This window comes from Rhincodon typus, chromosome 9, assembly GCF_021869965.1.
Source record: "Rhincodon typus isolate 14 chromosome 9, sRhiTyp1.1, whole genome shotgun sequence".
Classification (NCBI taxonomy): Eukaryota; Metazoa; Chordata; class Chondrichthyes; order Orectolobiformes; family Rhincodontidae; genus Rhincodon; species Rhincodon typus.
In genome coordinates, this window is record NC_063340.1 from 67,925,791 (window position 1) to 67,997,879 (window position 72,089).

At 39.9% G+C, this 72,089-nt stretch overlaps 2 protein-coding genes across 2 annotated transcripts; both read right to left on the reverse strand.

Moving 5' to 3' along the window:
* Nucleotides 1-3,133: 3,133 nt before the first annotated feature.
* stpg4 (sperm-tail PG-rich repeat containing 4) lies at nucleotides 3,134-52,231 on the reverse strand. Its single transcript, XM_048601337.1, has 8 exons — nucleotides 52,103-52,231; nucleotides 51,913-51,978; nucleotides 47,202-47,447; nucleotides 38,531-38,592; nucleotides 35,208-35,292; nucleotides 8,655-8,762; nucleotides 4,800-4,866; nucleotides 3,134-3,212 (listed from the first exon to the last, which is right to left on the reverse strand). The coding sequence occupies exons 1-8, from the start codon at nucleotides 52,229-52,231 to the stop codon at nucleotides 3,175-3,177; spliced, it is 801 nt and encodes a 266-aa protein (XP_048457294.1). The 3' UTR covers nucleotides 3,134-3,174.
* Nucleotides 52,232-57,659: 5,428 nt separating this feature from the next.
* Nucleotides 57,660-64,153, reverse strand: calm2b (calmodulin 2b, (phosphorylase kinase, delta)). The gene is made up of 6 exons (XM_020511349.2): nucleotides 64,017-64,153; nucleotides 62,038-62,068; nucleotides 60,721-60,864; nucleotides 60,533-60,639; nucleotides 59,593-59,728; nucleotides 57,660-58,323 (listed from the first exon to the last, which is right to left on the reverse strand). The coding sequence occupies exons 1-6, from the start codon at nucleotides 64,017-64,019 to the stop codon at nucleotides 58,295-58,297; spliced, it is 450 nt and encodes a 149-aa protein (XP_020366938.1). The 5' UTR covers nucleotides 64,020-64,153; the 3' UTR covers nucleotides 57,660-58,294.
* Between the last annotated feature and the right edge of the window lie 7,936 nt (nucleotides 64,154-72,089).

Here is a 72,089-nt window from a genome sequence, read left to right on the forward strand (position 1 = left end):
TTGGGTTGGGATCCTTCTTCAGAAATCTTCTGAAGAAATTTTCTGAAGAAGAGTCCCAACCCTAAAAGTCAACTTTCCTGCTCCTCTGATGCTGCCTGGCCTGCAGTGTTCCTCCAGCTCCACACTGTGTTATCTCTGGCTCCAGCATCGACAGTTCTTACTATCTCTGGGTTTAAGAATGAGTAATTTTTAGAAGAGGAGTGGCAGTTAGAACTTCCTTAGGAAGTGTTGGATGTGGTTACAAAGGAATTAATTTGTTGAGAAATCATGGCAATCAATCAATCTCCACAATCGATATAGTTACAAGATAACAGGGCTGGATTTCCCATTTAATTGGCATTGAGCCATGGAGAAATGTTGAAAGATGAGGAACATTAAGGAAGAGGGTCTGGGTTTCAGGTGGGCAGAATATGGATGTATAATGTACTTGCTGACATATGCTTAAGGCATGGAGCATTTTTGCTCTTACACCTGATCTGCACCCTACCGGCCCAAAACAGTAGAGAGTGGTAGCTGCCAGATTGCTGGGAGAAGAAATTCAAGCAGCTCTCATCTGCTGGCTGGAACCCAAGTCAGTTTGGCGAGGAGAAGATATATTTTGGGCTGGTTTTCAGGATAGCCTCACTCCTGTTCCACTCCCCCTGGGGCCCACAAAGGAAAATTTTCCACCCACCTTGGAAGGCCTTTCACTGGGCGGGAAGGTCACAGTGGCTTGATGAATGGGATTCCTAATGGTGTTTTAATGAACAAGGACTCCAATCTGTATTAGTTAACGTGATTCCCATTTTCTCCTGTGTGTTCCTCAACCACCTGAACTGCAGTGAGCATTTGGAACGATGACCACCGGGTTTCCAGTAAGAATGAGACAGTAAAGCTAAAGGCTACTTTTTAAAGGGCTCACCCTTTTGCATAAGGTTCTAACAGTCTGAAAGAGTTAATACTGAGGAGTGCCTTAAACACATCAGCCAATGTCACTTGGGCTTGGTGAGAGAAAAACTTGGGTTTTCAAAGGAGTAAGACACCCATGCAGGCCTTTCTCATAACCTCTGGAACAATGTCTACCATATTAACGTAACTGCTAGCTAGTTGCCATCATGCAATAAACTACATCTTAATACAAGAGCATCTTCTCATTAGATTACCTAATGGTTTTCTGCTACCACACCAGATCAGGTATACCCCTGTGAATCCCTACCCTAAAAGCGGATGGTGGCAGAAATCCAGCTTCTAATAAGCAATAATACACAGGGTGCATGCAACCTCTGCAGCAGAGGTATGACTTCCTCATAGAACAACCCACAGCAGTGGGTTAAAATTGAGCATCTGGATTTTCTTTCCATTTCAATTGGTGGCCTGTTGTTTCCTGACGAGCACACCTTGCAAGTTCAGCATCTTGTTAGGAGCACTTAAACAATTTAAACTCAGTGGTTGGGGTAGCTTGATAGCTCAGTGGTTAACACTGCTGACTCACAGCACTATGGACCCAAACCTTGGCTAACTGTCTGCTTGCATGTTCTCCCCACGTTTGTGTGGATTTCTGCCGGGTGTTCTGGTTTCCTCCCCTAGTCCAAAGATGTGCAGGTTAGGTGGATTGGCCATGCTAAATTGCCCATAGCATCCACTGATATGTAGGCTAGGTGGATTAGCAGGGTAAATGCAAGGTTAACAGGGGGAGGTCTGGTGGGATGCTCTTCAGAGTGTCAGTGTAGACAGCCTGTTTGTGCACTGGAGGGATTTTATAATTCTAGATAATGAGCCTCATTGGAAATTTAGTTTGTAATTCCCACAATATACCATGCATTAATTGCTAATGGTAAAGATTCACCCTATTGTTTTTCTAACTACCATAGAATCTGACATCCTGACGGAGAAAAAGTTTGATGCTTCCCACTCAACAGTACCTCCCTGGTGGCCTGACATAATTCTGAGATGTCAACAAAAAAATCTACCCTGTACATTTCTGAAAGTGAATCATGAACTTTTAACTTGATTGTGCAACATGTCAGCATGCAACATCACATCTCAAGGCCTTGATTTCCTCAGATAAAGTGCATCAATATGGACAATCATGTGGAACAACAAAACTGGAATTCTTTCAAGTAAAGGTTAACAAAAAACAGGTGTATTCACGTTGAGAGCCATTTGTTACCCTGCCCTTTTCAAAAGGGCTCTCACTATTAGATCTAAACTAGCTGCAACCAGATCTTCCCATATGTTTTCAAGAAAGCCCCAAGAGGAGCAGGTTCAAAGAGTCTGGGAGGAGATTTAACTGTACGGTAAAATATAGATCCACATATATTTTGGATCTGACTTACAAGTGAAAAATTATCTCCAAGGCTTAATGGATAAACATGCCCTGAAGGAAAATCTCACATCGGATTCATACTTTTCACCGAATTAGCAGATCTTAGGCAGGCCAGTAATTGAGTGAGAACAATCTACTTCAGCAGCATAAGGCTAGGTTTGGGATGCGGAACTGCCAAATCTCCCATTGCTGACTTTTATCAAATGCCTCCTACTGGAACGTGCATCTGTGAGGACAGCACTGGCCTTTATTCTCCTGACAACTGCCAACTGGGCTCAAGCATGAAGTAAAGTTCCTTGGATGAGGCAATGAAAATTATACCAAAGCAAAACAATCTGTACCTTCAGGAGATAAGGTAAGAAAATTAACAATTAAAGAATAGCCAATCAGAGAAGGTGCTAAAGAGGTTGTGCAATTATAGCCAATAATGAGGCTATGTCGGGAAAGAAGGAGAAAGGAAAAGAATTGAAACATTACTGCTAGAATTCCTGATTGAAGCTTCTGTTTATTCACCATTTTTCAAATCTTGTAAGTGCTGAACTTTAGACATCCAGCACTTCTTCCTTTTTCCTCGGATGGCGATGGCTAGCACGAGGGGACATAGCTTCAAATTGAGGGGTGATAGATATAGGACAGATGTCAGAGGTAGGTTCTTTACTCGGAGAGTAGTAAGGGCGTGGAATGCCCTGCCTGCAACAGTAGTAGACTCGCCAACTTTAAGGGAATTTAATTGGTCATTGGATAAACATATGGATAATAATGGAATAGTGTAGGTTAGATGGGCTTCAGATTGGTTTCACAGGTCGGCGCAACATCGAGGGCCGAAGGGCCTGTACTGCGCTGTAATGTTCTATGTTCTATGTTCTTCATCACCTCAAATCCCTCACCAAGACAGTGCGACACACCACTTCAATGGAGACAGAAAAAACACTGCATTGAAATCACATTTCATTTACTTGATAGAATATACATTTATAGTGGGGAATCTTCATTTATAATTTAGTGGAATTGCAGTGTGATTTGTGGCACAACTGGGCAATCAATCCATCAAGCATATTACCATGAGTCTCCTGAGTTCCACTTGCATTATTTCCTATTCAAATAGGATGAGGGGGTTTCTCTCCACAAACCCCCTCCCCCAACACACCATGCCCTGACAATTACTCCTCAATACACAAAATCAGTTAAAACTGATGCATGAGATAGCACTACACGTGATTAGCAATTTAATTGCCAATTGTGTCATCCCTCCTTTGTGCAAAAGCAGAGTTAAACATTTTCCAAATCACAATACCCAGCACCCTCAAAAAGCTGATGCAGATATCAGACAAATAATGAAGGCTGTACTCCATTGTGACAGGAGATAAAAACGATCTTCTGACCTGCATTCACTCCAGCACAAACCCTGCATTACAAACAGGGCTTTTGATTGACAGGTGGTTAGCATTCAGGAGGAGGCGAACATGCAGACCTTAAACTAAAAGCTGTCTTTTATTTTTTTTCTGTGACAATTCAATTCAGTGGAACACCCAAATACACAGTGAAACATAGATATTAACAGCCATAACCTATTTCTGGTGCTAATTCATACACACTGGTACTTCGCAAAAAAATTGCATAACCTTCTTTGTACAGTAGTTACATGTACTAATATGCTGGGGACATATTTCAGATTTGCATATTTGTGTAATCTTTCATTTATTCACACTGCACCGAGTTCAAACAGACCCTAATCTCAGTGGAAATTCATAGAATCAACCATTTTGCTTTCAAACTTGGTATTGGCTTATTGATAGAGTGATCCAATTAGCCCCATTTCCCTGCCTTCGTCACAAATTGCATTCTTATAAGTATACATTTAACCCCCTTTGCAAAGTTACCAATGAATACATTCAATGAACGCACTGTTATTCAGATGGTGCATTCTAGATCATAGCAACACACTGTGTAAAAATAAATCTCATATAACCTTGGTTCTTAAATCTATCTGAACATTGACCATCTTGCATGTGGAAACAGCTTCTTTTCATATACTGTATCAAAACACACCATAATTTTGAACACTTGTATAAATCACACCTCTGAAATATATGTCTTCTTTGACAATGTAATACTGAGGGAGTGCTGCGTTGGTGTGTCAGGCTGGATTTCATGAACATTTCCCTGAATGGGGTCTTGAACCCAGGTGAGGATGTTAGTGCTTAGCCACAATTGACAACTTTATAAAGATTTAGCATGTTTTCCGCGCTGTTATATTCTAATTTTTCCCCTTAATCTTTATTGTGCTACTGTACAAAGGAATTTGATTAATCCACCTTTTCTTTTACTTTTTCCAGCTTAATTGACAGCCATTTTGTTTACATGATGTCCACTGAGTTATTAACATATCCAAGAAACAATGGCAATGAAAATTACGTGTATGTTAAGTTGCGAAAAATCTGAATGGAATTGAGACATTAAGTATTTTACACGTTTAATTACTAATAATACAGACCCGAAGTAGCATTGGCCCAGCTTGGTTGCCGTCTGATAGGATCATATGTTCCTGGTCCTGGTGTTTTCTGTTAATATATAAAGAGCAAATTACCACTGAAACAACAACCCTTTTAAAGCTATCATTTCCTGGCCTATTTGAAAAATAAATTTAAACATCCTTTTATAGATCTAATCTTTGACATTTGTTCGTCAAATTTCCACCCCACCTCACCTCCCTCTTCCCTGAAAGCCAAAGGTCCTCTAGTACTATCTAAAAGTAAGGGATTGATTGCAAATCAATCATGAAATATCATAACTTAGTCTTATTCTTTTCTCTTCTAATCCCCAAATATGCACTTTCTAATTAGCATCCATGGATAGTGATTAGGAGCAGAACTTGTATTGGATTTTGCTTTCCTTATCACTGAGGCCACTCAGAGAAGCTTAAGGAGCTCTTGATTTATAGTGTTCAGCAGTACATCCTATATTAGACCAATTTCATTCTGTGCAGTTTTTCAAAATAATAGTCATTGATTATGTAACAATGCAAAACATTCATAAAAGTTTATCGTGTATATGGTAGACATTTAATCTGATAATGATAAGCAAGCAAATCAATACTTTTCAGCACGTTAATTCACCAATTAGACACTTGTATGGAATCAGGCAATCAACTGGTCATGGATTCCAGCCTTACTAGAGGCACCTGTACAAATGATCCAAGCTTAGACATAATCTTGCCACTCCAAGATCCAGACAGAAAGCGACTGCCTGGTTTCCAAGATTTGGGTATCTTATGGGATTGTCTGGTACAATGGGCCACCACACTGCCCCTTTAGCCCTGGGAACACTAAGAGAATGAATGCCTCCTCTTCCTGTTGACTGAAAGGATTCTACATATGATGGGTTGAGCTTCTAATGGGGCACATGAGCTGATAGCAGATATGTTTATGGACAATGTATTGGGAACCTTATTCTAATCTACGTTTCCACCCCATCTGGGAGTAGTGAACGAAGAGACTGGTACCTAAAATGAGAGAATGTTCAGTTTCCCATCAATGACAATGTTCATCTCAAAGTGCTTAAAATCCCCTGAAGAATTACCATTCAGAATAGAACAGTTTAAATACCCTTTAAAAAGATTAGTCTTCAGATATAACATCTTTGATTGAAAAGCACTGTTTAGGGTGGGACCAAAATCTTTCTTACACTTGCCAAAGGATTTCTTTAATACTCCAAGACTGGCAATGATGAATGTTTCGTCTGCTCCTAACTAAGCAGTTCCTAAACACCCACTTTTTTTCTAATTGGCTGTACAAAGCTACTAGTTTCATCACCAGTTGTATAAGTTGCTTAATTAATTCATATGCTAATTGAGATCTAACAACAGTAAATACTAACTATTCAAAAGGAAACACAGCCTTCGCTGTAAAAATTCTTTTCTGATGTAAATATTGTATCTTGCTGAAGTAGCTATTGGAGAATGGTATAGAATTAGAACTATTGCTAACTTCTCCTACACCTGACTTGGGAGCATCACGTGCATTTGTTAAATCTTACCCATCTCCAGATCAGAGGGTGGATTCTGCCGGGCTGTTCCCTGAGCAGACTTTCAAAGTCATTTGGCAGAATGCCTCATCACCAGAACTTTCCTACAAGCATTAAGACGTAGCTTGGCTGGTGGTGAGAAGGGCACTACCTGTGAGATTCTTCATGTACACCTGGGCTCTCTCCAGCTGTGGGGGAGGGGGGGTGGTGTTGCAGAGTGGGTCTCCTGCTGGAATGTGCTTTTGCAAAGAAGGTCTGAAGAGAGATGCAGTGGTTTTTGTTTAGGTTCGTCCCGAACAGTTCCGCGACACAGTACTCTATGCTCTGTGGGCTTTTCCTTGGGACGCACACCAAGACAAACATCAATTGTGCCTGGAGGACCATCAACTCCAGTGAAAGACGCTCTTTGGTTTTCCTGAAACTTGCCTGCTTCCAGTGTAAAGAGCTGACCTTGACTGTCACAGACTGGCACATTCCAAGGTCCAGGGCCATGTACAGAGGGACGTACTAAAGCTTCGGGGAGCTGCTGCCAAAGCGCCGTGGGGAAAGACCGCTGTCTAGGATATTTCTGCCAAAGTACAATGAGGGTCCATTCAGTTATCAGACCCTCTCATTGTCTCAAAATGTATGCAAATAGTGTCCTGCATGAGTAGGAAATGCCTTTATTTAAATGCAGGGAAGCCCTGAGGAATCTGTTAGTTTTTTTCTGTTTCTGCAAAAACTGTACAGAACTGTTTTAGTACCTTGAGCATGTACATTAAGATTTTTTATGAATAAAGTATATTTTTGCAATAAAAAATCTCCAACTGAGATCTGCTATATCAGTTCAGATGAAGCACTGAAACTTGGAACTCTGAAATGTGTGAGTCAGTTTCAAATTGGCAGCTTACTGACTGCGTGTGTTTTCCGTAGAATTTCATAATTTTTATGCAAGGTATGAGTTTCATCTGGAGAATGGCTTGTTAACTATTTTAGTGGTTAATCTTAACAGGGTGGCATAGTGGCTCAGTGGTTAGCACTGCTGCCTCACAGCACCAGGGACCCGGGTTCAATTCCAGCCTCGGGCGACTGTCTGTGTGGAGTTTGCGCGTTCTTCCAGTATCTGCATGGGTTTCCACTGGGTGCTCTGGTTTCCTCCCACAGTCCAAAGACCTGCAGGTTAGGTGGATTGGCCATGCTAAATTGCCCATAGTGTTCAGGGATGTGTAGATTAGGTGGGTCATCAGGGGATGGTTCTGGGTGGGATGCTCTGAGGGTCAGTGTGGACTTGTTGGGCTAAAGAGCCTGTTTCCACACTGTAGGGATTCTATAATTCGCATCTTTGGAGGCTCTATCCCTCATTCTCTTGCCCACTGAATCTGCTTCTTGTCTCCACATTTATTTAGTCTTTCTTTGTTACCAGGTCACCTGTACCTTGTACAGCCTTTGGAAGGGTTGAAAAATACATTGAAAATCTCAGCAATCTTAAAGTCTAGTACAATTTTGACTTGATAGTCCATTAATAGGTTACATCCTTCTAATTCAAAAACAAAGTTGCTGGAAAAGCTCAGCAGGCCTGGCAGCATGTGAAGAAAAAAATCAGAGTTAACGTTTCGGGTCTGGTACCCTTCCTCAGAACGTATGGTGGCTGGGAAAATGCCAGTTTATATGCAGAAAATAGGGAGGATGGGTGGGGTAGGGAGTAAACGATAGGATAGAGCCCGAAGAGAGAGAAGAACAGTTGGACATATAAACAGTTTATAAGATGCATGTAAACTGATGTTTTGCCAGCCACCATCAGTTCTGAGGAAGGGTCACCGGACCCGAAACATTAACTCTGATCTTTTTCTTCACACATGCGGCCAGACCTGCTGAGCTTTTCCAGCAATTTCTGTTTTTGTTCCTGAATTATAGCATCTGCAGTTCTTTTGGTTTTTACATCCTTCTAATTGTTTCCAACAAGTCTTCAAATTAACTAACACATAATTTCCCAACCTTTAGCAAACATCCAGCTCACATCAATACTTGGGATGTTTAAAGAATATCATTTCATGTCAGTCCAGTTCCACATAAGCAGACTTATTGCTCCTCAACAATCTTGCCTAATTTCCCTTCATATTGCAAAATATGCCCTAAAGTGTTGACAAGTTTGTGAATGCTGTCACCACTCCTGGGAATTCACACAGGTATATATAGCATTTGGAAAAGCATCTGCATAGCCCACTAATTAAATTACAACTGCTTTTGAAGTTGCATTGCTAGATTTTTGTGTTCATATTTTCAGATATCTACCAAGGGCAATGTTCTATTTGTAGACATTTTGAGCCTTATAGATTTTCATACTCACACTGGGAGTAGGTAAGAACCGAGGTACTTTTGACTGGAAGGACGAAGTCATGGTCTGAGACAAGGTTTGAGACTTCACATTATAGTGCCCTGGTGCTGGTCCTTCTTTCTGTAGGAGGTAAGAAAGAATCAGCAGCTACATCAACAAATACCGATAGAGAGAAACAATATTCTCCTCACGTCTCCTGAAGGAGCTAATCCTACATCAGTTTCAGTTCGATAGTTTCAGCAACATCACACTGTCATGGTCAAGGGATCACTCCTCCTCTACAGTCCTAGAGTCATTGGGTCATACAACACAGAAACAGACCCTTCAGTCCAACTCGTCCATGTCAACCTAGTTTCCCAAAGTAAACTAGTCCAATTTGCCTGTGTTTGGCCCATATCCCTCTAAACCTTTCCTATCAGGTACCTGTCCAAATGTCTTTTAAATACTGCAGCTGTACCTGCCCTTACCCTCTTAATAAAATTCCCTAAAAGTAAAACTCGCACCGCAGGATAATAAATTGTCAACTCAAAGACCAAACAGTAGCTGGCATTGGAATTTTGTGTTTTGGTTACTATCCAAACTAACAATGTTAAAACGCATTATTCTCATCTTGCCATCCAATAGCCTCGAGCTGTCAGAGCTTTTGGCTTCACCATCCAAGCCAGAGCTTATTCAAAACTGAAATAGCTCCCTTGCATCCAGGTTCTCATGTCCTTCTGCAATGATCTAAGCCCTAGAATGTCTTGTTGCTGCTTTACACTGTATTAACCAGATATCCAAGCCAGTATATTATCAGCAGGTCTTTACACGGGAATGAGTCCACTTTTAGTGCTGTAATAAATTCAGAATTGGGATTGGAGGTGGCATTTTCGTGGAATCATTAAAATGATCATATGAAGGAATATTATTGTTCATTGTTAATTATCCAAAGCCTTTCTTTTTAATCTTAGAATTGTGTATCTAAAAGACTGAGCTGAGGAAATATTAAAGTCAAAATTGAAAACAATAAAATAGAATCCCAGATTGTGAGGGGTAGATCATGCTTCACAAACCTTATTGAATTCTTTGAAGAGGTGACCAAACACATGGATGAAGGTAGAGCAGTGGATGTGGTATACATGGATTCAAGTAAGGTGTTTGATAAGGTTCCCCATGGTAGGCTCATGTAGAAGGTAAGGAGGCATGGGATAGGGGGAAATGTGGCAGATTGGATTCAGAATTGGCTGACCCTTAGAAGACAAAGGGTGGTAGTGGAAGGAAAATATTCAACATGGTGCTCAGTTACGAGTGCTGTACCACAAGGATCAGTTCTGGGGCCTCTTCTATTTGTGATTTTTGTAAATGATTTGGATGAAGGAATGGAAGGGTGGATTAGTAAGTTCGCGGACGATACGAAGGTGGGTCGCATTGTGGACAGTGCGGAGGGCTGTTCTAGGTTACAAAGGGACATTGATAGGATGCAAAGCTGGGCTGAGAAGTGGCAGATGGAGTTTAACCCTGAAAAGTGTCAGGTGATTCATTTTGGAAGGACAAACTTGAAAGCAGAATACAGGGTTAACAGAAAGATTCTTGGCAGTGTGGAGGAACAGAGGGATCTTGGGGTTCATGTCCACAGTTCCCTGAAAGCTGCCACCCAGGTGGATAGAGTTGTTAAGAAGGCGTATGGTCTGTTAGCTTTCATTAATTGAGGGATTGAGTTCAAGAGCCGTGAAGTTATGCTCCAGCTATACAAAAGCCTGGTTCGGCCACATCTGGAGTATTGTGTCCAGTTCTGGTTGCCTCATTACAGGAAAGATGTGGAAGCATTGGAAAAGGGGCAGAGGAGATTTACCAGGATGTTGCCTGGAATGGAGGGAAGGTCTTACGAGGAAAGGTTGAGAGAACTAGGGCTTTTCTCTTTAGAATGACGAAGGATAGGAGGTGACTTGATAGAGGTGTACAAAATGATCAGAGGTATAGATAGAGTGGACAGCCAGAGACATTTTTCTAGGCTGGAGGTAGCTATTACGAGAGGGCATAGTTTTAAAGTGAGTGGAGGTAGATATAGGGGAGATGTCAGAGGTAGCTTCTTTACTCAGAGAGTGGTAAGGGCGTGGAATGCATTGCCGGAGAGGGTAGTGGAGTCGGCCTCATTACGGGGATTTAAGCAGCTATTAGATAGGCATATGGATGATAGTATAAGGTAGGGGTGGAGGTTAGATAGACCTTAGGTTTAGGGTAAAAGTTCAGCACAATATCGTGGGCCGAAGGGCCTGTACTGTTCTATGTTCTATTATCAAGATTTCATAGAAAGAAGCATTGAAATTCTGATGAATTCATTCATGAAAACAAAAAGTTTGCTTTTGCAATGCCAATTGGGTAGACACTGGGTAATTTAGATAGCTAGCATGAAGTTCAGAATGCCACCTGCAGTAGTTCAATTCCCATTCCAGCTGAAGTAGATTTGGGACCTGCCTCCTTGCTCTGCCCCAAGGGTGGAAGGCAATGGTGAAATACCACTGACAAATTGCCAAGGAAAGCCACTCAGGATGAAGCATCAGTGGACAATGAACCAAGGACCTGCCTTCAGGCAGAACTCATATATCATAACAAGTCAGACTAACAGAGCAAAGTAAATGAAGCTATTGAGGGACGTGGAGTCTTGACGACACAATCTGTAGATATTTCATATAATACAAAGAAGATCTAAGACAGTGGATGCTGTGTCCTAGGAGTGGAGTGATATTAATATTGAGATATCTTGTATAATTAACTTAATGATTGATTTATTGAAACATGCAACAAAAACAACTTTTATGTTTCATTTGTTATAACAGTGTGCACCAGTATATATTGGGCAAAATTGACTACTATATATACTATAATCTTGAATAAAAATAAGTTTAGACTCGAACCGTGTATACAAACATAAATTTATACGTTTTTGGTGCAATTTTCAGGTACTATCTTCCATTCCATTTTCTTGGATCATGCCCTTATTTAATGTGTTAAGAGCATAGTGTGGATTTGAAGATCAGAAGGTTAGGGTCAGGAAATTGATAAAGTAACATGGTGAAGATTTGATGCCACTTTCTGTCAGGTACGGCTGCATTAATGGGGCAACCTTCCACAAACATGACCCAGGGCTTCTAGTCATCTGAAATTTTAATTATTTAACTTGCCTTTACACTGGGCTTTCTGTCTTCAGCCATCTTCAGTGTTCCAATGAGGTTTGAAGGCTATATTCAAATCTTACTTTACAGCCTTCTGGATACAAACTGAATTCAATAATTTCAGACAATATACTTTGCAGTTTTTGGTTTTAACTCATTTTTTTGTTTGTTTTTGAACTGCAGCTGTTCAACATTCTACCATTAAACCTTTTTCTAGACATCTTTTGCCAATTACCTTAACTTTATACCTTTCTATCTTGATCCTTCTTCCAATGGGAACATCGTTGTTGTAAATACTCTTGACCAGGCTCCTGATGATTTTGAATTTGTCTATTAAATCTCCTCTCAATCTTCTCTTTTCCAAACAAAACAGTCTCCAACTCTCTAATCCATCTTCATTGAAGTTACTGAAGTTCCTCATCCTCATGACCTTTCTCATGAATATTTTCTGCACTGTTGCTAATGTTATCACATCTTTCCTTAAGTACAGAGCCTAGAACTGGATGCAGCACTCCAGTTGAGGCTGAACTATGTGCTATACATGTTTAACATAACTTCCAGAGCTACAGAAAGGCTCCCACCAATCCATTGCCCTGGATAATATGCACACCTTAAACAGCATCAATAGAGTTGATTATTTGCTCACTACTATATTGCTGTATGCAAGAGTTTCTCAATTGTCTGCTGCATTGCCTTTATAACAGTGACAACTAAATTACTTATTTAGCTGTGAAGCACTTTGTGACATTCTAAAATTGTAAAAGGTGCTATATAAATACAAGGAGATAGCTCTGAGGAAGGGTCCTGACCCAAAACGTCAATTTTTCGTCTCCTCTGATGCTGCTTGGCCTGCTGTGTTCCTCCAGCTCCACCATGTATTGTCTATATAAATACAAGATTTTTCTTTTACCTGGGTGAGATAACAAATAGGACTGAGGCAAAAAAAGAGTTTAAAATGGTACCTGGAGAGAAGAAACAAGCAAATAATAATAATAAATAAATAAATAAGCACGACCTTATCATCATAGGGGTCATTTACATCAGCTGGCTAGATTATGGCGCAGATTAATGTAAACAGCATGAGTTCAATCCCCATATTAGCTGTACTGGAGGTCAGTTTCTTCACCTTGCCTCATATGCGATAATGAATGGTGGCCCTTAAGCTACATAACCAACCATCTTTAATGGAGAGAGATGCCCATGACATTTTGTGGATAGTTCATTGTAGCCCATGTAGTTTTATCCAAGATAGCATTTATATTTCCCTACTCCCACCCTCCCGAATCTTCACTGATTTTCATCTGTGCTTAAAGAATGAAAACATATGAGGAGTTTCTTTTCAAATAAGAACTTAAAATGAAGAACTCCAAACATGGAACCACTTTATGATTGAAAACCTGCCTGAGGGCCTTTAAATCTTATCTAGCTACACTGGTACTAATGCAAGTCGATGTGTAATGAATCTCCTGAGCTCTCACATGACAGAAGACATATATATTACAATAATAAATCTACTCAAGTGTCAGGACTAAATTTCTTTGTAGTAATATTGCTATAAAATTAACCCTAAACTACAACATTAACACTTCAAAAGCTCCAAATGGAAATAATGCAGTAAAATAACCTCCACAGTCCACGAAGGTTCACTGCTAGCAAATACAGAAGATGGATACCAGGAATTTCCTGATTGCACTCCATCCGTAGCTTTGCCAGGAGGCCAAAGGAAACCCAAAATAAATTGCACACAGAAGGATTCAATTGATTTTCTGTCAAAGTTACTTATGGCAACTTATGAGAAGAGCCGTCAAGGATATTTACAAATGTTTTTAATTTGCTCTTGGGATTTGGTAACACTGGTAGTATTTATTGCCCATCTGCAGACCATTTGACATCATTAAGAGCAAACTTTAGGAATTATTTTGAATTTAAAATGCTCCTGATGTTCTGTTCTCAGTGCAGCTACATTATTAAATATGGGGGCTCTTTCTGCAGTTTGATGCCAACTGTCCAGTTGAATTTCTAGGCAACAACCTCTGCTAGTTCAGTGGCATTGTTACCAGCAGGCTACCATACCCAAAACTCCAGCCTGAAGGTTGTGGAATTCCCTCTGGGGGTGGCGGTGGGTTGTAATTGTGTCCAAATCATAGCTGCCTGATTTAATAAAATGAGGTGGGGCCATTGGGATGATGTTGTCTGTTAGAATTCCATTTGTCTCATCACTTGAGTCCTTGATGTATTTATGCTGGCAAGATGCAGTTGGGCTGTAAACTTATATGGCAAAAGTGAGGGCCATAGAAATGTTTCAAGCTAGCATAATGGTGTGAGATTATTCAAGTACAACATTTGGCTACTGTAAAACCATCTCTCTTTGGAAGAACCAACTTCAACTTTGTAGTTTTTTTTACTGGACCTACATTTTACTACTTGATCTACATTACATATTGCATTTTGCCGTCCCTTCACCCAAAATTCTGTTAGAGTCAGACACTTGGGAAACGAGTGTAACTCCAATTGTCAGTTACAGTGACACAGCAGGATTTTGGATCTTCTAATTTCAATGTCAGTTAAACTCTTTCTGTCATTCTATTCCATTTCCTCCACTCTCTCTTTTCCATTTTCTCTCAGCCTTTTTTGGAAACTTTATTGTTACTTTATTATTCTAATTAATGAATCTAATAAATTTACTTTAACACTCCTGGAAACAACTTCAGAAACTTTTGCTTATCGTCTTCACTTTCAGCTCCGAGGTCAAATCCTCCATTCTGATGGTGGTCGCAAGGTCCACCAACTTGAATTCAGCTCACTAAAGACACTCTTTGTCTAAACTGCCATTTGCAGTGATTCTAGAAGACTCTCACTCTATGAATTGCCTCAGCTCTCACATGTCGGAAGCCATATATATTACATTCATAACTCTACTTAAGTGTCAGGATTAAATTTCTTTGTTGTAATATTGCTACAAAATTAATCCTAAACCATAACATTAACTCTTCAAAAGCTCTAAATGGAAATAATGCAATAGAGTAACCTCCACAGTGCTTGGAGGCTGACTGCTAGTAAAGACAATATAGTTAACAAGACAATATAGATAGCAAAGATTATAAGACTATAGACTTCTATAATGACTAGAAAATAGACACTTATGAGAGATTGCCAGCCAGTGCCAAAGTGCTCAGGGTGGCTTTGTAAGGTTGCAGCCTCTCAAGGGTATTTATAGTTGATTGCAGCAAGAAGGGCTAAATACTAGAGTTCTTCTTTGATGTTCAGGACAACCCACTGATAGACATTAGAACCCCTTGGGAATCCAGTTTTAAAAGTGATACCCTTTAATAAAAGGACTTCATGTGCACCTCCCAAAGCGACCCCACTCCACTCAGGCCCAAACACTTCAGCAGACTTCCCAATCTCTTTGGAGCATTGCAGGCACCTGGGTTGTGTGCTGCTCCAAAGATACGCTCATGACTCAAAAGAGTTGGGGGGATCAGTGGCAGAGATCATGATGAATGTTAGAAGCACTACCCAGTAAATTTTATGGTTGGCTGTTTTAATCTATGATTATTTTCAAAATTAACCAAACAAGGAAACATGTCATCCAAGTAAATGCATCAGCAGTCCCAAAAAGCCCATTCAAATGAACTCACAAAGGTTTCCTTGTTCCTAATGTTCTTCCATTAGTTACTGCTCAGTCAACCACTTGGCCTCAACTTTTGGAAATTCCTCTTCAGCATTTCTCTACTGTAAAGAGTTTGTTTTTTTATTTTTCTGTATTTTTGATCATGGACTGGAATGGGTAAAGGATTATTTTTATTTAAAAATGGACTGTGGAAAGGATTATTGCATTTTTTTAAAAAGCAAGTTACCTGACACTTATTCTAAGTGCTATTCACACTGCTGTTTGTTCAAGCATTGTGGAAAAGACTGAAGATGAGCTGGAACCAAGGGAGTTGTACAAAGGGAAATTCAACTGGCAATAAGTAGCTGATTGGTCTGGGGAATGGTAGCCAGTTGTCAATGCAAAAGGCCTCTGCCTTACAACTACAATATGATTGGCTCCCAGGAAGCTGAACAACTTGTGGATATGAATGTTGATCAGTGGTCAAAAAGGAAGGAGCTGTCCTTCTCTCTGCTGTTAAAAAAAAACCTCAAGCCTGAAAAAGTCAGTTTATCTCTCCCCATCAGTTGGTGTAAGCTGTAGTTTTTACCAAATAAGTTAGAAGCTTTCTAAGTGCAAATTGCTCCATGCCCCTGGCAAAAAAGTGAAATCACCTGGAGAAGAAATATTAAGGAGCAGCAAGTCCTGGCAAACCAAAAGTATCGTATCAGTGAACCCTGTAGACGGGGAATATTATCTATCTTCCCAGCTTTTCCCTCCAGCTATAACATCCCTTTTGTCGTGGTTATTTCTTCATCTCTTTTTGTGTGTGTGTGCACGTGCACGTGTGTGCATGTGTGTGTGTAGGAGTTGTTTTATTAGGGAGTTACAGTTTTACCTAGTAAAATTATACTCTGATGATTCATAATTGCTTACCAGTAGCTAGAATCTACTTATTTGTAATAAATAGTAATTACTATTAAGTACAGAAACCTGCTTTCTGTCAACCTGGGTCTGAAAGACAGATGAATTAGTATATTCTGTGCACTTTTAAAATCTTTAACTTTTGTGATGACTCGGGAAACAGTGAGGCTTCATTTCCAGAGTGCTCTCCGAATGAAGCATAATGCTACCTCAGCAGCTCACTTACTACCCGCAACAGCCTCCTCATCTCAAAAGATATTTATCCCCTCCTGGCCCTTATCCTCTTCCTCTCCATTTGGTCAATGTCCACTTGCTGAACATTTTGCAAATAAATGAACTAAATTTGAAAAGTTGCAACAATTATGCAATATGATGGGTTGTTGTCCAGTGATGCCTTCTCATTTTTTTTTAGAAAAGAATCTCAGTAATCCAGTAGCAGCCATTTCAGATTCAGTGGTTGCTCAGTTTAACTCTTGATTACTTCATCCATTTACTCATGACTGCCTAATCACTGTGGTTGTTATGATGCTTATTGAATCTTACTGCACATCTTAACTCTTAATGCGCTGAAACACCCCACAATACAATCAGCGCAACAACACTAAGAATAGCACTCAGAAACTAATGAATATTCTTCAGATTAGCTTGATGCATAAATGTTGGGCATATAACGTAATGCACAAAATGGGCAGAAATCTGACAGATAACCTCACAGTCTCATCTGATGCTTTTTATTGGTTACCTTGATGGCAGGTGCATGTGAAGTGTGGGCATTGAAGCCTCTGGAATTTATGAGGTTACATGCGTCCCAATATCTGAGTCCTGGAATGGACTTGCTGCGGGTAGTGACACTTTCATAGATATTGTGATGAAAGTTTCTCATATGTTATTGTCACTTGCTCCAACTTGGAGGAAAATGGATACCAGCTTTTACTTCTGTGAAAGTTTGACGTGTTTACTATAAAAATACCAGAAAGTAATTCTGAACAATGAATTTAAAACAGCATTTGAAGGAAGTCATGTGATTTAAGCCACATGACCAGCAAGTGACCTGGAGAGATAAACTGATAAGGTGTTTACTGAGTTGGGTTTTATGATTTTTGGAGAAAGAGAGAAAAAGAGAGAGAGAGAGAAGAGCCCAGAAACAGGTTCATGAAAGGAAAAGAGTCGTAATACCAGAGGTGCTGTTAGTAGCATTCTCATAGCAGTCAGGGTTGGGAAGAAGTTCTGACTTTCTAAGGAGTCAGCGAAAAGAAAACTCCAGGCTCAGACAGTTGTGGAAGTGTCAGAGAGGAAGATATCCCACAAGGCTGTTGGAGAATGAGTTTAGGGAAGTCATGTTAAGGAGTAAGTGAGCTGAGTTAGCAGCTTGTTTAAAGGTTTTGGGGAGAGATATTGAAGAAAATAGCACTGAATGAGCATAAAGAAAATTTGTTGAAAGGAAACCAAGTATAATTGTGCCAGCTAAGCAAGAAGCTTTAGCATTGAGAGGGGTAACTTCATTGAGATTTGAATTTCTGTAACATTATTGCTAGGGTAAAAGGGATGAATCATTCTTTTAATGGTTGTAATCAGACCATTTCATTAGTTCTTGACAGGTATATAGTTGGTATTTTCCTTTTGTGCAATTATAGTTCATGTCCTTTTTCTGAAAATACATTGAGAGTCTCTTGTGAGTATGTTTAGTGACTGATGATCTATGGAAGACAACAATAAAAATAATGCTCTATCAAGCCAAGTTCCACTCTGAGATCAGGTTTGGCCTGCTCACTTACTGCTTAGCATGGGTTCCCCACCCAGCTCTGCAATGCCGTTTTTGGGATTTTCTTCATTTAGGGTAAAATACTTTAAGTTGGAGCATTCTAAAGTAAGTGATCTTATGGACTATCTTATCCTGCAAACAGGACAAAAGTGAATAAAAGTGTGATGTCCAAATGGCAGCGTGCAGCTCAGATTGGGTACAAAGATAGGTACAGTAAAGGATAGAATTTTTGAGGACAAGATAAATGTAAATATGTGAAGTAAGTCCAAGTGAATACTCTAAGGGAATCTGTTGTCACTTTTTGGTTTCTTAAAGTTGGAAAGGTGATAAGCCACCTTGCCGTCATATCCCCTCAGCACAAAGTACTGGCTGGCTTTCACGGATTCTAATACATTTGCTCACGTGGTAATTTCACTGAACTTTATCTGCAGCTTCCAGGTGCATGATATTGTGGAAGAGGCATTCCCATTGGCAGAGCAGAATTCAGTTCCACTGAGAACTGTCATGTGCACACACACACAGACACATAAAAGAGGACAAGGATCAATGAAAGGTGAAGGCAGGATGGAAACCCGTGGGCTGCCTGACAATGAAGAGACCTGAATACGACAGGATTTGCTTTCTGGGCATCCTGTGTGGCAAGTGACCCACCCAGATGAATATCAGCGCTGGCTGGATGAGCCCTGTTAGTTGCCCATTTCGGAGTCTCGATTGGCATCAGGTCAGGAAGTCTGTCCATGAGCTTTCCTGTCCTCAATGTTTTTGGGGCAGAGGCGAGAAGGTGCAGGTTAGCCATCTGGCACTCTTCCTCCTGATTAAATGAACTCCTTGCACTCATCTGCAAACTCATCTTAAGATGGAAAGCATTAAATTCTGCCTCTGGTATCTTCTCCCTTCCCCCTGAGCTGCATTTCCTGAGGGGTTATGGTGGCCAGTGCTGAAGAGGATTTCCTTACTCTAATCCTCTCTTTCAATATTAAGCAGGTTCTATCCAATCACAGGACTACTGTTGTTCACTCCAAACCTTCCAACAATTGGAACAACTTTAACTGTCCACAAACCCGGGTCTGCCACGTGGGTAGAATTAGAATTGCCCAAATACACACCTGCTCTAGAGCCAGTGGGCACTGCCAATTTCCGACCTTCACCTGCTCTCCTAAACAAAGTGGAAGGACAACTCCTCAAAGTAAACTCGGTCCTTTTAAACATGTACATTACATTGATTTTAACTAGGGAGCCCAAGTGGGAAGCACATTTGAGTTTCCATTCAGGCCAAACCAACAAGCAAGTGGATTGGTCCTAAAGGGAAACAAGATGCTCCTCTGGCTCCAAACAGGAACTTGGTGTCTCTGCTCACGAATTAATCTCCATCCCCTCTGGTCAACTACAGAAGCCCAGTCATTACTGCCACTTGTCCAGTGTCACCAGATAGCTTTCAGCTGGGGTATTTTCCATTACTTTCCAACCATGTACGACCTGGAATAAATGGGAGGCTGCTCAGATTGATTTAAATAAGGCCCAGCAGGTAATATAAAGCCAACTCTCATTCTTACATGGGCAGCTGTGAAATGAAACAGGCTTGCGCTGGAAATGTGGCGAAATTACAAAAGCCTGCCTCCCATACCCCTGTAGGTTCTGTGGCTGTGTGAGATCTCCCACCCATTAGTCAATTGAGTCCCAATCACAGGTACTTGCTAGGCCTGAAGCTAGAACAATAAAATCAAAGTCAATTTGACTGTGAATATTTATATGGAGTTGGAAGAGCATGTTTCATGAATCTTTCCAGATCAAGCCAGCTTATACTTGACCAGAAAATTGAAAATTTGAACTTTCTAAACAATAATTTTAAGGATACAAGTAGGCCATTTAGAACTCAGCGTGGTGAGCCTGTGGAGGAAAGCATTTGAGGCCAAAACATTGAATGTTTTCAAAAGGAAGTTAGATGAAGTTCTTAGGACTCAAGGAATCAAAGGATTTAGAGAGAAACTGGGAATAGGGTACAAAGTTGGAGGATCAGCCATGATTATATTGAATGATGGAGCAGGCTCAAAGGCCTACCCTTGTTTCTATTTTTTGTGTTTCTAATGTTGACGTATTGTGCCTTTAAATTTTAACTTCGATTTTAGATTCTTGATCCCTTGTATCAGTCCCTGGCCGATGGGATAGGGAAGGGTAAAGAAGAGAACAGGACCATCTCCAATACCTGGGATCCATGTCCTGCATTTTAATATGTCCCAAGGGATTCTGGAAATGTACATTTAGTTTCCTGCCCCACCGAGGTATGCCAATTTGTTGGGTCATTTTGGATCAACTTAGTAACAGACCTGCATTCTTCAATGTACGTTTCTACCAGCCAGGAGCCTGAACTGGGAGATCTTTTAGTGATTGGTGGGTATTTTTGGCTTTCAGCACTAGTGATTTCACTGCCATTATTTAGTTTGCTTCTAACAATCCATGTGGAGATGAGGTAGTATTTGTGCTATCCCTGACCTTTAATAAAGCAGCACTCTGTGTACAAAACAAATTAATTACAAGAAGCTGCAGACGCTGAGGACTCCTGGGCCCAGCTTCAGCAGAAGCCACAATTAGTTTACCTCATGTTTACCTCACGTGTTTAGGACAGTGGATTGCAGGATTCATTGGGAGTGGTTAATTATTTTTATTTGATTTTACTCTGAACATTCCCTACTGGGGCCCTCCCCGGGTGGTAAATACAATACAATTCCACAGGGTAGAACTGAGCTTTACAACAAGAAAGTTCCAGATGTAACTTGCTTGACAGAGTGGTAGAAGCAGCTTCAATAATAACTTTCAAAAGGGAACTGGGTATGTAATTGAAAGGAAACGTTTACAAGGCTATGGAGAAGGGAGTGGGATTAATTAGATAGCCCTGTAAAAGAAGAGAACGTGCACAATGGGCCAAATAATCTCTTTATTTGCTGTAAAATTCTATGACATTTGATGATGAGACAGTTAGTCTGAATTGTGCTACAGCTGACTTCAGAACATACGAGGTACTGAGACACTTTCACGTTTATTACCCAGTAACGCATACAAGAATGGATATGGGCAAGGACTAAACCAGATCCCACTGCATACCTCTAAAGGTTAAATAACCTGCCAACATTCGTTATTCATTCTCTCTCAGGATAAATAGCTACTTTGTTAAGACCCTGGAATACTGTTGCCACCTGTTGAACTGTACCCCAACAAGAACACTGAATAAGTAGCTCTCTGGAGAGAAACAGAGAGGAAACTCTGGAAAACATCTTTGAGTAATCTGTACAGCTGTATGTGCAGCTGAAAATTGTTTGTTTAGTATCTGAGAATGAAGGCATTTGGAGATCACCACTCATTTCTATTCCCCTCACGTTTCTTTCTTTGGGTGACAAAAAGAGAACATAGGATCAACAGTGAAATGACTCTTTGTATGTGGTTAGACAGCAAATGTTAGCAGGTCGCTCAACCATGGTTAACAATTGAGCCTCATCTTCTCTTCACATGACCCCACTTTTCACCAGGGATCACTACATATATATCACGCGTAGGGAACCTAGCCCTGGGGGAGCTTGAGCCAATTATAGCATTTCAGCTGCAGGCTTGGCGGAAAGCAGCAAACTCAGTGTGGACAAGGAACTGAACATGAGATGCATTTGATGTCTTGATTTAACATTTGGGAAACTTGGTCAGCATGGATGAGTTGGACTGAAGGGTTTATTTACATGCTGCATGACTCTATGACTCTATGATATGGTCTGATCCATAAAGCTAGTACTAAATTAGTGGGGCATTGGGGAGATACAAGTTAATAATTACATTAATAAACATTACAATGATTAAATTATGAAGTTTAACTTAACCCAGCAGACAATGAAATTATTTTTTTTGCTCACTGGGTCATTTATTCTCAGTGATGTTATCACATTTATAAAATACAGAAGGTTTGGAGGTATCATCATGTGTGTCACAAAATATAACAAAATAACATCGGAAGTGAAGAAGCCATTTTGTCCATCTGTGTGCAGCTTACTCATATAGGTGGTAAAGTTTAGTTGTGTAATGCCATTCAAGGCTTCCCTGAAGATTTGCAACAATGCATATGCAACATTGTGGGCTGTTTCGCACATGGCCCACATTGTTTAACTCAACTGGAACCACTAACATGAGCACACCCCACCATGCACAACCAAAGTAACTGGGTGATCGTGATGATGCCATGTTGGGATACCAAAATTGGTCAACAAATATGTGGGCAACCTTGTGCACATTTCTGAAACAACAAGCATGGCGAAGTAAGATGGGGTCTGTTTTGGACCTACTCAACAAGCTTCACTGTGGGATGTTTTATTGAGTCATAGAGACTTACTTGTGTTCAGACAAGGCTAATGGAAGTACTGTGGTCAGCTGCTAGAAGAGTCTGGAAGGTTGTTGTTGACCCCAGAAGTGTGGCAGCAATGCATCCGGGAGCCAGACAATCCACTTCATCCATTTCAGACTCTCTACTACAAAGAGCTCTTGGTCAACATCACACAACAAAGGTCAACAGTAAAATCATTCACTCTCCACCTTTATCTGACAGTATAAAGAGCCGAATGAAACACCCTGTCATGCCTGTCTTATGCGTCCCCTTGTCTGACCTAGTGCTGCTAATGCAGTGCTGCCCCCATTGGCTGCAATCTCACCTTCTGAAATGCCCATACATGAACCGAGTGATCCTCCTGCACTGGCTACAACCCACTTGTGTTGCATGATAATTCCCCATATGTACATCCTGATTCTGAACTAGTCTCTAACGTGCACACTGTGCCAGCCCCTGACCCAGTGGCCGTGAATGCAAGGTTAAATAATGGCTCCTCTTCCTTGGAGGAATGCTCTTCTCTTCGGTCTTCAATATAAAGTTGTAGCTGATGTGTTATTAACTATCTGAATGCAGAAAAGCACAAGTGAAGGATGAGATTGTGGAAAAGGGTGTGGGAAGGAAAGCAAAATGTCCATGCACTCGATTGGCAGATTCCATCTTAGGCAACTTTCCATTTGAGCAGAAAAATGAATGAGAAGATGCACCCTCCATACTGTGTGCTATTGTTCCCTATTATCCTGTAGGCCATCTCTGCACTTTAGTTATACTTTGTTTTATACTTTATTTATAATGCTTGTGTAATGAGCTTATTGCCTTTCACTACATTAAAGGTGCTACATTGTTGTTGCTGTCATTATCTTACTTACCTTATTTCCCAAGGCATGGGTAAGTTTTTAATCGAAGCCCAAGCACCCTAAATTGGGTTAAAAGTTCCCAGCCATAGCATACTCCATAATGGATTATACTTCATCTATTTAAGAAATATCTCCCTTAACCTCAAAATTAAAAGACCAAACCATTCAAATAATCATATTCTGCAATTCAAGCTGCTGCCTCCACAGCCCTCAGTTTCCTTCAACACCCTCTTCATTGCTTCAAATAACACAAGAAGCACGAGACTGGATATTCCCCCAGCCATAGTCTTGTATCAAACCTTCCAACATTTCTCTCCTTACAGCCTGCAGAATGAGAGTGCTGCTATCCTCTTCACTGCCTGTAACCACTGACAAGCAACAAAAATCCAGTAAGCCACTAGGTTTTCCTTTTATTTGTTGCTGTGTTCACCAATCCTGGCATTAGCAGAAGGGTGGAAAAAGTCCCTGAGGTAGCACTGCCAATTCATCAGCAGGGGGACGAGTTCATCGCTCCCTCTTTCCCTGCAAGGTCATCACTATGAGGAAGCTAGAATTAGTCTGGGGTTCTTGCTCCTAAGTCTTTGTTTGGGATCCCGTGTAACACTGGTGAAGGTATGTTTAGATTCAAGGAAGTAATTTAGCCTGGGTGCTGATATTGACACGAGTTCAGCCAAAAGCGTGTCCAAACAGTAAGGAAGTCTAGGGTTATAGAAAAAATTCAAGTCTAATAATCATAAAATTATTACAGAAAAATGCCAAAAACTTTAACTATTAGCGCCTTTAACTGACAAGCCTTCCGAAGTGTTTCACAGAAAAACAATCACACAAAAATCAAAGAACAGGCTGACATTTGGTCAAAGAGGGAAGGAGGTGGAAAGGTAGAGAGATTCAGGAAGGGAATGCAAGCATTTATGAACTCAATGACTGAAGTCACTTCACTAAACTGTGGGTGAAGGGAATGGGGTTTAGGCCAGAGTCGAAAATTCTCAGCCTTGATGATGTTACAGAAATCATTCGGAGTGAGACCATGAAGGGAGTTAAAGCCAACAATGAGAATTATAAATTTAAGACATTGAAGCCAAGTAAGTTATCAAGTTATCAAGCATATGGCAAATACAGAAGTGGAACCTTATGATCAGATTGGACAGACTTTGTATGTGCATATAAAAGATTGTGTAAACGACTTCAATTCAATGGTATTATTACACTGAACCACTCGAATTCGACACACACATACTTCCAACCCAGCCATTATTTTTTCTTTAGATAATATCTGACAACATTGAAACGTAGGTTAGAAAAAAAACGACAGAGTTTGAATTTATCACCTCATTCCAATCACACCCTGCTTTTGGAATAATTATCAGAGGAAAGTTAAATTCCAAGCTGGGTACAAAGGGCAGATAATTGAGATAATGTTTACTATCACACTACGTCCTTGGAATAAGGATTATCAGCAATCTTAGAAAATTGTATTTCAGGCTTTCACTTTTCAAGACAAGATTTAGAATCAAGAAAATGCCTTAAATAAGCATGAAATCTCTCACTTTTATGACCTATTACTTTTGTTTTAATTTGAGCCTTTTTCTTACATTCTTAATTGAGAGCTAAAGACGTTTTGTTTTCTGAAACAATCCTTTCATATTTCTATGGTCCAACCTTTTTCTGTCAACTGTTCTCTATTTTAGATGTAATATCATTGCTGCACCGAACTCTCTTATTTGATCTTCCAATTTGGAGCTATACTCTGCACTCTTCCCTCTTTTCCTTTCCTCAAAGGAAAATGAAACATATTGTACTGTCTCCTCAGTTAATTTATTCTGTCCTACGATTTAAAAACTGTGGAATTCCTTACCTCCCTCAGTTTCCTGCCTCTTTTCAATGTCTAGTTCTTTAAAGTTTTGCACTCCTCATCATTGCTTCTTTATTTAGTTGGTGTCATTAACTCAAGATAATTAAAACAGGAATTTGAACTGGGTTGTTATGGTCCATATTGAAATGATGCTGTTGTGCCAACATTATTGCTTTGAATTTAATTAATAGCAGGTAATAACTGCATATGTTAATTACTGCAGGAAAGTATTTGAACTGTAATTTATCTTTCACAATTCAGCATGACTGTTACTTTTATGGCTTTACAAAACTGTTCTAGTATTGGAAAGACTGGTTATTACAAAGGTCTGTAAGCTCGGTTGGCTGGATGACTGGTTTGCAATGCAGAGTAATGTCAAACACTGTGGGTTTCATTTTAAGTCACTCGGAGATAGCAAGAACTGCAGATGCTGGAGTCAGAGTCAACACAGTGTGGAGCTGGAGGAACACAGCAGGTCTGGCAGCATCAGAGGAGCCAGAGAGTCAACGTTTCGGATTGGGACCCTTAAAATGTTTGGCAACCAGAAGGTGTTGTTGATTATAGTGTACAGAGAGCAGGTGCTCTGCGAATCAGTCACCAAGTCTCCACTCGGTCTCACCGATGTAGAGGAGGCTTACTCCCAACTCCTCTACCTCGGTCGCATCCGCTCCCAAGATGAAGCGTTCCACTCCTGGACATCCCAGATGTCCTCCTACTTCAAGGACCACAACATCCCCCCCCGTTGATCGCAAATGCCCCCAACCACATCTCTTGCATTTCCACACTTCTGCCCTCAAACCCCCCACCCCCAACAAAAATTAAGACAGAATCCCCTAGTCCTCACATATCACCCCACCAACCTTTGCATCCAGCGTATCATTCTCCGCCACTTCCACCACCTATAATCTGACCCCACACCCAAAGAGATATTTCTCTCCCTACCCCTATGTGCCTTTTGTAGGGATCGCTCTCTCTGCGACTCCCTCGTCCACTCCATACTCCCCACTAGCCCCACCACCCCCGGCACTTTTCCCTGGAACCACAGGAAGTGCTACACCTGCCCCTACACCTTCCACCTCACCTCCATCCAAGGCCCAAAGCAAACCTTTCATATCAGACAGGGGTTCACCTGTACATTCTCCAACTTTGTCTACTGTATCCATTGCTCCCGATGTGGCCTCCTCTACATCGGTGACACCAAGCGCAAACTCGGGAACTGCTTCGCAGAGCGTCTGCTCTCCATATGCTATAACCAACAACTCCTCCAGTTGCTAACAATTTTAACTCCCCCTCCCACTCCCTGGGTGACATGTCTGTCCTGGGCCTCCTTCAGTGCCACAATGACGCCACATGCAAACTGGAGGAACACCACCTCATATTCCGCCTTGGGAGCCTAGAGTTCAATAGCCTGAACATAGAATTCACTAATTTTAAAATCTCCCCACCCCGAGCCTCATCCCATGACCAACCCTCCCTCTCATCCCTGCCCCCTTTACCTGACACAACCTGTCCATCTTCTTCCCCACCTATCCACCCCTCCTTCCACCTGACCAATCCCCACTACCTGTACCTACATCCACCTGTCGCCATCCTACCTACCTTCTCCAGCCCCACCCCTCCTCCCTCTATTTATTTCCCAGCTCCCTTCCCCCTCCCCAGTCCTGATGAATGGTCCTGATCTGAAACATCAACTCTCCTGCTCCTCTGACGCTGCCTGACCTGCTGTGTTCCTCCGCTCCACATTGTAGTGACTGTGGGTTTAGTTCCTCTGCCAACTGGGGTAGACACAGGGGGCTCTCCTTCCTGGCTACTCCTCTTGCCTGGGGAATGATGGCCCTCAGGTTGGAGTACCACCAGTCATAGAATCCCCACGGTGCAGAGGCAGGCCATTTGGCTCATTGAGTCCACAGCAAATCTCCAAAGAACAACCGACTCAGACCCACCCACCCTACCCTGTCCCTGTAACTCTTAATTTCCCATGACTAATTCACCTAGCCTGCACATCCCTGGACACAGTGGGCAATTTAGCATGGCCAATCCACCTAACCTGCACATCTTTGGACAGTGGAAGGAAACCGGAGTACCTGGAAGAAACCCACACAGACACGGGAGAATGTGCAAACTGCACATAGTCAGTCGCCCAAGGGTGGAATCAAACCTGGGTCCCTGACACTGTGAGGCAGTACTGCTAACCACTGAGCCACCATATTGCCCAGTCATCTCTGGGCAAGTGAGAGAGTAGCCCTATGGTCCACCAGGACTATATATAAAGAAAGCAGACCCAGTCCCCATTCAATTCCATTTTGATCTATCTCCTTCCTGCTCTCCCTACCTTCTGATGGTATGCATTGCCATTAATGTGCTTTGCATGTAAATATATATTTGGCCATGTGGCTGACTTACCAGTGGCAATTAATAGTTAAAAACAAAAAAAGTCACGGTAATTTGGTAATGAGAAAAAAAATCTGCCCAGCAATGTGTAAGAGCACTTCTGGATATAAAACAAAACAGACCCAAGTGGGGTCATCCAACTCCCTTTTAATTTCGCCCATTTCCATTCTCCCTAACCCTCATTCACTTTTGATGGTGTACATTACCTTAACAGGTTTTGCATGTAAATGTATAATTGGCTACATGGGTGATTTACTGGTGATGGTTAGTAGTTACAAACAACAAAAAAAAAGGCATGGTGATTTGGTGATGGAGAAAAACCACTCAGTTTTTTATGGTAGCATTTCAAGATATATATATTAATAAAGCAGATCTGCTCCCCATCCGACTCCATTTTGAGTCTCCCTACCTTCACCTCAACATCTGATGGTGTGCATTGCCCTTAATGGGTTCTGCGTGGAATATCCAATTGGCTACATGGGGGAATTACTGGTGATGGTTAATAGATGGGGGGATAATATGTCATGGTAATTTTGTTGATGGGACAAAAATGGTTCAGTTGCATGTAAGAACACTTCTGAATATAAAACAAAGGCAGACCCAAAAGATAAAGTAAAATTAGCAGACCCAGACAGGTTTTGAATTAAATTATTAAAAATCAAAAACACCGGTAATTTACTGATGGTGATTAATAGATTTAATTCTTTTTAAGGGCCACGATCTATTTAAACCCAGACGCCCAACCTAAATACTTCAAAACATGACCGGTTTCCTGTGCCCTAATGTGCCAAAGTAGAGGCTGAATTGGAATATCTAGAGGAATGTGGCATCATACACACAGTACAATTTGCTGAATGGCCTGTGCCAAGCAGTCCCAGTTGTAAAACCTGACAACCTGGCCTGTCTCAGCGGGGATTATGAGTTGACAGTGAATAGAGCTTAGACAGATATCCTATACCACTCGTAAAGACCTGCATGAAAAGCTGGCTGGGGGTCGCACATTTTCCAAACTGGATATGAGCCATGTCTGCCTCCAACTGGAGCTTGAAGTGTCATCCAGGAATTATGTTACGTATTTATAGTATGAATACACTCGCTTGCCTTTTGGGTTATCTTCAGCTTTCCAAGGGTAATGGAGAACATCCTCCAAGGGGTATCCAGAGTGGCAGTCTGCCTGGATACCATTTTAATCTCAGGAACTACCGCAAAGGAACATTTAGAGAGTTTGGAGGAGGTTTTGCAGCATTTTTCTGAGGCTGGAAAAATGTGTCTTCCAGGTAAACGAGGTAACGTACTTCATGTACACAGTCAACAAGGATGCATTATTCCCTGTCAAAGGGGTGAAGGCCATAAAACGGAGCTCCCATTCCAAGGAACACAATAGAGTTGAAGTGTCTCCTAGGTTTCAATTATTACTAGGGGGAGATATAGTCCATATAAGGAACTTTAGTGATGGCTCTCCAGGAATCCCAGGAGTTATCCTTAAAAAAAAAAGGAACTGGTATTGTACATGGTCAAAATCAGGGAGACGATTGCAAAAAGAAAACACGTCGATCAACTCCAGCAAGAACCTTCCACTAGGATGATTGTTTGGTCAGACACACCAACGATGATGAGGCCCCCTGCAGCGACTCTTCAACAGTCTTCACAGAAGAAACATTTGCCTATTCATCATATACCCCTCAGCCAGACCTGGAAAGCAGCAGGAATGGGGCCATGGGCAAAATGTTGCAGGAGGTCCCATCATCACAGGAGCAAGGGGGAATCACTAATTAATCTGCCTGTGAAGCTCGTTGAGTATGAGTTCCCTTGGTAACAGGCAATGGTCTGCTTAGTTGGAACTCATCACCTTAGCCCTTTATAAAGCAGACCCAGGGATGGGTCCACTGAACTATCTGTCCCAGGCTGGGACTATCCTAAGAACACCATGGGTAGTGGCTTTATTTTGGTATTCAATGATAAATTATGTTCTTTTCCAGTCGGGTTTTCTGTGTTATCACAATCCAGAAAGGTAGTGTTTGGTGCAACTTGTTTAAAACCTACAAATTCATAGAATTACAGCACAGAATAAAGCTCAATGGCAACTGAGTCTTTGAATCAGAGGATCATAGGTTTCAAGCATGTTCTAGGAATTAAGCATTAATCCAGGTTGATAGATCAGTTTAGTATTGAGAGCGCCACGCCATCAGAGATGGCAATTTTCAAATGAGATGAAGTGTAGTCTGTCTTCTCAGGTCATGTAAAAGATCCCAAGGCACTGGTGGAAGAACAGCTGAACAGATTTTGCAGTGTCCTGGCCACTGTTTATCTCTCAAACACCACAATTCTACCAAATTATCTTATCATTTATCTCTTTGCTGTTTGTAGTACCTGATTATACCTAAATTAACTGCTGTATTTCAATAAATTACATTGGCAGCTACATTTTAATTCTTAATTGGCTGTGCAGAATTTTGAAACATTCTGTGGTTTTAAAGGACCCAAGAAATACTAAATTTCTTTCATTCTTCATCATGCCTGGTGTGGGTCCTAATTATTCAATTGGAATTATCCACTCTAGCTCTGTAAATTGCTTTGTACAATTAATCACATTTAAGAACTTGATCAGCAATCCTATTCTCATGGAGTCATAGAGTCTTGGAGCATGGAAACAGACCCTACGGTCCAACCAGTCCACGCTGACCATAATCTCAAACTAAACTAGTCCCAGCTGCCTGCACTTGGCCCATATCCCTCCAAACCTTTCCTATTCATGAACGTATCCAAATATCTTTTAAGCATTGTAACTCTACCTGCATCCACCATTTACTCTGGCAGTTCATTCTACACATGAAACACTCAGTGTAAAAAAAGTTGCCCCTCATTCCTTTTTAAATCTTTCTCCTCTCACCTTAAAAATATGCCCCCTAGTTTTGAATTCCCTCACCCTAGGGAAAAATTAATCCCTATTAATTGATAAAATTACTAGATAAATCTCATTCAAGTTATTTTCCTTATTGATATTATCATTATTACTGCACGAAATATACTGAAAACATAGGGGCCCCTTGTGGTTCAGTGGTAGAGTCTCTGCCTTTGGACGAGAAGGCCTGGGTTCATGTGCTACCTGCTCCAGAGGTGTATCATAACATCACTGAACAAGTTCTTTAGGAAAATATCTATACAGAAAACCTGAAGAACTGAACTGTCCATGTTGGATTATACTTCTGTAAAACTGGAACTCAGTTTAAAGGTAAATATAAATTACCATCATTCTATCCAATGTATTATCAAAACATTTCCATTCACAAGTGCTTCAATTTTAGTGTTTCACTTCAAGATGCTTTAGTTTATTTACCTCCTTTTTCTTCAGTTGGTTCCAGTTGAATCAAGGTGGCTTAGCTGAGATGTTAATCAGAAAAACTGATTTAGCCTGTGCCCAAAACAAGTCACTAACCTATTGATAAAGAAGTTGAAACCAGCCCTGGGAAAGGCTGGCTAGAAAATTATTCAGAAGCACTGATTTAAGAACTAAATTCAACTACCTTGAAGTCCTTCCTGCTCCAGAGATGTGTAAAAACACTTTGGTACACATTGATTAGAAAACACCGACTAAATCTGTGTGTGAAAGCCTGTGTGCCTTCTCGCTGAGTCACTGAGCCAACGTGAAACCTGCTGCTGTGTGTCAGCTAGCATACTCCACACCTTCAGTGGAGGTGGGTGTGTGGTGTCCACAATCTGTTGCTCCACAAAAATTATGTCTAATCAGCACTTGATGCATAAACTTGTAGGTGTTTGATTTAGTGCCTTCACAAATTCAAATTATGATCATTAGAACCAAAATCATAGTAATTAAAAACAAAATTGTGTGCTAGAGCCAGACTTTCAGCCAAGTGTGTGTTATTAGCAGAGTGTTCATTTAAATGTTCATTCACCAAAATAACCTATTGTTTTATAGTTTGTTGGCATATCCCTTTCTCTTTCTTACACAGTAACAGCCTGCAGACTTGAGCATATTTCCCTTTTACAAGTATCTTAGGAAAATGATGATTCATGCTTCAGCTATCTCTTCCCTAACCACCTTCCATATTTTGGCCTATATGCAATCTGGCTCTGGTGACTTTACAGCCCCGTTTACATTTTTAGCACAATTTCCTTCTGAATATTTATTTCCAGACTGTATTCCAAGCTTGATGAACTAACGCTTTACAAACTCCTCGAAGGACATTTATTATTGATCAATGAACTTTGTTGTTTCTGACTAATAAGGATTCTTTTTGTAAATATTACTGTGGTTATTTTTCATAGTGTGATTTGGTTTACGTGATGATGCTCATTTTTTTAAGGGAGCCAAAAACATTACCATGGGAGTCATGTCTGTACACAACTTATTACAACTGGATTTATAGTTAGTTTGGGGGATCTAAGGGAAGACATAATATAATGCATCAATGCTCACGGTATTAAATTGTTCAAAGTAAAAAAAGTGTTGTAAAAAATCCTGAATGGTAACATTTTGGTTTCTCTCCTGGTCTGTTTAGTTTTGTTGGTCTACTGCACCACAGCCCTTGGCTCCTTTCCAAAATCTCCATGCTGGGGAAGCGTGAATCATTTGTTGCAGCTTGGATAAAACTAGGCAGCGTGCAACTGGTCCATACGAACAGCATGAAATGTTCTTGAAGCGAATCAGCAGCCAACGTTTCACTCTGTCAGCTTGTATTTTCCATTTAGTCGCAAAATATTGCCAAGAAATGAGACAAGGAAATGCATAAGTCTCCAAAAAGAGTTTGAACTATTGTTCTGTGAAGCTCAATGGCAAAATAATCGAGGCACAGTGAAAATTCAACTATTGGTTGCTACAAAGCAGTCTTATATTGCTGGCCTGGACCAATTTCACCCTTGGACTTTTTATTTAATCAGTGTCAATTCTTGAAAATGGATTTGAACTAATTAACTGCATTTAGAAAAATTCTACAGAATGCCAAAGAGCCTTCTTGCAGTTGGTCAAATCTTGGACCAATAGCGAGGTGATAACCTAATCAAGGGAGCCAGATGGCATCATAAACTTATAAATTTATGACAGACACCTACACTGTAAATTTAGTTTACCGGCTTGACATCATTTCCTCGTATTTAGTATCATTCATGTTACTTTTTCAAAGGATTTATGTTTGTGTATATATTGTAAGGGATTTATTCTGTTTCTAGCAAGGCATTATATCAGGCATTCTATATCACTGATGGACTCAAATAATGTTGTACAACAGGATTAAACAATAAGGTTATTAAGAAAGGCTTATCAAAAACCAATCTGTGTATGCATTTTATCTCACTGTTTACTCTTGACCTCTTTATACTTGTCTTCTATTCTAAATGAGCTGTAAAACTTGTTTCTGTTGAGGAATGACATTCCATTCACACAATGCTGCTCCCCAGTAGTTGTTTGTTTGTTTTTCAGAGCTTTTCTGGATATTTCATGCCTCTAGCTCTGGGAGAAGGGACTCTATTCTCATTAGCTTATCATGAAAATAAAAGCATATTAAGAGTATCATGTATGTATATACAATGAATTGAATATGCCTAACCCTTACATTCACTGACCACAGCTTCTCTGGGACAGTCTGGGTTGGACAGTGTGTGCTGTGAATCACTGAGCCTCCCAAATATCTAGTGTCAGTTTGAGGGAAGGAAGCAAACTCTATCGGAAAATCCTGCCATCTTCAGGAGGTGCAATCAGAGGAGTGACCACAGCCAAGATATAACTGTGTCCCCAACATATTCCCAACTTGTAGTGATATTTGTGGGGTAAATACCAGATAGCTAATTAGGCTAATTATGGAACCAAATGTGAGCAAGTTACTGATGCTGCCAGGATCTTTCCAAAAGCTGGATGTTCCCCTATCTTCCACCACAATGCGCACTCCCCACCCCCCAACTCATTGCACTAAAGCCTAGCAGGTAGTGTAAGCTCCATTGTTGATCACATTTAAAAAGTAATACTAACAGATATTTCCTCTCTCAGGCAAATCAAGGGACTTGGGATGCTGGTGGGAAATGGAATTGAAGTTGAGATCAGCCAAGATCAGACTGAATGGCAGAGCAGGCTTGATGGACTCGGTGGAATACTGTGGTTCATGTTCTTCTGTTCTTCAGGAAGCAAGCTAGAATGCTATCAACCCTTGCTCCATGCCCCCAGTTATTAAGCCAAAAGTGATTCTGTGGAGATACTATGTGTACAAATTAGAAGCTGGAGAGGCCCCATAAAGCCTGCCGTGCCTTTGATAAGATCATGGTTGGTCTGATTTTGGCCATGACCCCCTTTTCCTGCTGAGCCCAGTACACCTTGACTTCCTTGTTGAGAATTTATCTACCTCTGTCTTAAAAATATTTCATGACCCCTCCTCCACTGCTCTTCAGGGAAGAGAGTTTCACAGATTCAGGACCCTCAGGGAAAAAAAATTTCTCCCCATCTCCATCTTAAGTGGGAAACTCCTTAATTTTTAACTGTTCTCTAATTATACTTTCTCTCACAAGGGAAAACATCCTTTCAGCAACCACTTATCAAGTTTCCTCAAGATCACACATATTTCAATAAAATCTCCTTTCATTCTTCTAAATTCCTATAGATACAAACGCAACTCTCCCAGACCTTCCTCATCCCCGTAATCAGTCAAGTGAACCTTCCCTGAACTGCTTCCAATAGAAATATATCTATTCTTAAATAAGGAGACCAAAACTGTACACAGTATTTGAAATGCAATCTCATCAATTCACTGTTCATCTGTAGAAAATAATATCTTTACTTTTACATTATATTTATTTTGCAATAAATGACCACATTCTATTTGCCTTTCTAATTAGCTGTTTTACGTGAAAACTATTTGTGGTTTATGTACCAGAATACCCAGATTCCTCCTAACCTCAAGAGTTTTGCAATCTGACTTTATTTATATAACAAATTCTCTCTCTCTAAACTTCACCCAGCAGCCAAGGCCACTTTTTAAATTCACAAACTTACTGCAGCATATCCATTCTAAGGCTCTCTCAGAAGGTCTGCTAGCTCCCTCAGCAGTGTCTATCTCTCCCAGTCAAGCTGTAAACTGGCCTGTGCTTTGGACTATCTGATTTGATTCAGAGCCTCCTGGCTCAGGAACGAACTCACCATCCTTATTTGGAGGCAAATGCAGAGGCTGCCTCTTCATTGACTGCCTCTTGTAATGGTACTAACAGGGTCATGATGACAAGAGATTTCAAAGTTGGTAATCATCTGTGCTGTAAGAGTAATAAATGCTCTGCAATCATTGTTATGCAAGTGCATTTCCAAGATGGTACATTCCAAAATGGTAGACCAGTGTTATGTAAAAACATAAGAAATAGGAGTAGGAGGATGCATTTGGCCCCTCAAACCTGTTACTCCATTCAATAAGATTATGCCTGATCTGATTGTAGCCCAAACTCCCCTTGCGCACATAAGCTTTGACTGTCTTATTAGGCCTGGAATATGTTCAATGACACAGACTCCACTCCTGTCTAAGGAAGAGAATTCTAATTTACAAATTCTATATTACAACCATACTAATAGACTATTTAAGTAGAGAAATCAACACATTGATTTGTCGTCACAGTGAAATTAAAAAGGAGTCCTGCTTAAAACCAACCATTAGAACACGTTGCAGATAGTGATTACATTGGTACTTACAGGAACAAAATAAATGGTTGGAAATCTCTTCACAGAAGACCGAAAATTCCCCTGGCTAGAGTGTGAAAGAAAATCGACTTTAAGCCTGAAAGAAATGTATGGAATAATAAATAAACTGGAGGATGTTACACAGATACCATTCAGATAGAGAATCCTGACGTCCAAAGCACACTAGTGGAGGACAAATCATTTAGGAACATTGGCATAATTCCAACTGAGAGGCTAAATAGACTGAGGCTTTTTTCCATGGAGCATCGCAGGCTGAGGGGATGACCTTATGGAGGTTTATAAAATCATGATTTGCATGGATATAGTGAATAATCAAGGTCTTTTTCCTAGGGTGGGCAAGTCCAAAACCACAGGGCATAGGTCTAAGGTGAGAGGGGAAAGATTTAAAAAGGACTCAGGCTAACCTTTTCATGCAGAGAGTCGTGCATGTATGGAATGAGCTGCCAGATGAACTAGTAGATGCAGGTACAATTACAACATTTAAAAGGCATCTGGTTGGGTATATGAATAGGAAGGGTTTAGAGTGATATGGGCCAAATGTTGGCAAACGGGACTAGGTCAGATTGGGATGTCTGGTTGGCAAAGACGAATTGGACTGAAAGGTCTGTTTCTGTGCTGTATGACTCCATGACTCCATAACCTAACAAAAAAACTAACATCTGAAAACATTTTTAAGTTTTATATTAAAATAGTAGATTAAAATAATAATTGTAGACCTATAGTTACAATGATCGCAGTGATGGAGGAGAATGATAAAGATGGATGTAGTGACCTCTATTAAATCATGACATAACATTATCATAATTTACTGGTGAGCTAAATTTATAATTTGGTATATCTTTCAGTGGATTAAGGTAAAGTAGCTATAGTCTTACCTTAGCAGGCTGCTCTCTCATTAGAAGGAGACAAATGGTGGTGGTTTAACCTGAGGGTTACCACACCTCAGGCAAGGGGAGAGGTTGAGAAGGAGAGTCCTTCATGGTAACCTCAGCCAATGTAGGAATTGATCACATGCTAAGTGTCACTCTCCCTCACAAACCAGCCATCCAGCCAATAGAGTTAACTGACCTTCTTTTCACTGGATTACAATGATTATTGTAATTCCCTCTGCAATGGCACTGTGGATCAACCCCCAGCAGGGGGACAGCAGCGGGTCAAGAAGGCAGCTCACCACCACCTTTTCAAGGGCAACTAGGGATGGGCAATAAATGCTGGCCAGCCAGCGACACCCACATCCCACAAATGAATAAAATAAAATAAAAAATATACAATGCTTGCTGCAAATAAAATCATAGCCTGAAAATTTGGCTGATGACATTAACTCTTTGTAATGCACAGATACGTTCAGAAACAATGTGCAAATACAAAACTCAAAAGGTCAAATTGGACTGGTCACCTATTGTTTTTGTAATAAAGCTCGATGTAGCAAGAAGGTAATCTAATGTTGAAACACTGGGAGTGATTTTCAAGTGGCAACCAAAATAGTGTAATATCAATGGAGTGACTGTTTTGCCCAATTTTATCAGTGTGAGACCTGAGCCATTTTATGCTGTGACTATTATAATGTCATTGTTGAAATGCAGGCACCTGACTACAGCCCATTGGTTCTTTTTGCATTTGAGGCCTGCTGGAGGGGATGGGAGCTGTGGAGTGGGATCTCTGGGCATCCAGGACGGTGAATCCCAATGGGCCATGCAGCACTTGCTCTAAACCTGGACATTTTTTAAAAGCAGTTTGCAACAGTCCCCTCAAAGGGTTGTTGATTAGGGCCATCAATGCCTGGTAAAATGGGGTGGGGGGGGGGGGGGGGGGGGAGGGGAGAGAATGATGAGAAGTGCTCATTTTTACCTGCAGCTTGCAACAGGGATCTTACAATTGTGCACAACCCTGATTCACATATTTATGTGGTCTCCCATCTGCACCATCCACATACAGGTCTAAATTAAAAATCACATCAGGTGGGGCATTGCCATTAATGGGGTGGCAAAGGCCCCATATTCCATTGCTTCCTGCCCAGTTTACAGGAGAGAGACAGCAGCTGACAGTGTGAAGCTGAAATATCAAAAGGAAAATAATAGTTGGACATGTTTTTAAAATAGATCTTAATATCAATATGACTAGACAAACTCACACTCAGGTAAGGTAATCTAAATAGGGAAACATTGAAAGGGACAATAGCAGTGACTCTATTCTTGACACAATACTGCAAAAACGTTATACATATGTAGGAAAATGCAGAGACATTGGTATCCAAGATTTGCCAACACCCTTGTGATCCTCTTGGCACCTCTCTGATACACACACAGGATGCCAAAAATGCACAGAGCTGCATTGCAGAGTATACCAGCAACGAGCGTCGAAAGGCTGCTGCAAGGACACTTTATGCACAGGAACAGAAACGCAGCTCATGGATTGGACCAGATGGGATCTCCGGACTGCTTGCTTGCTCTCTTGGCAATTGCTCACTTAGCACCAATCAACATGGTATCCTTCTGATATCAGTTCTGAGGAAGGTCACCGGATCAAAACATTAACTCTGATTTCTCTTCACAGGTGCTGCCACACCTGCTGAGCTTTTCCAGCAACTTCTGTTTTTGTTTCTGATTTGCAGCATCCGCAGTTCTTTTGGTTTTTAACATGATATCCTTGCCATGCCAATTAGCGCAGTCATGGAGATGGTTTGTCTTGCAATCCTCAGTCAACGTGGGGTATATCTTGCTATATGGCACAGTCCTGCATCAATCTCACACTGGCACCATGTGTCATCAACTTGCAAGGCAAACACACTGCATGTGAGGCATAGTCAGCATCAGGAGAGGTCCACCACAAAATATATACAAACAGCTGGGCATGAACAAAGACAACAAAGTGTGGAGCTGGAGGAACACAGCAGGCCAGGCAGCATCACAGGAGCACGAAAGCTAACGTTTCGGGTCAGGACCTTCATGAACATGTATTATGATTGATGTGTATACACGTTTTCTGTTATCAATCACATTTGGATAGCAATCCTAAAAGTGGTGATCTTGGAAGAACAATTTATAAACAGGGTCTTGGAAAAATATCCCACCTGAATTTGTTAGAAAGAAGTAAAGATAGCTTTACAGAGGAACGCAACTTGTGTGAACACAACCTCAAGGAAGCGTGTAGTGAGCTGAATCAAAAATAACCAAATTCTAAGATAACAGAGCATTGGAACTGACAATATGCGAGATCAAAATGAATTATGAACCAATTAAAATCCAACTAAAATTAGGTCACTCCTCTACTTTTTTTGTGTAGATGTGCTACCTGGATATCGCCCTCACACTTACTTGAGTGGTGATTTTTCAAACACAGGAGTTCTTGTACTGTAAGATGCTGCAGAAATAGTGTCCTGGAAAAAAAGTCATTGATAAAATAAATCTTTATATATTTGTGACACATTTGGTAACATAACATTTCTTATTAATATCTCTTGTTTATATGTTAACTATTGCCTATCTTTTTTTATGCACAGCATCTGCTTTCACACACTGCCTGTGAGATTTTGAATAACACATCCTGTAATGTTTCTGTTTCATTCTTAATTGTAGGCAAATTTATTTTAAGCCAGGGAAATTTACTAGTTAAATTTTATTCTTCCCTCATGACTGACTTCTAATACAACTCTGCCTTTGTTTCTCAAGAGCTACAGCAGATGAAAGTAAACTTAAAACAATCATTTTGGTTCAAGCCAGGTGCTAATGTAGGAAAGTTTAAACTTTTAAAACAGAGCTACTTACAGCTGGATTAATTTACCTCTTGCACTCTTACAGATGCAAAGCGATCTTGACATGCTGTTCAGCTTCCTCTTAGCAAGGACATATCAATTAACATTAATCCAACAAACACTGGGTTCTCATTTTCCACCTGACTTGTAAGTGAACATAACTTTCAGAATGCAGAACAATTACACTTCTAGCTCTAAAGGAAACAATACCTAAATTCTGTTCTACATGGTGTAATGTTCTTTCTCTGAAATTGTGCAACTTCTGACCTTTTATGGAAGAGATCACACAAAGATTCATTTGTAATATGTTATTTTCTATATTACTCTTCATATTAAATCCTGGCAGTTATTAATAGGCATTTTAATGTCATCTAAGTATTAAATCATTTGATGGTTGCAGAGGTAGGCTTTTTGGCCCATCATGCTAATGTTGGCCCACCTAAGGAGCAATTGAACCAATGCCAATCCCTTAATTTTTCACCAGAGGTCTGCAAATTCTTCCTTTTCAGATAATTCCTCCAATTCCCAAGCCTCAATTGACCATGCCTCCATATTTCAGGCATCATAACAGAGTTGTAGATAAAATTAGAATTCATGGAATAAAAGGATCATTGGCAACGTGGCTACGAAATTGGCCAAATGACAGGAAACAATGACAGTGGTCTGTCTGACTGAAGAAGGTTTACAGTGGAAATGTGTTACAACTCCTACCATTTCTGATATATATGAATAATCTAGACTTTGGTGCACAGGGCAAAATTTCAAAACTTGCTGTCCTCTGAAAAGTATCCCCCTTCAAAAATGTCACTAATGTGTTGATCTACCCATATTCCCATGAAGATGTGGCTAAAAGAGGATAAAGATCTTCAAGATTACTTTCCTAGATACAGAAAACTGTGCTCTAACATCTGAATCACCTAGTCACTCTTCTGAAACCCCTAGCAACTATCCTTACTTTAACCTTATAAGTCCTGTCTTCAAGGTCTTTTTCAGTACAAGATCATCTATAGTTTGTGACACAGCAGGTTAACCCTTAGCTGGTACTTAAAAATAAACTCCAAACTCTTTCTATTCAACTAGAACCTTTTTTTATTTTGTCTCACTTATTGGTTCATCTTCAGGTTTACTGGCAAGTGCTGAAACTTCACAATCATGATTACTCCTACTCCTACTTCTATTCTAAGATAATTTGAGGCTTTCATTTCAATATCTGATCTATGCCTGCACTCTACATACACTTTTATATCTGTTGGGACTACTACTCCAAGATTTCCCTCTTCAATTATCAGAAGTTCTTTCTCCAGTTCAAGATTGTTTTCTGAGATAACAGTCACTTTCAGAGTTTCTAAAGTTTACATTTTGTTTAGATATACCAGAGTCCTAACCAAATACAATCAATCTCCAGGATCAGGTACTGTGTGTTACTAAACTTTAGCATCACCACCACTACCACCACCACACCACACTGGCATACCAGAGGATTGCTACAACAGTGCTTCCACATTCCAAAGATCACTCTTCAACACCTCCGACCTAGCAGAAATCTTGGAAAACCATGTAACACAAATACAATTTGACTTCTTCAGTCAGCTAATCAAGGGCCCAGAATATATGTCTCCACTTCTGCAGATTTGTCTCCATGTACATTACATAACATAGCGGACGTGCTGTCACACAGCAGCACACTGACCCAGTAATTCCGGGCAAAACCGGTTGAGATGGGGCCCTACCCTAGCTCTCCCTCTGATTTTCTTGAGCAAAGCCTCAATATCCTACCATACGACTGCCAAAGTTTAAGATTTCCCACTACATCCCTGAATTCCTCCTCCCTACATCTTCCAGAGTTGCTAACAAAACCTTAGACTATTCTTGAAATGCTATCAAACTCCATGAACCTTCTCCATGGTGCTGGTAAATGCTGCTTCTCTACCACATATCTCCCGACCCTCTTACTGAGTATGCTGGACTTTAACTAGAGTCAAAAATAATAATCATGGCGACTGATTCTGCTTTCACAGAAAAACTGAAAGAACTGGGGGGCTTGCTAGTAAAAATTGCAGTATACAATTTGTCTTGTAGCAGATGCCAAAACCATCTATGCTATTGATGAGGTATCCACCACAGGGAGAGCTATGTTTTATTTCTCCTGTATGTAAGTACACAGTCTGAAAAGTCTGAAAAGTATTACAATTAAGTCTTAAAAGCATTACAATTGTATACCTCTTTCATCTGCCATTTTTTATAAATAAATGAGTCATTTAGCAGTCATTTCCTAGCCAGAATTGACCCTATATATTCAGTAATACAGAATACCAGAAAAGGATAGGCACATCTAGAGTTCAGAATTATTGCAATACAAGTGAAAATGCAGTTCACTTATTCAGATGTCATGTGGATGCATCCATATATGTAAAGGGTACATTTAATTTCCACCTCTGCAGGTTTGTTTATTGAAGGTAGACACAAGGACTTCATCAAATACCAAATTATATCCAGTCTTTTCATTTTACATTGTTACACCTCCTGGGGCTAGTACTTCCAGTATTAATTTTGTCTGCTACATTTTGACCATCTTATTTGCATTTGATGTGGTTCGAATCTCGCCCTCATTAAACAGTAATGAATCACAGCTAAATTGGCAAGGAGGGTATTAACCAGCAAGAGGAAACAGGAATAACAGCCATTAGCATGAAGACTAAAAAACTGCATACTAAAAATGAGCAGCAGCCAATAGTTATCAACATAAAAAGGTAAACCAATCAGATCATTCACTGTTGTGTTGGGTCTGTACGTCTGATCAAGAAGAGACATTTTGTACCACACTAAAGCTATAACAAGAGCAAGATCATTAAACTTGCTGATATAAGTCACTCTGCACCTGAGCTGATCATAAATTAGTCACCCAAGTTGCTGAGTTGGTTTCAGCTACTGTCTAGGAGAGGCAGCTTCCCTAGTTTCCTTCTCAAACTTTTGCTAATGCTGCCAATGCCATTGACAATAGAAATCATTATGTTTTCCTGAATCAAGTCATGATATAGCCTACTTAATGCCATATGCAAATTCAACTGATCTGAATTAAACATGAAAGCACATACCAATATTTTTTCGACTTAGCCTGAAGGAATAAACTGTTTCCTATCTTTTGCCTCCAGAATTTATTTGCGTGATTAATCCTTCCATATCTAATTTGCCATCTTGAAATATGACAATAGAGTTCAATCCATTCTCAGCATTTTCTGTTTCTCTTTGACAATTTTCCATAAATGTACTTCGAGTTGCAGAAAGAGAGTACATTTGGGATAGAGTCAAAGTCTCGCTCAAAAACATCCACAGGAATTTAATTAGATTTCCAGTTAGGCAAATTTTTAATGTTAAACAGAGCAAGTGCCTGCACCTTATATTGCTGCAAGGTTTTCAGTTTAGGTAACTGAACAAAATAGTTTTTGCTTTATTTAAAAATATATTACAATTCCACCTTACGTCAGCAATGAGGAGCTGGAACTGCAGTAGCTTCAGTTTCAAACATGTATGTTTAAGTTTGTTAAAATTACATTCCAAGATATCAGCCAAAACCAACATGGTATTTTGCCACTACAGTTCACCGCTGCTCTCTGTCCATGAATGACTAAATTTGACAGATGGACACTGCAACTTAACCCATGGCCTACACGTGTACTGTGGAGCATCTGGCAATGTATACAGACATTAGTGAGGAATTGAGGTGACTTGTGAAGTAGCTCAGCATCTCGTTCCCTCTCTCTAAGCAATATGCTATGCATAATTTGCCCAAACTACAGTATTATTAGGGATGAACCTGGTCAAACCATCCATTTTCCTGCAATGCTTGTATGTTTCAAACTAGTATAGACAAAATGTAATTGAGCTCTGGTTTTGAATAATAAATTGTTCTGTGCCACCTTATCAAACATCTTTCAAAATTCCGATTAGACACAACCTCTGGCCCTCCCTTATTGATCGTGCTAGTTACACCCTCAAAGAACTCTTAACAGATTTGTCAAAAAACATTTTTAGATTAATATAACAGCAGGGACAGAGGATTGGTTAACAGGCAGAAAACAAAGATGCCAGAACAATTGCCACTCACCACCAGCCACCTTGGCCTGGCCGAGTTTGTTCTTACCTTGAACAATTTCTCCTTTAACACATTCCATTTTCAACTATATCTCCTCACATCCAGTTTCCTGCAAGGATCCTATTCCATTCTGCCACTTTCTCCGTCTCTATCACTTCTGTTCTGATGATGCCACTGGGCTGTCATACCTCCTTTTTCCTCAGCCAAGGAACACCCCCTCTCCCCAATGTGGCTGACAGGGCCTTCAATTATGTCTGACTCATTTCCCACACCTCTGTCCACTCCTCTTCCCTGAACGATAGGATTCCACTTGTTCTTACTTTCCACCCACTAGTCTCTGCATTCAAAGGATCATAGAATCATAGAATCCCTGCTGTGTGGAAGCAGGCCATTCAGCCCATTGAGTCCACATCAACCCTCCAAAGAGCATATCACACAGACCCACCTTTCCTCTCCCTAAAATCCTGCATTTCCCATGGCTAATCCACCTAGCCTGTGCACCCCTGGACACTATGGGCAATTTAGCACAGCCAAACCACCAAACCTGCACATCTTTGGACTGTGGAAGGAAAATGGAGTACCCAGAGGAAGCCCATGCAGACAATGGGAGAATGTGCAAATTCCTCACAAACATTCGCCTGAAGAATCGAATCTGGGTTACTGGTGCTGTGAGGCTTGCTAACCACTGAGCCACCATGCTGATCATCCTTTAGTATTTCTACTACCTCCAGCAGGATGCCACCACCAAAGAAATCTTCCCCTTCCTTCCATTGTCAGCATTCCACACAGGGACTCTTCTGTCCATGACATTCTGGTCCACACCTCCATCACTGCTAACAATTCGCCACTCCCCCGTGACACCTTCCCAGGCAGGCACAGAAGGTGTAAAACTTGCCCATTCACTGTCCACTGGCACCGATAAACCTTCCAGATGAAGCAGTGTTTTATTTGTACTTGTTTCAATCTAGTATGCTGTACTCGCTGCTCACAATGTGGTTTCCTTTACAATTGCGAGTTCAAATGCAACTGAGTGACCATTTTTGTGCAACACCTGCGCTCTGTCAGAATGACACTGACCTTCTAATTGCTTGCCATTTGAATAAACCACCTTCCTCTCATTCTAACATTTCTGTCCTGATCTGCTGCAATGTTCTGACAAAGCACAACACAATCTCAAGGAACAACAGCTGCTCAGGTGGTTTACAGCCTGTAGGATTCAATATCGAACTCTATAATTTCAGAAACTGACTGCACAATGTCAGTTTTCCATTTTTCTTACATAACACACTCCCCAACACACTGTCCGTCAACTTCTGTCTCTGTCAAAATTATTTTAAAAAATTTCCCAACATCTTGCATTTCTGAAGACGTGTCATACTGGACTTGAAACATTAACTCTGTTTCTCTCTCCACAGATGCTGCCAGACCTGTTGAGTTTCTCCAGCATTCTCTATGTTCTTTGTAATAGAAATAACAATATCAATTTCAGGTGGACAGGCTGTAAATAGCAGGGCACGAAAATATCATTATTTGGGTCTCAGCTGTTTACAATCAATATAAATGACTTAAATGACACATCAAATGTAATAGTGATACAAAGTTAGGCATCAAAGTTAGGTCAAATAAGCTGCAAGGAGGATGCAAAGAAATAACAAAGGGATACAGACAGGTAAGCCAAGATCATGGCAAATAGAATATAATATGATAAATGTGAAGTTATCCACTTTGGAAGGTGAAACAGCAAAGTAGAAAGGTTTGTAAATGATAAGAGACTGGGATATGTTAGTATTTTGAAGAACTTGTGTACATGAATTACAGAAAATTGACACTCAAGCACAGCACACAATTAGGAAAGCAAATGGTATGTTCAACTTCATTACAATGAGATTGGAGTTTGTGAGTGAAGAAAGAAGTCTTATAAGAACAATATAAAGTTTTGGTGAAACCATACTTGGAGCACTATGAATGGTTACTTCTCAAGTTTTAAGGAAGTTTGTGCAATCTTGAAAATATACAACAAAGAATCATTAGATTGTGATGAAAGTATTGTCCTATGAGCTAAGCATGATCAAAATAGGCCTATATTCCTTTGAATTTAGAATAAAAAGAGGTGATCTCATTGAAGCATATAAAAATCTCAAGGGGATGAGAGGTTATCTCTCCTGACCAGGTATATGACTAGGAACCAAAGTCTCAGAACAGAAGTTTAGTCATTTGGTACAGACGAGAGACAAAATTTCTTCATGCAGGGTTTGGAATGCTCCAAACCAGAGAGCTGTGGATATTTCAGCATTCAGTATATTCAACACAAGGTCATAAAAGCGAAGACGGGCAGGACGGTAGAATTGAGGTAAAAAATCAGCAATAATTGTAACTGGTAGTCTAAAGTAGCTACTATTTCAGATATTCTTTTCTCTTCTAAGATGCTCCTTAAAACCTATATCTTTGACAAAGCTTTTGTTCATGTAGCTCAATATAAAACTGGTCCCATAAATAGCCTTGGAATATTTAATTATGTTAAAAATTTTATATGAATGCAAGTTGTTGTCCCCTCTGGAATTCCCACTATAAACTTTGCCATCTCTTTTCTCCTTTAAACATGCATCTCCTACCCTAATATCACCTTTATAAGGGTCAATAATGAAGTTGGTTTGAGAACGTTCCTGTGAAGTCCTTGGAACATTTTACTGCGGAAGAGATACTATATAAATACAAACTGGTTTTGAAAGAAACAGCAAATGATCAACCAGAGGTTTTAGAAATTTCTAGCTTCTGCTGAAGTGTATTAGCCTTAAATCCATAAATTATAAGAATCAAATGAAGAATTTGTAATCACCACATTTCCTCCCGAATATGCACTCAGCTGTGAATAAAGACATAGCCATCCATGACAATATTGAAAATTATCATTTTAATATCACGGCATTGATGGAGGGGTTGGTGATACCAAAACCTTTAAAAACTTCTTTGTCTGGCTATATTTTCTGTATATGACCCCTCATTCCATTATAACAGTGATTTAGCCCTTGTCTTAAAGTCACACCTTAGTCTCACTACTCTGACAACAACTCCTGCGTACCTTGTTCGACCATTCATGCATCTAATTTAAAATCCTGTTTAACATTGACCCAATAGTCATTGAATTTCCTGTAGCATTGCATCAAAGTCTTCGAGCTTGGCTTCTAGCATCGATAACCATAATTATCTGGTCCCACTGCCTTCACAATGTTTGCAGGGAGGGCCTCTTAGCCCCCTGTGGATGGACGACATCTCAGTTTCTCTCCATCAATTCAGCAAGGCCTCCAATTTAGCATTGGAAAATCCTGGTGACATGTCTCTACCATGTTATGGGATTCTTGTCTTTCTCTTAAGGTCAAGGTCATTTTCAGAATGACTACCAGCACCTGCTTCTGCCAAAATGCACCTCTGCTTTAAAGAATCAGAAAATAGTTTTCAATATAAACGATGACAGAATGTGCTGAAAATATTCAACAGGTCTGGTAGCAGCTGTAGGGAAAGGATCAGATTTAGCATTTCCAATTGTGATTTTCATCAGAAAATGACCTGAAACATTTACTCTTTTTTCTCCCCACAGATGCTGTCAGGCCTGCTGAGTACTTACAGCATTTTCAGGTTTTATTTCAGATTTCTAATATTTTCAGTATTTTACTTATGGATTATAGTTTCAATAGTCCTTCAGAGAGTTTCAAAAATAATGAAATGGAAAAGCTGCTCTCTTCATATACAATTAAGCTGATCACCATGCTTTATAAAGAAAGTTTTTAGCATACACCCATCATTGAGTTGAAGTATATTGTTGTATACCAGAATATAGGTGGGTTGCTAACAGAAATCACCCTTCAGTCACTCTTCCATGGTAAGTGATATAGGAATGTCACATGTGAGACCTGAATTATGACTAAACCCAGGGCTGAGTACAATGAATAATGGCCACAATATCCCTCATCTTTGCCATCCGTTGTACTGAACTCATGTTTAGCTAAGACTTCAAGACTATGGGAACCTCTAGCTTGCTTCGGCCTTCCTTTAATTTTAAAGCAATTATACCACCTTTCTTCCTGACAATTTAAGAGACCATTAAATTCGTAACTGCATATTTCATTAAAGTAAATGACATCACCTTCTGTGGCACATTGTGCACAATTTTCTTTTTGGTAGCCTTTTTGAGAGCTTGTGATGGTGATTTCTTTTCCACCTCAGTTAAGGCCGTTGTACTCTGATCAGGTTTTGCTAGCTGTTCACTCGATTGTGAATCTGATACGGTAGTGCTGTCCCTGCCTCTTGTTTTAAAGTTCCGTTTCACTGGATTTAGAAGCCCCTCCTGAATAAAATCTTTTATGGGATATTTTTCAGGGATTGATGTATCCTGCAAGGAAAGAACATGAGCTAAATTGAAGTTCCTAATACAAGAAATTTTGCAGTAAGTCTAACCTATATATTAAGAGATTAAAGAAAAAGCATATCTTCATAAAATTGAAAGAGAAACAAAAAGGGCTGCAAATATATTGTGGTTTATTCAGAAAAAGAAAATTTACATTTTAGTTAGAGTGTTATATCAGAATTCTTTCTTACAAGTTAGACATCGCAAATTTCTACTAACATTGGTTGACATATTTGAGTGAATAGTTTTGAATAACATTGTTTTCACCCAAAACTCCTCTGGTGCTCAAAAACAACTTTGATTTATATAGCTCTTTTAATGTAATAAAACTAGAAGTGTTACAGGAGTATCAGAAAACAAGATTTAACACTCAGCTGCATAAGGAAATACTGGCATAGATGGCCAAAACCTTGGTCAAAGAGGCTTTAAAAGAAGAAAAGAGAGGGACTAAAAAGATGGGAAGGTTTAGGGAGAAATTTCAGAGCTCAGGGTCTTGACAACTGTAAGTAGGGCTGTGCAAAAATGTGGGATTAAATCAGGGAAGCTCAAGAGGCCAGAATGAGAGGAACACAGTTATTTTGGATACTCTTGGGGCTGGAGGAAATTAGAATCATTGAGAGGCAAGGTTAGAAGTACTTGAAAACAAGAATGAAAATCTTAAAATTACTTAATTGGGAATCAATTTAGATATATCCCAATCAATTGGGATTCTAAGTTTATGATACTTTGAGCGACTTAAGACAGGAGGAGCAAAGTCTTTAATACATCTAACTTTGTGAAGGCTAGAATGTCGGAGGCTGGTCAGGACTGAATTGAAATTATTGAGTTCGAAGGAAACAAAGAAATAGATGAGCGTGTCCACAGCAGATTTGATTTGATTTAATTTGATTTATTGTAGTCATGTGTACCTAAGCACAGTGAAAAGCTTTGTTTGTGAGCAGTTCAGGCAGATCATAGCAAACAAGGACAGACAGATCCTTAGTGTGGTGCTTTGACAGAGGGAGGCATACAGACTACACTGTACAGGAGGTGTGTGAAGCAAGATCAACATTAACAAGATCAATTATTTGAAGTTAGCGAGTCTATTCAGAAGTCTAATAACAGCAGGGAAGAAGCTGTTCTTGAATTTGTTGGTGCATGCGTTCAAGCTTCTGTATATCTTCTGCCTGATGGAAGAGGTTGTAGGAGAGCACTACTGGGGTGGGAGGGGTCTTTGGTGATGTTGGCAGTGAGAACTGTAAATGGTGTCCATGGATGGAAGGTTTGCTTCCGTGATGGTCTGGGTTGTGCACACAACTTTCTATAGTTTCTTATGAGCTGAGGCAGGATGAAAAGGGAACAAAGTTACATAGGTGGAAGCAGGCGGTTTAAACGATGGTGCGGACAGGTGGTCAGATTATCATTGCAGGATTAAATATGACATCTGGTTTGTGAATATATGATGAGCCTCAGACTGTTTGCCAGGGTCGTGGGTGGAGTGTGTTACAGCGAGCAATCACAATAGCTTCGGTCTTTCTGAAATTTAGATTGAGCAAATTTTTGGTCATCCTGTACAGGATGTCAGTCAAGCAGTTTGACAATTTGGAGATGGTGGGGCAGTTGAGAATTGTGAGGTGGTGTTGAGTGTCATCAACATACATGTGTTAACTGCTGCAGTGTTTTGGATTACGTTGTCAAGAGGCAGTAGGTAAATGAGAAACATGACAAGATTAAATCCCTTGGGCACACCATAGAGGATGGTGTGGGGGCAGGAAGAGAAGCCATGTCAAATGATTCTCTATGATTAGATAGATAAGAATGCAGCCATGTGACAGCAGTCACATGCAGCTGGATAGCAATGGAAAGGCACCAAAGGATGATGGTATGGTTGGCTATGTAAAAGGCTGTAGTCAGACGAGAAGGATAAGGAGGGATAGTTCACCTTTTTTCAGACTCATGCAGGATATCAGTTGTACCTTTGTTAGGAGTGTTTTCAACAGGGTGGCTGAGAGTCTGTGCTAGACAGCCTTATGGGCCCTACCCTTTAGAATTATTTGCACCTTTCAATCAACTTTTTGGCTAGATGAGCTTTCCAGATGATTTTGTGCAAAGTGCCTTGGAACATTGTTTGGATCTGTGAGTATGATGAAGTGTATGCAAGCTTATGTCCCTATGATATCACCACAGTCGTCTACATCTGTTAAATAATTAGGCATCTTTCTCCACCATACTCCTTTTTCAGTTAAGGCACACTGCTAGAAGCATACAATCAGCCCTTAAGCCTTGTCAATTTGGTCTGTTTGGTCAAGGGATTGGCGGGGGGGGCTTGTTTGCTGTAAGTTGTACGCTGCTAGATCAGTTTAGAAGAAATAGGTTTCAAATATTACGGTCTTTTTAAACACTGTCAAAGGCCTTGCTAAAATGATATTGTCACGATGGAAAATTTTTGGCAAGATTTTTTTGCAAGAGCTTGTTGAAGAAAAAGGCATCATGGGAGAGTTTGCAGATCTCAAGATTACCAGTGATAGCCTCCAGAAGTAGTTGGAAAATTAGTGGGAGAGGAGACAGTGAAAGAGATAAGAGATAAATGGAGTATAACAGGAAAATAAAGTGATAAGATAAAGACTTGTGAAAAGAGTAAGAGAGAGAGAGAAAGAGACACTTTCTTTGACATCTTAATGAAACAGTATGATGTTTGTCTCATCCAAACCTGGGCAAAATTGAGAGTAAGATAAGTAAACACACCCGTCAACAAAAATAAAATCACCAGCAACAAGCAATAAATGGGCCAGGCAGATGTGCCTTAATATATACCAGTTTCACATTACAGGTTAACATATGCCTTGGCAACACTCTTCAGATGCAAAAAGAGCACACAATCATTAGGCCGAAAGCAGGTTTGAAAAGGATGCCCCCAAATCTCATGAGGCAGCTCCAATCGTCTGTCATCCACAAGTAATGTGTTTCACTATGACTTGCAATATGAAGAGCAGGTGTTTGCAAACAAAGGTATGTGAAATCACTTTAAGTCTTTGCCAAAACTTAATGGTTGACCTTAAATCAGTATTTTAGTTCTTAATACATGTCCTGCTATAATGAGCAATTCTACAAAACAATTGTGGTAGTCAAATAACAAATATGTTCCTGCAAACTCATGGCTAGGAAAATAGAAGCTGTGCTCATGACAAACCAGCAGATTTTCAATACTCCCGGGTAGCAATCGACTTAAAACATTTAGATAAAGCTGTCTCAAGTTTGAATTGAGCTTGTCATTTTTTTTTATTTTTATTTACTTATTGTGAACATTTTCTACAGGAAGCATTTGTAAAATAATTACATTTCAATTATGTTTTTAAAAGCAAAGTGCATTTAGACAAACATTGAATAAAATCAAGATAGCATTTTATGAGATGAGGTATTGGAAGTTGTTCCCCTCATGACTAAAAACCATAAGTACCATAAGCCTATAATTAAAAAATTTCACTCTATTGTGTTCTGATATCCTTGATTTTGATCCCAAGTTGAGAGTGATATCACTGATTTTTCCCTCTGGTTTTGAATGAAGGGAAATAGAAACGGTGGTATCTCAGTTGCAGTTGTTTCTTTTAAATAGAGCAAAGTTGCAAGTCTGATCTTCAAAACAAAACTAAAGATTAGAATGTGGGAGCCAATTTGTTTCAGTCAAGCAAGATAACCCAGTGATATGGCAAAGCATAACGTGTTCACTATATTGTACTATCACCAAATCAAGACTTACTGATTGAACACTTTTAGTTCAGTCACATCTCTATTGACTTTTTGTTACACACACTAGCTTAATTTGGTAAGATGAAACCAGAACCAAATCTCCAAAAAAAATTTAAAATAACAGGCCCATGCAAAAGACATCAATATTCAGTAATGGTCATAAGAGGTTACACCTAAAGTTAACCATTCATTGCTTAGATATAAAAAGGAGTACAGGCAAACCCACGAACTTAAGAAGCTTAAACTGCTTGCAGCAGGATTAAAAACATTGTCAGAAAGAACAAAGTCAAAATCTAAACATCTAACAGTATTTTGTTAAGTCCGTCAAAATTCCAAGCACTTAAGCTTCCCTGACTCTACAATGGAGGTCATACCAAGTGCAGTATCAACTCCAAATGGTAGAGTAGATTCTGTGAGGGAGCCTTTCATTGTTGGATAGATGGAAACTTGTGGAGACCAAATTCCCAATTTCTCTGTGGGCAAAGCTGCCCCATGAGAGCATAATTTTGTAAAGGAATCTGTTAGTATTGTCCCGTCTCATTGTGGGGCATGCGCTATTCCGCAACATAAATGAACCTTTTCTCTAATTCTGGCCACATGAAATAAAGCACATTTCTAAGTTAAAAGTAGCAAAAGATCACAGCTTTTAGATGAGTTATATAAACGACAATTTTGTTAGCTGCTAGATTTCCTACTTATTTCTAAATGTATAATCTACACTTACTTTGACATTCTCTCGCCACCACCCTTCCCTAGTTGATGCTTGCTCTGCTGAGGATTTACTCTTTTGCTAGAATTGCGTAAAATAGGTTGACGGTTAGTTAACTGAGCCAACGGACTGTGGTATTGCACAAGGAAGTTAATTTAAACAAGTAAATAGTAGTCTGACTACCAAAATTTCTTGCCTCCACTACCTTGCTATTGCGATTTTTTTTAGCGTTACGGACTTCCCTCACTTTGGATTTTATTTCCGATTTGTTAGATAAACTGTGGTTTTTCCTCGCTACTTTCTCAGTCGGATTGTTGGCAACACTTCCAGCCATATTAGCACCCTAGCTCCTATTGCAAACACTTTTAAGATTTTTCCCTTTTTCAATTACACTTCCAACTTCGGAACATCCTTTGTCGAACTCCTTTTCAAACTAAAATCATTGCAAGGGATACTTCCGATCAAAATTAAAATTGCTCTGGGAAACAACGTGTCGACAGCCTCTAAAAATCCACAAGGAAGTGTTTGAAATGAAGTACAACCTTTAACATGACCTAAAATGAACCTATTGCGTTCAGTGATAAGCCACTGTGACGTAGGGCTTGCAGTTTTTTTTTAATCGCCACAATTACTTCTGCTCGCCGTCCCTTTCCCCGTGAACCAGATAAAATGATCCTTGTGGCAATCTGTAGGCAGCCCAGTAATGCACTGGTATCTCCTCTTCTTGCTAACATTAACGCAAGTACTTGGTTTTGTTTCTCTCTCTTCGGAGGATATTTGGTCAATAAATTTCGAATACAGCCAAAATATCGAAAAACTTAAGATTCTGATGCCTTGATGTTTGCTTATTTGTTTCGCACGAAACAAATTTAAATTTATCATTAAATTCGAGAGTTCGCGTCCAGAGGTCAAAGTCAAAGAGAAAGAGGTTTTCATTCCAGCTCTTCTGAAACTGCATTCTCCTCGTTGAAATATATTTAGGTATAAGAATGCATTTAACAATCTTCTATATTTCACAATACACAATGTGACATAGAACCAACTAGTGGAGGCTGAGATTGAACATAGTTTAAGCTGTGGAGAGAAGGATGATGCGGTATTTCTGGGATTAATTTATGCAGGCAAACTCTGATAAAAAATAAAACACACTTCCGATTTACGCACGCAACAGTAAGTCTCGCACGTAAGAAAAATAAAGTTACCAAAACAACGAATAAAAAGACCACGTTCCCTTTCCCTATCAAACGTAAACAACAAAATATCGTCCCGTTGCTAATTCTAAAGTCAGCTGTTCGCGTCTCGAGACAAACCACAATCTCGATTTACGTTCAAGTACAACGTTGCGGGACTACACCAGTGTCAGATGTACCATCTTTTGAAAGAGAAAAAAAAAAGATCAGTCGAGGTGAAGATTCCAGGTATAAATCGAATAGGGAATTTCCCTACTTTTTCTGAAGAAGGGTCCCGACCCGAAACGTCAGCTTTCCCGTTTCTCTAATGCTGCCTGGCCTCCTTTGGTCCGCCAGCTCCACACTGACTCCAGCATCTGCCGCTCTTGCTATCTCTAGGAGTTTCCCCAGCTGTTTCGGTCAATGATCGAGCAAAGCTCCTCGTTTACTTCCCTGCTGTTTTTGGAAGTGTTTCGCTACAAAGGTACTTAGTTGGCTGTAAAGGGCTCTGGCACAACCGGTAAGTCGCCAGTCTGGATATATTTTTCGAAAAAGGTACTTATGCTAGCTGGAAAGCATTTGATCTAGAACAGGGATAACAAGGTGTAGAGCTGAATGAACACAGCAGGCCAAGCAGCATCATAGGAGCAGGAAGGCTGACGTTTCGGGCCTAGACCCTTCATCAGAAAAAGGCCCGAAACGTCAGCCTTCCTGCTCGGCCTGCTATGTTCATCCAGCTCTACACCTTGTTATCTCAGATTTTCCAGCATCTGCAGTTCCTACTATCTCTGATCTAGAACAGGTAACGCTTTAGCAAGTTACGTTAGATAGCCAGAAGGGGAAAATTAAATGTTTCCCAAGCATAATTAACCATATAGGGAGATATTGGGTGAAAAACACAGCTAGACCCTATGACAATGAAATGCAAGCTTCACGCAAAACTCAGGCCAATTTCAAATGTTGATTTTTAAAAAAAAAAAGGAACAAAATAAAAAGGTGCAATGTCATAACTATCATGTTAAGCAGCAACTATGGAGGAAGGCATGATTACTGTATTAGGCCTAATCTGCTTAATGTTTCAGTATTTTCCACCAAGTTCAGAATTCCAGCATCTACGATGGCTTTAATGCTGTACTTTAAAACAAAGCGGTTAGAATATATACTGGAGTTGATTCATTGTAATTGATTGCAATGTTTCACCCCCTTAGGAGAAATATTACATCAAATTGGAGATACTTAGTGCATATTCTAACTTCACTACATTCACTTAGTTCCTATACCAAAATTAAATCTCCACTACAAAGCATTCAATAAATTTGACAGCCAGATTAAAATTAGCTGAGTTACAAGGCCAATAGTTATCTTGCACAAGGTGCAGGGGTGGAAGCAAGTGGTAGAGCAGAGATTGTGCTAACAACCAAAAATCTTAAGTTGGCATACTGCCAGAAATAGAAAAAGATGGTTTTCCAAAATTTGCACTCTTTCAAGTCACCACAACAGCACTTGTCTCAGTTACTTCTTTAAACCTTAATGAGCCAAGAATGGCTATAATTAACCTCAAACTAGCACACAAATGCTATTCCCAATGACTGACTCCTAGGAGATCAGGCACTTTTATAAAGCAAGTGTTTTTAAGAAAAAAAAGAGCACAACCCAAATAATGCAGACAAATTCACCCAGTGACTTCTACTAAACAAGTTCACAAGCAGTGTATCCGTAATTAGAATTTTGCTAATAAAGTTGGGAATGTCTTAGATAGCCACCATTTTCAATTCAGAGAAAATATTCAAGTTCTCAAATGCATCATTGAAACAGTGAAGCAAAGTGCGATACTACAAATTTAACATGGTGCTGTACATAAACTTGCGCATAGGCAAAAAGCATTCTGTAGTCAGTGCCGATGCAGAATGCCAAATGTGCAATGAGATTTTAGGACAAGTTGGTCAAGTAGAAACAGGAAATGCATTTGAAGAGGGAAGCACAAGTACAGAAAGGTTATGGAGTCCTTCTAAAAGTCTCTTAGAAGAGCCAACCTAGGATGACAAGTTGATGAAGCATATGAAAACTGAAAAGAACGGCAGATGCTGGGAGTCAAAAAACAAAAGTTGCTGGAAAACCTCAGCAGATAGAACAAAGAACATTACAGCACAGGAACAGGCCCTTTGGCCCTCCAAGCCTGCGATCCAGATCCTCTATCAAAACCTGTTGCCTATTTTCCAGAGATAGCAGGAACTGCAGGTGCTGGAGAATCTGAGATAACAAGGTGTAGAGCTGGACGAACACAATTTTCCAGAGATCTGTATCCCGCTGCTCCCTGCCCATTCATGTATCTGTCTAGATACAACTTAAATGATGCTATTGTGCCCACCTCTACTAGCAATGCGTTCCAGGCACCCACCACCCTCTGCATATCTCCCTTAAAACTTTTCCCCTCACCTTGAAATTGTGACCCCTAGTAATGGAGTCCCCCACTCTGGGGAAAAAGCTTCTTGCTATCCACCCTGTCTATACCTCTTGATTTTGTAGACCTAATTTTGTAGAAGTGAGTTGAAGTTTTGGGTACAGTGAAGTTTGGTTAAAGGTCACTGGACCTGAAATCTCAACTGATTTCTCTCCACAAATGCTGCCAGACAGAGCTTGCCCAATTTTTGTTGCTGAAACATATGCATCACCTGGCTCTACAAAGAATCCTAGTGTACTAATTCAACTGCATTATGCTATATAGTCATAAAAGCAGTGGTTACTTATCAGCTATAAAATATAGTAACCACTTCTAGAGAAGACTTTAGAACATCAAATCAACAGAACAAGTGCATACATCTGGTGCCATACCTCAGATGCTTCAGAGCAACTAGAAGCTAAGGAAGAAGGAATGTGGAGACAAATCTAGTCTTCAAATTGAGGGGTTTTAAGAGTAGACAAGAGGAAGCGTTTTATGCAGTTGAATCATTAGGGTAGGGATACATGGTGAAAACATGTCAAGTTTCAATCTGGAATTTGCTATTTGGAAAGGCTGGTGGAGCAGGATCACTAACTACCAAAAAAAAAAAGAACTGAATTTAATGTGGGACCGAGAATAAAAAAAGTGGCCATGTTCAAGAATAGATTGGATGCAAGTAGTTATAACCAGGGATATTGCTAAATGTGCTAAGCATTTATGGTCATTTACTTAATGGATTCTTCAAACTTAAATTTGGAGTTGACAATGCCTTTTATAGTACACTTTAATCCAGAAAGTATGTGATCACATCAGCTTGATGGTCTGGATGCAGACAAATTTGAATTATGTTGAAATGCTCAGATTAAGTTACTTAATTTTCTCTTGGCAGGAATCTAGAAAATATCATCATTCCAATTTCCTTTGAGTATTAGATTTCAAAAATTCATTTTAGATTTGTGGATTTTGCATTTGTACCATCTGTAATTTTATGAAATTGGAGCATTTAAAATCTGCAGCAATATAAAGGCCAACTTATACTTACATGGAAGTTGGCCTTAATCTTAGTTGTGAGCTGTAGTTTCTGCTACAGCTGTGCATCAGAAACAAGAGCGATAATTGCTGGAAGAGTTCTTTTTAAAAATAGGTAAAGCACATAGGCAAGTGCCAGTGTTTGAGAAATAGAGGTGTCCTCCTAGAAAGCTCATGGTAGTTTGAATGAAGCTAGTACTATATAGCAACCCAAAGTTGAGAAACTATTATTCTTTATTTTCATAGCTATAAAGTCCTTCAGTTAGTTTTGTTACAACTTTTGCCAAAGACCCAAAAGCAGGATACGAGTACTTTGCCAGCTTGTGTTAACCTTCAACCTACTAAAGCCTGTATGCAGCACTTAAACCTGATAATGGGTAATATTTCTAGAATTTCACAGCAGGGAGACCATTTACTTGAAACACTGCAAGATTTCAAAATCAAGTAGCAGTTCTACATTTTGCATAAGAAAAAGTCAATATACAAAATTTACCTAAGCATTTTAGCAAAAGCAAGCTCATTAAAAGGCAGAGCAGCAAGCAGTCAAGGAATCAGTATTCAAGCTAAAAATAAATGCAAACTCAACCTATTGCATCTAGTATAGTTAAATTTATTTGCAAAGTAAAAGTTAGCCCTTACTCAAAGTTTTTGCAACTTTTCATATCACTACTTCATTCACAATAAGATTTGAAGTTATAAACAAGCAAATAAGCAACCAAAAAATTTCTTTATTCAGTTTACCAAAGATTCATTGAAAAAAGAGGTCAGGGTAACAGTTCCTCTGGAGAGGAAGGGTCACCTGACCTGAAGTATTAACTCTGATCTCTCCACAGATGCTACCAAACTTGAGCTTTTCCAGCAATTACTGCTTTTGTTTAATAAACTGAAAACTGTGGATGCTATATAAGAACATTGGATATCCAAAGAACTGTATTAGCACAAAACTGGACCAAGATGAGCTAAAATGTTGCGAGCCAAAACAATATCTAAAAGGATAATTTGATTGACTGATTGGGCACAAACAGAACACATTTGCTGGAAGATCTGATACAAAATTTATTGTCTCCAAATCTACTGGATGTCACAAAAGGATGAAATATCAACTACAAAAACAGAACAGCTAGTTTGGGTAAATTGTAGTTTTATTGGAAAAAAATATACAACTTGGAATGGATTTCAGGCATGTCAGTGCCAAAGCAGATTTCAGAAAGAACTAAGTGGCTAAACAAAATTTTGAAAGAGCACAGTAAGAAAACAAGAATGCTTCCTTGAAATGGAACAGCAAATACAAAAAAGGTTTAGTGTACGAGTACCTGGATGATACACCCGTTTTGCTATAGTGCAATGCTGAGAAATTTTAGGCTCTGTCCTTACTCCACGCAGAGTGAAAACTCTGCATTTAAACAGCAATGCAATACATGCTGATATTGTCAGCCATTTCCTCACAGCAGCATACCCAGATGATCCCTCATTAAACCACAAGTTCTTATGTAGCTTTGAATGTGTAGAAGAGCTTGGATGCACTTCAAGATAAAGCCACATGCAACTTTTGTTACACCAAAGTCTTGTCTCAAATGCAACAGAAAACAATGACAAGATATTGAAGAAAAATAACATGGACTATAACTCTACCCACTATACGTGCATATGCTTTGACAGTTGGGGCAGGAGAGAAACATTACAGAAATTACAAACAAAGGAAAGGCAAATAAACAATGTTTTTTTACAAGAAAATTAAAAGGTTTTCTGTACAAGATCTTCACTTTGCAGTCATCATTTGTACGAATTCTAAAAAAGAGAAGAAATTGTTAAACTGGCATCCTACTTTAAAATTCTATTAGTTTCTTGAACGCAGTACATTAGAAAACAGTCACTAGATGAGGCTTCAAGTTGGAGGAAACTATGCTTATTAAATTGGATACTTGTGCTTGAACCTATAGCCTTTGAATACTAAGATTGTTCTTTGCTAACACCCCATCTATAGCTATTTCAGCTGCAAATTATATAGTTACTATTTTAGACATGAGAAGCCATTCAACTTAGTTATCAAGATTTAAGATTTGAGCCATGTAGCAAATACCAATTTAAGCTAGCCAAAACAGCAAGACCATTACATGAAATGCAAGGGTCCAATAAATTCAGGAGAAACTAGTCAACCAACTCAGTCATGTATAGCTATTAAAGAGGTTCAGTAATAAGCCTCTTTCGATTTCTGGACTAGTCTTATCAAGAAAGAACAGTCCACTCAGTAAGTTTAAGACAATTTAAGTGTCAGACTAACAAAAACAAAAAATGCACTGCCTGAGATTATATGGTTTATCAGTAATTTTTAAGTCTAAATTTCTTTAACACTTGCAAAGTTTATCACTGCTGCCTGATAAGACCCGTCTTAAGATTTGGTTTGATTCTCAACCTAATTCTTTGTGGTACGTTTTCAAATACATGGTAAAAGTTACTTATGGTTCATTGTTACACAAACATGGGTTAGTTACAAAATAAAAAGGAAGTGCTCATTTGTAATGTTAATTCACAAATATGAACTGGCATTCAAATTTAAATTCTATCCATGCCAAAGAAAGGAGCATAAACATTAAAATCAGTCATACCCCAGAGTCAACCTCTCAGATCAAGACTGCTTAGCATTAGAAATCTAAGACAGTGCCAAAGGAGCTTCACATTTAATTGAAGTTAGCAGTGATTACCTTCAAGTCTATGGGAAATGTATGGGTGTGAAAAATATTCAAGTATGACACCCCAAACAATAATTACATGTAGTTAGACAATATACCTATGAACACTATAAATAGCAAGCATTCCATCAGCAAGGTCATTCAACAAAAAAAACATGCACACAGGAATGTGTCACAGGCAGCTTGCCTTAATGTTTGAATCCTCCCTCAATTCTAGGAAGAGCTGAAAAATTACTAAATTTGGTAGCCTCCCCAGTCAAAGCTTAGGATAGAATAATTTAGTGCTGTAGAGTTGGGGATAAAGAAAGCTTTGTAGAAGTAGGGAAACTATTGAAAGTGGCAACTTTTCTGATTACAGGAAGCCTACCTTCATAGTTCACTTGACCATCACCATCAATATCTGCTTCTCTAATCATTTCATCAACTTCTTCATCTGTCAATTTTTCTCCAAGGTTTGTCATTACATGACGAAGTTCTGCAGCACTGATGTAACCATTACCATCCTGCAGATGGAAACAAATTTAATTGACAAGACTTGAATTTTCAATCTAAACTCAAGGTAAAAAAGCTAATGTGACAACCAGTGAGATGGAATGAAGTAACTTGCAGGATAGACAGTATTTAAGCCATAGCTGAGTGGCAACATGCCCAAAAGTTTGAACATTGGGTGTTGGCCTAGTCCAGGCTGGTATGAATTAAGATCGACCTTCACCAAATAACATGAAAGGTAGCAGTATACTTCTGGAGGTGGCACTGTCAGCTGCAAGCTAAAGTAGAGGTCCTTGTCCACACAGATGTGCAGATCTTTCAGTAGGATTCAAGAATTTCCCTACTGGCCAATGTTATCCTCCAAAAGTCAAGCTTTCTGGTTATTTATGACTGGCCATGAAGTTTTAATTGCTGCCAAATTGGCTGCTGCATTTTCCTCATTGCAGTGGCTAGTGTTTTAGAATATCCTCAGGTAGACTGAAGTTTTCCTTTGAGGAGCCTGAACTTAAATCTAGCCTCCATTAACCAAGATTATACATGTCCACTAGCTTCAGTGATTTGTCGTGAAGCAGTTTATATTGACTGGCCTGTAGTAAAGGATTCAGATTTGCTACTGTTAAGGATAGACCAAAATTATGTGCAAGTTACATCAAGGCAGAGTAACACTGGCCTTGCCAAGTTTCCTAGGACAAAATTGCACTGAACTGATCCAGACAGTGAAGTGTAATATTCCATTCACCATCTAAATGCAGGAAATATTTGTTTCCCAGCAAAGTGTCAAGAGCATTTAAAAATCAGAAATAGCATGTTCACCATACCTTATCAAACACTCGGAATGCTTCTCTGATTTCTTCCTCACTATCTGTATCTTTCATTTTTCTTGCCATCATTGTAAGAAATTCTGGAAAGTCAATTGTTCCATTTCCTGCCAAAAACCAGAATGTTAGTAAACAAAAGATGCATAACAATTTGAAAACATCTGTTACACAAGGTTCTTACTCCTTACCATCAGCATCAACCTCATTAATCATATCTTGTAGTTCGGCCTCAGTTGGGTTCTGGCCTAGAGATCTCATAACTGTCCCAAGCTCCTTTGTTGTTATGGTGCCATCCCCATCTTTGTCAAAGAGTGAAAAGGCCTCTTTGAACTCTACAACAAAGGGAAAAATTCAACAATGTGAAGAGGGATGCTTGTGAAGTAAGCATTGAACATATTTGGACTGTCATCTATTTTATGTTAAACCATTTAGCTCATAGTTACCCTAAACTTGAGGTTCAAGTGTCACTTAAATCATGTCCTTGTCATTTGTTAGAGACAAGTATCACTACTTCATTAGTCTCTGAAGTGCAGATTTCCCAGATTTTTAATTGAAAGATCATTTTAATGTTAAAAATCAATTGTCAAAATACCAGTTTTATAAAGGTAACAAAACCAAGATTAGTACTGCTAAGATCTAAATCTAACTTTGACAATAGCAGTACACAATTTTGACAATTGTGCCAACTCAAATGACCAGGTGTTACCTTGCAGCAAAAACAAGTTGCTGGAAAAGCTCAGCAGGTCTCGCAGCATCTGGAGAAAAAAATATTAATGGTTCAGGTCCAGTGACCTTTCCTCAGAATACCAGACCTGAAACATTAACTGATTTTTTCTTCAGATGCAGCCAGTTCTGTTGAGCTGTTCCAGCAACTTTTGTTTGTTCTGATTTATAGGATCTGCAGTTCTTTCGGTTTTTAAGTACCCTGCAGCACCTCATGATCACAGTAACTACAAAAATGTTTGTGCTAAATAAAAATGCAAATCAAAAGCATAGAGCTTCTCCATCTCACTCTTTCCTTAGAGGACCTAGAGAATTCTACCAAAGTGAGCTAGTAATGCCAATGCATTACAAAGACTACTGAAAACAGTTGCTATTGTTAAAGCTCAAGTACAACCAGGAGTGTAAAGGCATGTTTCAATAACTCACTTCACTGTTCTGCTGTACTAGAAATCATTTAGATAGCAAATATCTAGAGTTCAAAAGTGTGCAATACATAAAATTGATCCAATTTAACTTTACTTGGAATTAATCCACAATGACTTTCTTCTAGTAATTAGCAGCTTATCAACTCAAATTGAGATCAAGCTCCACAACTTTAGAAGTATACTTGCTCCACTAGATTTCTACATACTGTAATTTTGAGATGAGTGAATCGATTTGTACAAATTCCTTGATATTAAAACAGCTTAGGCTTTCAAAGTGCTTGGTGCACTTCCCTTAAATAAAGCAGATCTTCAAACAAAACTCAACTGAATAATTAGTGCTTTATTTAGTATACTTACCAGCAATTTGCTCTTCTGTTAGTTGATCAGCCTAAAAAAAAAGTTACAGATTAGGCACTATTTGTACATCAGGCTACAAATCAAAGTGGCAAGGAAAGTCACAACTAGGCCAAAATTATTCAATTTCAGGACAGGACTGAAATTTCATTCAATCTTTCTTACAAAAGAGGTATCACCAGGTTTACAAGGACCATTGATGTCCAAGGTAATTTTGCTAGAGGGTTGGCACACATCTCAAGGCAATTTATACTGCCACAAAAACAACCAAGTTTCACACCAAGCAAACCATCTTAAATAGCAATGCCTTGCCCCCAACATTAAAAGCAGAAAATGTCTGGGACATCAACTTTATTGCAAACTGTAGCAAGTTTCAAAAGGGGAACACTACAGTTAATAGAAACACATTATTGGCTCTCACCCTGCAGTTTAAAAGCATTTATAAACAGGAACGTTTATGATGAAATTCAGGATTTAGTGGCTACAACATGCAAAGACAAATTAGCATTTTATTTGAAAATGAACTGATTTGACCAGGCCAGGGGCAATATTGGCATGGATTTAAAACGTCAGTTCTGAGAAGCCACCTAATTCAATATTGAAAGAAAGCAATTGTTTCATTGTACTTTCATACAAGTTAAAAATCCAAAAGTATAAGCGGCCAATAATTGGGTAATGATCAAAAAAGCGATTACCCGAACAGCAATAGCAGGGGGAAGGGCTCAAATTCCATAAAACCAGCAGCCATCCTTCACCTAGGGTGATCTGAGTAACCATTGACCTTCCATTGCAATTGGGGGAAAAAAACTACAATTCTTACGCAAGAAAATGAAGTCGGGAGCGGAAAGAGGTCACAGAGTGTACAACGCCTGTGAGCACAACGTATCCCCAGACTTTAGCAAAATAAACGAAAGTCAACGCAGACAGAGAATGTCGAAGACGACTACGGTTTTCAAATCCCAACGACGCCAAAAGGGATAGAGAGCTCCAACGGCAAGTGGCACCCCGTATATCCCAGTGAGGGGAGAGCCTTCCATCCTAAACCCAGCAGCAGCAGCCGCTCTCCTCTTTCTGCACTGCGCGCCTGCAGCCGGAAGTGCCGATAATTTAAAATCGGCCATCACCGGCCGGGAGGGCAGGCAACGCTGCCTCCGCCAGAACCGGCGAAAATTAAACTTTCGGCACGGACGCACCGAAGTGGGTTTAAGTACGGGCGGAGGGGAAGTGGTCTCCCCCACACCTCCTGCAGCCGTTACCGCGCGGGCTCGGGCTCGCGCTTCACCCTCCCAAACCGTCGCGGGGCTCTAACGGTCCAAACCGTCGCCTGCTCAAATCAGCGGCTTCAAAAAAGCAAAGGGGCGGCGGCGAGGGGGGACCCGGGCTCAGGAAAAGGGCAGCGTTGAATCAGGTGAGGTCACCCCCATCCCCCAAGACAAAAAGATTGAGCGGGAGAGAATGACTGAAAATGTTTCCGAGGAAGGGAGGCGGCCGGGGGAAGAAGCGGAGGTAGAAGGGACGAAAAGTGACTACCTGCCCATCAACAACCTGCACCCCAAAGCGACAAGGTGGGGTGGGGAAGAGAGAACAGAGAAAGAAAGACAGGAAGTTGACGGGGGGGGAAGGAGGGAGGAGAGGAAAGGGGGAAGAAACCCCACCCGCACTCCCGGATATATTATGGCTTTGCTCACCCCCAGAGCACATTAAAACGGAGCAGGAAATAAAAAGCTAAAACAAATCTTAATCGGGTGTTTGCGGGCGGCGCTTCGGCTAAATGGGCCGTGGTGCAGCGGTTCTCGCCCACCCTGCTGCACGTTCCTGAGCCGGAGGATAGAAAACCAATCCGAAATTCCACCTGCGGTCGCATCCACGGGAACGGAGTGGTGTTGGGGGGGAAAAACCTAAAATAAACGTGCTGGAGGGAGCAAAGAATAAATCCAGTCGCGTCCTCAGGGAGGTCCAACGGAAGGTGAAACGGCACTCACCATTTTTTTTTAAACCGTTTTGAACTGGTTACCGATCGCCTGAACCGCGGCTCAAGTTCTCTCCTCCCTTGCCACCACTGACTATAAACACCCCGCTCACAGCGACTGTTTAACACCGCTCTGCTAACGTATCCCTCCGCCAGACCCCGCCCACCACGCTCCACACGATCGCCCCGCCCTTTCTAACTCCATCGGCTTGGAATGGGTCCTTGGCCCCACCCCCGAACCATTCCCGGGGAGGTTTAAAAATAAATTTCCTCACCCCGCGTCCTTTAGAATGAAGCGGAGATTTACGGACGCGACCCGTCCTCGCTCTCCACCCCGGGTTGTCTCTATCTCGGGTGGGGCGGGGAGGGGATTATTTTCCGCGGAGGTAGACGCAGCCCGCGTGGCGGTGGCAGCTCGGGTCCCTCTGCGGCAGCGCTGATTGGTCGGGCCGTACCTGCAATGCGTCAGTGCAAGGCGGCGTCGCGCTGCTGCCTGACGGGCGTGCGCTGCAAGTTTCTTCGTTATTCGGAGCGCTTCAATCGGCGGTGCGCATACATAGACGGGACGGAGGGGGGAGGTGGTTTGTTGCTTAGCGCAGCACGGCGTGGTTCGGCGCATTAGGGCGCCTGGTCTAGCAAATTTAGGGAGAAAAAGACAGACGGGGCAGAATTTTACAAACACACTGCAGCAATAACGCATCAGGCAGGCACTTTTGCTGGCCCTAGCGTCCTGCTTGGTTGTCATCTTTCATTGCACCAGGACAAAGCTTCTCGTTCTCATTGTCTTTGTAGCTCTCTGTAACTGTTCTGATTCCCGTTTCTCGCACACACGTGGCATCAGTTGTTGAACGCAGCATTTGTTATTAATCTCCCACCTGTGTGTCAAAGTTTCTAGTTATTTCTTGAGTAGGTTTTAATTTGTGAATTGGCTGTTACTGTCAAGGGACTGGTTGCACACCCCAAATCGAACAGCGCATTTTTGTAGTAAACTGCTATCGTCAGTTATTTGCTAATGTTTGTTAGTTTGGATTGTGACTTTAGGTTGTTTGGCGCACGTGTGCCCTCTTACCGAATATATGAATTTACTTATGACAATTTATTATCAAACTATGCTATTAGCGTTGTCATTCCTTCAAAAATTTAAATATCTTTTCTTAATATAAAAGCTCTCCTGCATTGCTTTAAATTATTTTTGCTGTTTAGTATCCAACAAAAGTAAACTTTTAACATCGCCAACTTCATATTAAGTTTCTGAACATTTTTGAGTTTATTTTAATATTGCAGCACTCAAGTTATGCAATACAACAGTTAGTAGAATTCCAAAATTTCAAGATTGCTCTGGTTTAATATATATAGCGTCTAAGGGTATCCAAGTTTGTAATGTCATTTAGTCTTGTAATCTCGCACTACTTCTCAGCATGTCATCGAATACTTGTAAATGTATTTCAGAACATGGTTATCCGCAGATTTCGTTGGGGGGGAGGAGAAATATGTTTGTGAGAAAAATGTAGCTGCAGCAACAGTTTTTTTTAATGTTTTGAGGCCCGAGTGCATTGTGCAGAATTATTTCTGAATTGCAGACATGGGAACAAAATATTTTGGGATAGTGAAACTGCATATGCACTATTTACCTAATTATTTCCTTCTTTCCCTTTCAGTTATATTGTTTTATTAGATTGCTGCACAAAATCATTAACTTAATAAAGGGATGGGGTAGGAGACAGAAGGAATGTGTTAGGGTATCAGCTTACATTCTATAACTGTAATGTTGTCATCAGGCTTAATTAGCTATTGGTACTAGTACAGGAAAAATCACCCTTGAGACCACACTGTTGTGTGATGCTGTTAATTCATCATTTAAATCATAACAAATGTAACCAAGTGGTCCCCTATAGTTCAAAATGCTCTCCACTCATTTGCAGAAGTAGCTGTATGCAAACTATAAGGCACTTGTACTAGTGTTTGTCACAGTTGCAGAGGAACTAAATGCACAAAAAATCAGTTGGGTGATTAAATGAAACTTGGTCAATTTTGGGCAATAAGTAGTGGGTCTGAATTAGGACTCGGAATCAGCACAGGCTTGGTGGACTGAAGAATGTGTTGATGTGCTGTGTTGTATGATTGTATTGATAAATTTTTATTAAAAATCTAGTGCTAGCATCGGTTAGCTTTTCACCATTTAAACAAACATGTATAATTATGTCATTACTGTTTAAATTGTAGTTTCGGTGCAAATGCCTGTCTGTGATTACAATCTACAAATGGCAAATCAGAGTTACATTGCTAACAGAACCAGTCTTAACCTATATAAGAATAAATACTACACATGTATCTTTAAGTATGCACTTTCTCAGAACCGTTAATGTTACAAGAGAATAAGTAAGACATCCAGCAGATTGTCAGAACTTTTAAAGACCAGTTCACCACTAATGTGGAGTAATAAGATAGAACTTGATGTCAGAAGAAATTTGCACCTGATCTCAAATTTCCTCATTTAGCATGCTGGACATTAAAATTAACGTTATACTGCCAGTTACTTATTAATAAGAAGTCTGGAACTGATAAAGAGGCAAAAGGTAAGCCTATTATATATAATTAAACTTTGACATCACAGTAGATGGTCAAGGTAACATGGTAGAAGAGCCCCTCCATTCAGACTATCATATTAAAAGCCTTCTTTACATGATATTGAAATCGCAATCTTGGATTGACTTGTGCTAGAATGAATTGCCTGGAGAGTGATTATATGAAATTGTGTTCATATCTTCAAGGTTTAGCATCTACCTTGATGGTATTTGGATTAGTAAGTAGTTTATGTTCAAGTTATCATGGAGTCAAACAGCATTGAAACAGACCCTACAGTCCAACTTGTGAATGCCAACCAGTTTTCCCAAACTTAGACGAGTCCTATTTATCTGTGTTTGGCCCATGTCCTGCTAAACCTTGCCTATTCATGTACCTGTCCAAATGTCTTTTCAATGTCGCAATGTTTCTTGTTGTATTAAATAAATTTCTTCATTACAAACTACTCAATCTTGTTTGATTAGTTAAGGGAACAATGTCAAAGCATTCTCAAATTTAGGGATTTTGTCATTTTCTTCATAATATTTGGGAGGAGTTCTTCATAATTATTGTCTGCCAAAAGAGAGGCTAAATTTTTAGTCAGTAAAGAAATTGAAGGTTATGATGAAAAGATAAATTAGAGTTAAGGATTGTCAGATCAATCATAATCTTGGTGAATGGTGGAACAGACTCATTGGGCTGACTGGCCTACTTCTACAGCCAATGGTTTTTTTGGGTATGCACCACAAGAAGTCTCCATTTAAGATTTGAGATTTTTTTTCTCTTTTGAGGTCATTAATGTATGGAATTCTCTTCCACAGAATACAGTGGAGGCTGTGTCATTGAATGTGCTCAAGACTGAGTTAGGTAGATATTTGATCAAAAGTAGCATCAATGGTTATGGGGACCAGGCTGGAATATGGAGTTGAGGGGGCAGGCAGATCAGCCATGATCTCATGAAATAGCAGAGCAAACTCAAAGGGCCAAATGGCTAATTCTTCCTAACGCTTGTTTTCAGAGGCACAGATTTATATGATCAACTAACTTATTCCTACTTTCAAAAGACTAAAGTACAGTATTATGAATAAATTTATGAATATTTTGAACAAATTAAAATGTACAATCATCACAACTGACATCACTTAAACCATTCAGTACTTTTTTGACTGATACATCTTGCAGAACATTTCTGATTACGCAATTATGCATTTCATCTAAGGCAGGCATTGAGAGACGCGAAGTCCTGTACCATACTCGAATCAAAAAGGTTTGCAGAAAAGACGATGTTTGGTCACTATTAATGTCAAACCAAATTAAATCTACAGCAAATATCTTCTGATTCACAACGTTGGATGTTTTATCATATTAATAAATATCTTAAGTTGCATTTGTCATGAAACAGGTTTATTTAAGTGGCTGAATGCTACTTTTTTTGGATTTGCCCACTTGGGGAAAGGCTGGTTTTGAATAAGCAAATACATCTTCTAAGGTGGATTGTTGTCTCATTTTATGCTTTATTTTACTTTAAACATTTATGTATATTCTAAAAAAGAGCCATACGGAATAATTAAGTGAAAATCCATCTCAATAATATGCCTATTACTCTGTCGAAAGTAGTGTTGAAAATATCGTAAACTTGTAAAATTCTAATAAAATGCGACATTGAATGCAAACCCAAGAAGTGAAATTCTTCCGGCAAATGAAGAACGGAAGACTAACAATAACAGAAACATATGTAATTGAGGTATTTATAACTTATCTACTCTCTTTACAAAATGTTATTGAACTAGAGGCGAAGTTGCCCACATCTGTGTTCAGTTGCTGGGGCCGTGTTCGTTACCCTGAGTCAGTGGTGCAATGCAGTAACTAGGGTGGAAACGTCACGCATGCGCATTGGCAGTGGAAAGTGTGTGCCGTGTAAACAGCGGGCAGCTTCGTGGATCAGGACTTCCAGTAGTGATGTAGAGAGAGAGAGAGAGACCATCATTAGCAAGCTGAAGACCTGCACTATTTCTACACTATGTATATAAAGTCAACTCAGGACAGCCCATAGCGGGTATTACTTACTCCTAACAGGAAGAACAGCCCTATGTCTGCACCAGGAGGAGAAACTATAAGCAGACATACATGAACTAAAGGTTCGAACTGCCAGGCGGCAGACAGGACAGCATTTGTACAAAAAGACTTTGTGTCACGGACTCTGTGACTGAGGCAAGCCAGTGTTTAAAAGGGTACCCTCTTCCCGAAAAAGGAAATATTAAAAGGGATGCTTCTTAAATAACAAAATGCAAAAAGAAACGCTCCACACGATGGGGCAAAACTAAAAGAAGTGAAATGCAGGAAACAAGACTAAAAAGCCAAAAGTGAAATTTAAAATGGAGGCTGCGATATGTGATACTGTGGAATGTTTACAAACTAGAAAACCCGATACATCGAAAAGCTAACCAGATGCGAAAACTCCAGGTCAAAATGTTTGAAGGAAAAGTTAAGTCCTTCTAGAGCACGGACTTCTTGAGGTTAGGTGACTAGCACAGTATTAGACTCTGTAAATTAATATATAGCTCAAACCAGAGGATTGAAGGAATCAAAATTGTGGCTACATTTTGGCTCGGTGGAAACATTCTTGCATCTGCAAATCAAAGGTTGTGGGTTTAAGCCTGACCTGCGATATTGGAGCACGTCCAGCCAATTGTCATGCATCCTATAATGCAGGCTAGCATATTGAAGCCTTATATGTTACTTCTACTATTAGTTTATTAGTGTACCATCCATTCTATTAAGACTGGCAGATTATGACTGCAGGAGCTGGAGACTGCAGCAGCCAATTAACACTGTGTATTCCAACTGCAGAGGCACGCACCATCACGATGAACATAAGACCAGTGAGAAAATGTATTCATCTAACGTTAAACATATGAAGAAGAAGCAATAGTAATCATTTCTTCATTTCAGCTTAATGCATATTAAATAAGAAATGACTGACATTTTCAAAAACTCAAGAGTGCATGGCAGCCCTTACACATTCATCATATCCATTTACCCTCAGATTTTCATAAAGACATGTTTTATGAGACATGTTACTGATTTCATCAAATAACAAAATTGTGAATTACAACTAATCAGATTGCTTAAGCAAAATAAACTTATTTTAAAAACCAAAAGAATTGCGGATGCTGTAAATCAGGAACAAAAACAAAGTTGCTGGAAAAGCTCAGCAGGTCTGGCAGCATCAGTGAAGGAAAGAACAGTTAACGTTTCGGGTCTGGTGACCTTCCTTCAGAGCTGTTTTTGTAAACTTATTTTAACTTTGAATACCAGTTAATGTTTGTCATGCCTCAAGTATAGTTACCAACAAGATATAGACACCATCCATTGGGCAAATGTCAATCTAAGGTATTTTCAGTAACAAGATGGACTGCTTGTTTTGGAGCATTAAGATTTGTGTTTGGAGAACACAAGTGTTCCAGGCCCAATCATCATCAAGAGAAAGCAGCACTTTACAGACACAATCACAGAAAATGCTGGAGAAACTCAGCAGATGTGGCATCGTAATTGGAGAGAGAAACCAGGGGTAATGTTTCGAATCTAATATGATTCTTTTTCTGAACTCCTGGAGAAGAGCCATGTCAGACACAAACACCTTTTTGCTTCTTCATGGATGCTGCCAGACCTGCTGAGTTTCTCCAGCATTCTCTATGTCTGTTTCAGATTTACAGTATCCACAGTATTTTGAGCTCACTTTTCTGACCTTCACTTTCATCTGAACCCTTCTAAGCAGTTGGTTTTTTGCACTTGGTTAATGTGCGGTTAGTCATTGAGACACATTCAGACAAGTCTGCAGACATTCTTTAACAACAGAACATACTTTTACACCAAATAAATAAAATCACAAAGCAATATGCACATAAAATTAGTTAAAAGGTTTTAATGCAAGCACCAAAACAAAGTTTCAACCTGTTTCCCATTAATATTCATTACAAAGTCCAAATCCCACAGAAATATCCTTCTATCACAGCTTTTTAAATATTTACTTAACTGACTTTCCCTAGTTTCTTTGTCTTGGAGACAATTTGTGATTCTTTTATGAAACCACTTTATGAACCACACGCAATTCTGATGGCCTGAAGGGTATGGGGAGAATACAGGTTACTGAGTGGAACTATCTACAAGAATCATACTGAATGGAAGAGCAGGGTCAAAGGGCTGAAAGGTCTACTTCTGCTCCTATTTTCCAGGTTTCTATGTTGACCTGATTTCTCTGGGTTAAGTTTGTAAGGATGTTTGCTTAATGGGTAATATATATAGTCAAAGATGCTTTCTCTCACCTATTCACACAATTCAACTTATGAGTCTGTAATAGCTTTTGTAAAACAGAAAACTGTGGATGCTAGAGATCTGAAAAATTTGCATAAATTGCTGGAGAAACTCAGCAGGTGTGGCAACATCTGTGGGGAGGAAACAGAGTTAACGTTTTGAGTCCAGTGATTCTTCATCAGAACTGCTTTTGCACATCATTTTGATAGATTTCTGGAACATGGCATTGTATTCCATTTAAAGTTTTATACACTCCACATTACCCAATTTGATTATTGGAGAATCAAGTTTTCAGTTTACAATTTCTAAATTATTTTCCAATTACTAATATACAAAATAGGAGCAGAAGTAGACCCTTTTACCCCTCAGGCTTGCTTCATCACTCATGAAGAAATTGGCTGATATTTGTTCTGGTATTTTTATTTCACACTCTATTTCTAGTACTACTGTAAGTACAATTTTTTCCGGACTACTTTACCTGTCATAATACCTCTTTAACTAGTTGCCAGGAACAACAACTCATATTCCGCTTGGGAACCCTGCAGCCCAACGGTATCAATGTGGACTTCAAAAGCTTCAAAATCTCCCCTCCCCCTACCGCATCCCAAAACCAGCCCAGCTCGTCCCCGCCTCCCTAACCTGTCCTTCCTCCCACCTATCCCCTCCTCCCACCTCAAGTCCCACCCCCATCTCCTACCTACTAACCTCATCCCGCCCCCTTGACCTGTCTGTCCTCCCTGGACTGACCTATCTCCTCCCTACCTCCCCACCTACACTCACTTTTACTGGCTTCATCCCTGCCTCTTTGATCTGTCTGTTTCCTCTCCACCTATCTTCTCCTCTATCCATCTTCTATCCGCCTCCCCCTCTCTCCCTATTTATTTCAGACCCCCCTTCCCTCCCCCATTTCTGAAGAAGGGTCTAGGCCCGAAACGTCAGCCTTTCTGCTCCTATGATGCTGCTTGGCCTGCTGTGTTCATCCAGCTCTACACCTTGTTATCTTAGCCATGATACAGTCACTGATTTTCCCTCTGTCTAGAGTACTCACAAGGTAATTCACATAATTGTGTTTCTTTTTAATTTGATATGGTCCAGTGAACCTTACTTTTAATGGTTCCCCAGAGACAGGTAATACTACTAACATCTTGTATCCTGCCACAAAATTCTGAAGTTTGGCCTATTAATCTGCTCTAGTTTTCATTATTTATTC

Excerpts from the sequence above, each read along its gene's own strand:
- stpg4 (XM_048601337.1), bottom strand. The coding sequence starts at position 52,231 with ATGGCTGGAAGTGTTGCCAACAATCCGACTGAGAAAGTAGCGAGGAAA. Across the intron at positions 8,763-35,207 it reads CAACCATTTATTTTGTTCCT|AAAGAAGGACCAGCACCAGG; the intron begins GTAAGTACCAAT and ends TACCTCCTACAG. Across the intron at positions 3,213-4,799 it reads CTGGGCCAATGCTACTTCGG|TGGTGTGTCGCACTGTCTTG; the intron begins GTCTGTATTATT and ends TCTCCATTGAAG.
- calm2b (XM_020511349.2), bottom strand. Across the intron at positions 59,729-60,532 it reads CATTCCGAGTGTTTGATAAG|GATGGTAATGGTTACATCAG; the intron begins GTATGGTGAACA and ends TTCCATCTGCAG. Across the intron at positions 58,324-59,592 it reads TGGTCAAGTGAACTATGAAG|AATTCGTACAAATGATGACT; the intron begins GTAGGCTTCCTG and ends TCTCTTTTTTAG.